Source organism: Acinonyx jubatus, chromosome B1 (assembly GCF_027475565.1).
Source record: "Acinonyx jubatus isolate Ajub_Pintada_27869175 chromosome B1, VMU_Ajub_asm_v1.0, whole genome shotgun sequence".
Lineage (NCBI taxonomy): Eukaryota > Metazoa > Chordata > Mammalia > Carnivora > Felidae > Acinonyx > Acinonyx jubatus.
In genome coordinates, this window is record NC_069382.1 from 151,045,515 (window position 1) to 151,117,603 (window position 72,089).

At 35.6% G+C, this 72,089-nt stretch overlaps 1 long non-coding RNA gene across 1 annotated transcript; it reads right to left on the reverse strand.

Moving 5' to 3' along the window:
* Nucleotides 1–32,822: 32,822 nt before the first annotated feature.
* LOC113598841 (uncharacterized) lies at nt 32,823–34,269 on the reverse strand. The gene is made up of 2 exons (XR_003419585.2): nt 34,035–34,269; nt 32,823–33,341 (listed from the first exon to the last, which is right to left on the reverse strand). It is a non-coding gene; the product is annotated as an uncharacterized LOC113598841 (long non-coding RNA).
* Nucleotides 34,270–72,089: the final 37,820 nt, after the last annotated feature.

Below are 72,089 nucleotides of genomic sequence, written 5' to 3' on the forward strand. Positions count from 1 at the left end.
ATGTGATACACTGAAAAGTAAATAATGTTAGGGGAGAAAAATGTTTAACCTGAACATAATCATGAGCAAAGATTTACTCAGCTTCAGATTGTGACATTCTACAGAACAACTGGTCCCTTAAAATATCAGTGTCATTAAAGACACACACATATATAAGCACACAGTGAGACATTTCAAGCATTTCTATATTAAAGAATATGAAAAAGACACGACAAATAAACACAATGGCTTAATAGGTGGATCCTGAATGTAGAAAATAAAAACCATGTATATTGACCTTGTTTTTTAAGACCAGGAGTTTTTAGGATGATTAAATTTAGTAAAGATTTGTGCAAGGTCAAGGATTATGACATGTAAGCATAATTTAAAATAATACAAAATACATCACTTAAGTACATCTTAATAAGTAGATGATGATGTTTCTAAAGAGGTTCAGGAAATAGATCAGTGGATTGCTATTTACTTCCCTCTCAGTAGCATGAATCTATTTATTGGAAACAAAATAAAATTGCCTATATTGAAGTTTCCATAACTGACTATATTTATTTCCAAATAGCTTATGGGTGCTAGTAAAGTTTAATAACACATAGCTAGATTTATCTGCTTTTTTATGAATTAGTCAAAATGTGGGAATTTCTAGACTCAATCCCTTTTAGGGAAAATGAAAATGAAAGTAAATGCTCCAAAGGGAAACAAATAAATTAATGGAAATCAGAAAAAACAAAAAACAAAAACACAATTTCCTTTTATATTAAATAATGAGAATAGTATATATTACATAAAACAGAACTTTTTTTCCCTTTAAATGAATATACTTTAATACAGAAAACACAGTATATTCATCTTGACTAATATTACATTCTATAATCTTTAGAGAAAATGACGAGTGGTAACGTGCCAGGTACTGGCAATAAATATAAAGGATTTAGCCATGTTACTTTACATTAATAAACTAAAACAATATTTCTCAGAATAAATATTTTTATTTATTGCTCTCAATTCCAATATGTATGTTAAAAACAAAAGGCAAAAAATTGAGGATCATAAATAGAGAAAGCTAAAATGGGATCTCGGCTATGTTGAAATACATACAAATAAGATTAAACAAGAATGGGAAGTAAAGCTCTTATTTTCAAATATGCCATATTTTGTTTCTCAAAAACTTCTATGTAATGCAAAATAGTGCCAAGAGCAATATAAATAAAAATTGAATCTAATATTGAAAATACCAATTTAATGCAATATTGTATAGTATTTGTGTATAAAGATTTTAAATCAGATGAAGATTCAATAAATGGTAATTCTCACTTAGAATATTGGCAAGAAAGAGTTTAAATATATTTAATGTTACATAAGAATGTATGAAAGTATACGCATGTGCACCTGTGTGATTTTAGGACGCTTCATTTTCAAATGACCTAAGGTGGGACCTATGAATATCCTTCTTTTTTTTTTTTTAATTTTTTTAACGTTTTATTTATTTTTGAGACAGAGAGAGACAGAGCATGAACGGGGGAGGGGCAGAGAGAGGGAGACACAGAATCGGAAGCAGGCTCCAGGCTCTGAGCCATCAGCCCAGAGCCCGACGCGGGGCTTGAACTCACGGACCGCGAGATCGTGACCTGAGCCGAAGTCGGACGCTCAACCGACTGAGCCACCCAGGCGCCCCTGAATATCCTTCTTAAAATGTCTGTCCCTCTTCTCCCTGGAGAATTGCTCTCATAAACTTTATCAACTGCTCTGTAATGTCTTCTATGATGCATTCAAAAAGATTAAAAAAAATTGATTACTCTCGCTACTAAAGTCTCATATTTTAACATATTTTTATTATCATTTAATATTATCTTATGTTGTTCATTTCAGCTACGTGTCCAGGAGAGAAATTTGTAGATTGGCATTTAAAAAGGATAATTTAGGGGCGCCTGGGTGGCTCAGTCGGTTAAGCATCCGACTTCGGCTCAGGTCACCATCTCACGGTCTGTGAGTTTGAGCCCCGCGTCTGGCTCTGGGCTGATGGCTCAGAGCCTGGAGTCTGCTTCCGATTCGGTGTCTCCCTCTCTCTCTGCCCCTCCCCCATTCATGCTCTGTCTGTCTCTGTCTCAAAAATAAATAAACGTTAAAAAAAATTTAAAAAATTTAAAAATAAAAAGGATAATTTACTGAAAATAAACACAATTGTGATAAGGTAATATTTACAAGTAAATCATCAAGCCAAGTACTCTTACTTCTGGGCATATCACTAATCAGGGTCCTCAATCCAGTGTCAGTCACACATTCTACTGGGTTGTAGTCACTTTATTTCCTGAAGATACAATCACCTCTGATTAGCTTGGTCAGGGCCAATAGCTCCTAGATACAATACTTTTCAAATTATTTACAGAATACCACAAAGAAACTAATTTAAAGCATTTCTTTCAGTTCTATGTTGCTTTCTGTGCTTCCATCATGCGTTACAAAATTTCTCAAAGATCCACAGTAACCCATAATGGACCTTAATCAATCAGCAAAAATAGGTATATAGATAGAGAGTTCCATGGTCCAAAATTGTTAGATTATAGTATAAGAGTGGAGTTTGTTTCCATGTATATGTGGTTTGTATGCACACACAGAAGTGTGCTTGAATGGACATGTGTTAAGCACTAAGCAGGCCTTTGTTAAAAGCAAGTGACGCTTTTTACATGTTTTATACTTTTCTTCCTCATAATAGTATGAATGTTAAAAAAGTAAAAATCATATGGGCGTGCTTGGCTGGCTCAGCCAGAAGAGTTTGCTACTCTTGATCTCTGCGTCGTGAGTTTGAGCCTCACGTTGGGTGTAAAGTTTAGTTAAAAATAAAAACTTTAAAAAGTAAAAATAATATATCCTTCTTTTTATATCCATTGCTCATTATAGTGAGAAGTATACAAAACTGGCGAATAAATGAATAATATATTTCAACATTATTAACCATTATAATTAATTGAGAAATAAAAATAAGTAAAATAGTTCTAAAGATAGATAACTAATAATATTGTGATATATTTCATTAAAGAGAGACACAACCTGAAGATACTATTTATTTTAAACTCTCCGCTAAGAAATTTGTCAATCTAATGAATATTTATTGCTAACAAGATACCAGAGATCATCTACTTTAAAAACAAAACAGTATTCCAAGTGAAGATACTGACACTCAGAATATTTAAGAAAGTGCTTAAACATACATGGGTAAAAAATTGCCAAATCAGAATTGCCACATAGGTCTTCTATCTCTGCAACCCTTAACTTCAAGATAAAATATCTCAAGGTCTTAGATGGTTAAAATGAATGCATTAGAAAACAATCACTAAATGTAGATACACTATTGATAGGAATAAACATTAATTGCTAAGAATAAAAGCAATTAACAATTGGCATATCAATCATAACAAAATTAAAAGTCAAATTTATATAATAGGGACAAAGATACAAATACCACAATAATATCCAAGGACTACATAAAAATAAGTCAGTTAATTCTTTTTCAGTTTACTATTTAAGAAGAAAGGAAATTATTTAGTGGGTTTTGGCAGCGTGGGTAAAATTTCAACATACTTAAAATAAATAACGACCCAAACACTGAAACTAAAAGATTCAGTTACCTAGAAAAGTACACTTAATTTGAATAGCTCATTTTACGTTGGAAATGCGTAGCATGGCAAGTTAATTTATCTTCCAAAATGATACTTTCATGAAAGTGAAGGGGGAATCTGAATAACTGTACAGGGAGACGAGGCATAAACCAAGCCTATCCAAGGCCAACCATGGCAAACATTCACGCCAGGAATAAATACACAGTTTCTACGTATTTTAGAGATGCATATTTGTGCATAACATCTCTACGTAGCACAAAGCCTATACTACTACCTTCTGGACATCAGAAGTGAGTAAAATAAAATACGTATTTTGTTAATAAAACTGTAGCCAAGTATCCAGTGCAAGTTGTTTGAACCCAATCTTAGCAAATACAGGGCACCAATGAGGATATTTCAAAAAAAGAGAACAGTGTGCAAAATGTATCATGGAAATGAGAATTACATGGCATATATGTGAATAGGGCAAGTCCTAAAATAAATGATATGTAAGCAAAGAACATGCAAAATTATTTCATAAGAGAAAACTTTGAGATTACAACTATGACCTGAAATCCTTTGTATTTGACACCGTAGGTTGGAGCTCTGGAATACACCATCAGGGCTCTGTTATAGGAAGATTACTCTTGAATTATTTTCGAGAGTAGTTCTGAGGGGTTGTTTTGTTTTGTTTTGTTTCGTTATGAGAAAGACTACTGAATTGAGATTAAATTGAAATACAGACAACTTACATTAGGGTACTAGTCAAGTGGATGGAGATATAAGACATTATGCATGGAATAGATGGTCCCAAGCAAGAGGTTAAATGAAAAATGAGTATGGCCTGGAGAGGAATAAACACTCAGGAGTCAAAAACAACGGTGGGATATGACTGTGTTATTAATAGATACAGGAAACACACAGTAAAACAGGTTTCAAAAGTATAGATGAGTTGAGGTTGAATATTTAGGTGAATGTCACATAAACTACATGTTTTGTAAGTCATAATGAACTTCAGTCTATTTTATCAATAAAAAAAATTAGAATCAAGACAAAATTGACAGGATAAAGTTTTGGATGTTGTCATTAACTAACTTTGTTCATCAAAGATAGATATTCCTTGTAATATTCCAGAGTAGAAGATAAAGCAGTATTTGAAGCCCTTAAAATACAGAATCAAATTTTAGTAAGTAAAATAAGGCAAATCTATTAGTGAAATTAATCCTTTTTAGTATTAATCTTAAAACATGTTGTTTTTGAATTGTTCATGCTTCAGATGTATATTATTTTAACTTTATTACTTTGATTCTTTCAAGGGAAGCTTTCTTCTAATAATCAATCACTTCCAATGTAAAGAAATTTAAATAATTGTTCTTCAAAGCAATTAAATCTGCCAAGACTGCATATCACACACACTTTTATTAGTCAGACTGCAATTGTTGAGAATGTGCTGAGACCCAGGCAGGTTAAATTCAAGGAAAAGACAATCAGTCCTTCAAAACTTGATTAAAAGTGCAAAAAGTTTTATTTCATGCCTTTAAGAGCTTGTAGGAATGAGTTTGTTCTGATCTACTAGTCTGAAAACAACATAAAGGCCCAGAAAGGAAGGTTTGCAATATACATTATAATTTTTTTTATGTTTATTTGTAGAGAGAGAGACAGAGTACAAGTGGGGGCGGGGCAGAGAGAGAGAGGGAGGCACAGAATCTGAAGCAGGTTCCAGGATCTGAGCTGTTAGCACAGAGCCTGATGCAGGGATCAAACTCACAAACCATGAGATCATGACCTGAGCCGAAGTCAGACTCTTAACCGATTGAGCCACCAGGCACCCCTGGAATGTACATTTTACAAATGGAAACCAACAGTATCATTAGTTTATTGGCTTTTACAAAAACCGATAATATAAAGTGAAAAGATCTCTTTTCCAATTTATCTTGTCGCTCCTCATTTTGCTAGATATTGTTAAATTTTTAATAACTGGAAAAATTGCCACAATAATATACACTGTTCAATTACAAGAAATTCCTCCAATTTACTTTAAAATCCACAAAAATACATGAAAATTTTCATATTCTATGGCCTTTATTATTTCTTAGACAGTTTAAACTTAATACCGTTTACCCGGTTTTCTTTTGATCGAGAAAACTTTTCTCTATATTTTTTATAATAATTTACACTAGTTCCATTAGTTTTCTACAGTTTTAATATTTTGCTAGATATTATTTATTAACTAGGTTAGGCAAAACAGAAAAGCAGAGAAAGAAAATCTATTTTTAAAAACTTGAGTGCAATTATTTTTAATAGGTAAATTGTCACATATCCAATGGTATTTCCACAACCATGCTTCTCTTTGCTTTACTGAAGTCTTTACTATACCTGAATATTCCTTTTTTACTGATATATTCAGGACTCCAGTTTTCCTCATGCCTCTCCATGTTCCCTTCCAGTGACATCTCTACCTCTTACACCTCCAAAATGGATTACACGTTTTGTATATCTATCATGTTTATTGTATGCCTCCTATGTCTATTATTAAATTTATTAATAGGTGAGTATATCTTAAAATATCTACATCCTCATCCTTCTTTTGCCTAATGAGCACCTAACATATACACAAAAGCTTTCTACTTAGTTTATTTGGCTGTCCAAATGTGCCTAAAACCAAAGGCTAAAACTGTTCTTATTCTTTAACCATAGTTATGCCCATGTGTTTAACCGTTTATTCCCCAAACTGAAGAATCACCTTTGAATTATCTTTCCCACTACTCTAATATATGCAGTCTTGTATCAAAATCTGAAAGTTCTGCTCTTCCAACACCACTCACATTTGTCACTCCCTTTCCAGTCTAACTCAGTTTTGAAGGCATTAAGCTCTTCATATATGCATAATTATAGAACTATCCTAAGTGTTTTATTGGAGTCCATTCTAAGTTATCACAAATGACACTACTGGATCAGTCTTCATTAAGTAACATTTTCATTACAATTACTACTCGTCTCAATGTGATCAGTTTTCAGTTATCGTGGACTATCAGAAATCCAGTACTTAAAATGATCCAGTGTTTACCACAATTTTATCTCAAACTTTCTGTCTCACTATACTTTATAACCCACTGTTTTTGAACATCACCCTTCTGAAACTGTCTTTAAAATGCTACTGACTTTCTCCTGATCATGTCTCATCAATGTAATTTTTGTACAAGTGGCAATCTAAAAGTGATCTGTGACAGTAAATGTTTTGACATTTAAAATATGTTTATGTATTTATTAAAATCTATATAAACTAACACATTAAACTATGATTTCACAGATAATATATTAGATAACTGGATTACAGTTCAATTCTCTGATAAAATCCCAAACACAGTAAAAAAGCATTGGCAGTATTCACATTCTAGATGTTTTAGTGTCTTCCTTTGTATTCTTTTAATGGAAGTTCAGCAACAATAATTGTATTCTTATCTAGATTAAGACTTTTTCTATAACCGCATGCATAGAAATGGGAATAAAATTTTTCATTTTCTGCTTAACATCTCCTTATTTTGCAAATGATAACTCTGTTCCTGCTTTCATCATGTTACCACTTGAACAAACTCCTAAGATATATACATGATGACAGAATTTCCTTCACTTTTTAACAGTATCCAATCCAGAACTGGTTCTTAATTATGGAATCCTCCTGAGTGCAGCAAAAGCTCGAGTTCTGGCAAGAGGCCTGGTGTTAGGCAGAATGATGACCCCCTCCAAGAGGTCCAATAACTAATCCCTGGAACATATACACATATTACTTCACATGGCAAAAGAGACTTTGTAGATGTGCTTAAATTAAAGATTTGATATGAAAAGGTGACTTTGGATTATACAGTGTTCTCCATGTAAGCACAAGGATGTTTATAAGCATGAGGGAGGAAGCAAGAGAGTTCGTGTCAGAGAAGATATGACTGCTGGCTTAGGAGACAGAGGAATGGTCTCAAGCCAAGGAATGTAGTTTACCAAAAAGAATGGAGAAGACAATCACATGAATGTTTCAAGAAGGAACACAGAGCTGCCAACACTTTTATCCCAGCCCAGTGAGGCCCATTCAAAATTCTAATCTATAGAGAGCAAAGGTAATACATTGCATTCTGTTAAGCCACCAAGATTGTGGTGATTTATTAACACAGAGTTTTTCTCTGCTGCCCATTAACAAGATGCCGCCTTTATTCCCCTGCAGTGTATCATCCCTTACTGCAGTAAAATTATTAAACCTGCATTTTTTTGAGCACACATATGTTCCTACTAAACATTTGTTGGTTAACTTCATGAAAAGTGGAGGTTACACTGGCCAAGATTCCCACGGCCATGGACCAAAACCATGAACCCAACAATTCTGTGCCCATCTAAGATCTCTTGAAGCTACCTTACCTGAGGAACAAATTAAATTTTCATTTCATTCATTATACCTATATATATTTTAGGTTTAAAAAAATATTGATTATTTAAATTTTTTTTTCAACGTTTATTTATTTTTGGGACAGAGAGAGACAGAGCATGAACGGGGGAGGGGCAGAAAATCTTGATTATTTAATTGTTGAAAGTTGTACAACATATAACTTGTGAACATAGATGCTTCTTTAAATATATTGTTACATAAAGAAGAATATCAATATAGGAATAAACATTGTCAGAAACAGTAATAAATTAGAATAAATGTGTGAATCCAAGATCATAATGTATTATAATTTTTCTATACTGAATTCATTTATTGTTCAGCATTAATTTGGACATGACAGCTGATGTGTAGAACAAAGGCAAAAGAGAAAAATTAAATGTCTTACAACTCACAGCCCATTGTCAAATCCTTGAGACAGGCAGAGTGACCTTCCTCTAGGAACTCAACTACCTCAATGTTAATAGTTTGCCTAGGCCAAAAGGCAACTTTAACTTATTATTAGCCCTACCTCCAGGATCCTGTAAGTTCCCTTTAATATATAAAAATTCTTTTGGAAACTTCCTTTGTCTCTATCCTTCAAGATATATGCTAGCAATCATCCTCCAAGCATATGGCCCACCAATATATATCTGAAGCGTCTCATGACTAAGGTTTTACTTGACAGTAGTAAATAACATTTTCCTAACAACACCCGGCCACTCAAGGTCCTGGAAACCTTGCTTCCAACTTCCTTGGAGACTTATGCTATCCCTACCCCCATCCACTTGAAAGAATAAAATCAGCCACTCCTTGCAACCCCAGCGCAGCTCTTTCTGCCCACAGGTCCTCTCCCCAAGCTTTAATAAAAAAACCACCTCTTTGCACTGAAGACACCTCCAGGATTCTTTCTTGACCGTTCACTCCTGACCCCAACATTTCCAATGAACAGCTATTTTAGACAGATATCAGTTGAAGTTTGGCAACTACTGTGGACAGTCCTGTGTCTACACTTATATGGATTAATGTTCTTAAGTGAAAGTAAGATAGTTTGTTTCCGATTATCATAAATCTGTACTTAGCCAAAATTAGTGATTAATCAGTATGTATTCTCTTTGCTTTAATTCTTGTACCTTTATGTTTATTAAAAAAAGGGGGGGATAACCAATGTTAAAGTCCATTTGGAAAAAAGGAAATTCATAATTCTAAAACAGAAATAAAAACACTGGTTATGCCCATACAATATGTTTCCTAATTATGGAACTATGGAGAAAATTCCATCACATGAATTTTTCTCTTCATAAGAGAAAAAGGAGAATCATAAATGTGCTGGGCAGACATGGCCTAGAAGAAAGTGTTTCTTGAAAGAACATATTTCTCCTATACTCTTTATCAGTCCAGATGAAAAATATCATCTATTTATCCTTGAATGTATCTACAGAATGGTTATATCTTTGCATTAGAGTTTTTTTCTCTTACTTTTTTTTTTCTTTCAGATGACAGCTTTGGGTATACATTCAAATGGAAATAGAAAAGCATTAAAAAGTGCAGGTAAGAATATTGCACAATATTCAGTGACTTTCTCTAAATGGAGTCAGCTCATTTTCATCAAATTTTAAAGGGAAATGATTGCATTTATACAGCAGGGCTTTTTTTTTTTTTCCTTAGAAAGATATACTGAATACAGAGAAGAGAGTATAAACAGGTAATCAGAAAATATCTGTTCAGAAAACTATTCTCAAATTATTAAGGAAAGTAATCTACTTAAAATAAAATACATACCACTCATGAACTAACAAGTGTTATCATTTAACTAAATTTGAGAGCACATCAATAATGTTTAAGTTAGTGAAAGTATTTTAAAACAAGGAAAAGTGTGTATGGATGATGTTGCCTCACAAAATAATACAGACAAGTGTAGTATCTGTATTAAAAAATAAAAATAAAATAAAAACATATCCTTAAATATTTTTATTTAAGCACTACAAATATTCCAAAAATATTCCATCCCCTGCTCTTGATTCGTCATAGTTAATAGTTTCTATACAAAAAGTCAATATTGAGACTGTTCTTTTCAGTGTACAAGAAGGACTAGTCCTGACTGAATCCTATTATGTATTTCTAATGATCAGTGGAGTATACTCATCATGGTCACAGTCAGATAATATAAAAGGATAGGAAAAAAGGAACTATATGGAGAAAATAATAAATACACATATTCTTACAGGTTTACATTCGATTCCTCTTTTCTAAATACCTTCTTTGTATACATTGTCTTATGCTACTTGAGATTCAGTTTCTTTTGTATTTTCATTTCAAACCTTGAATGCTGTCTGAAATTTATATATGTATTTATTTATTTATTTATTTATTTATTTATGCATATATTCCTTAAATAGAAACCTTAGGTCATCTGATCCTTTAATTTCAGCTTCTCTTTTATCATCACTGACTGTACTGAAGATCATTTGTCTTCTGGCTTTACTAACCAACCATTGCAGGGGTGAGTGTAGATATAAACTAATCGTTACATCACTTGGATGAGACTATCTGAGGGCTAACATGGTGTAGTAGAGATATCGCAGTACTTGTAGTTGGACCACTCAAGTTTGTGTCTTTTATACCTTTATTGTCACATTCTAGCTACATTATTTGGACACGTCACTTAAGTTTCTTGAACCCCATTTGTGTAAACTGATAATAATACCTAGACCAATGAGTTAGAGTGAATATTATAACTGATAATATTTATCTAAAGGGTTAGCACTGTGTTTCATTCATTGAATTTTTCATTGATTTATTAACTGCATAAACTACTGTGACACAGAATGCAAAGTGTTATTTACTCAGGTTCCTTCATACACATTCAGGAGTTTTATATGATAAATAACAGAATTTTCTATCTTCTTTTTGTTGTTGCTGTTAGCACAATACAAGTAAGAATGCTATATAATCAAGATATATAAGCTTTATTTTTCTTTTTTTTTTAATTTTTAAATGTTTATTTATTTTTGAGAGAGAGAGGGACAGAGTGTGAATGGGGGAGGGGGCAGAGCTGTCCAGGCGCCTCGATAAGCTTTCTTTTTAGATGACTTTCTTGTTTTTCATTTCAAAAAAATCTTTTTTCTATAGTCATATTTGATAGAAACCAAAGCAGTGCTTAGGTCAAGGACTTTATTTTCTTGAAGTTTTCAGTGTTTTAAAACAGCAAACTCTTTCCTGTTTATTCTAGGTGGAATTGACAACCAAATAACGCATTCATAAGAAATACCATTACAATAAAAAAAAACAAACAAAAAAAAAACCTGGGATTCCTGGGTGGCTCAGTCAGTTAAATGTCCGACTCTGGATTTCAGCTCAGGTCATGATCTCATGGTTCATCAGATTGAGCCCCTTGTCAGCCTCTGCACTGTCAGCATGTAGCCTGCTTGGGATTCTCTCTTTCCTTCTCTCTCTGCCCTTACCCTGCTCTCTTTCTCTCAAGATAAATAAACATTAAAAATTATGTACTAAAAAAATTCTGAGTAGCATTAGAAAAAAATCCCTTGCTTATTGAAAAAGTAAATTTCCAAAAACCGTCAAGCATGCCGAGAATGCCAGGCAATATAGTTATTTTGTCTTTAGAAATTAAAATTTAAACAATAGAAATAAATCTAACAATGTGAAAAAATATTTGTCATAAGACTAATATTAGCAGACAAAATTGTTTAAAATGTCTCATCAGGAATACAAACTTCATTTAGCTTGAATGCTATGGCTGATGCTTAAAACAGACTTTAGGAAAGCAGTTTGGAGCCTAATTTCAGAGAAATCTCAATCCATGGTAGCTGAGCAAAAGAAAAAATAAAAACCCCGTAAGAGTTTTCTCTTATTGTAAATTACCACACGTGGATATTTATTTACATCAAGTTTATAAGAGTTCTACTCAGCTGAAAAATTAACTTATGTTGGGCATAAAATATTCAATTTATTTTAAGAAGATATGTCGAAAAATAATTCTTGACCTAGTTTCTAAGTTACAAATCTATCGGTGATACTTCAACAAATTCATAACTTTTATACATTGAAAAAGAATTAATTCTATGTCCTTAAAACATCATTACTTGGTCTTAGTCTTGATCTAGTCATATAGAAAGTAAACTTTTTTTCTAACATCTTAATCTCAGTCAAATATAAGAACAAAAGTGATGGTTTTCACAGATTTTTTGTGGGGGGACAGAAACTGTAGATAACAAATTTTATTGAAAAATAATGTCACCATTTCAGAGTGGAGAAAAGCAACATTTAATTATTAGGATGCTGAATAGAAAATGTACTTGCTTTGATTTTAGATATAGTTAACATCTTCCTCTTATATTCAGAAGTTATAGAATATTCATAATATAAAGTAACTTCGGTTCCTAAAGAGTTTTCTATAATTAATTCCATAACATAGATATTAATGTTCAATGTGCAGTCAGAAACATTGGGGGAGTCTCCCCTTTGGTACTGGGTTGGTTAGCAAAGATCTCTCATGTTCTATTTCTGTATTTGTAAAGTAAGGATTTTATGAGCAGCTTCTTCAAATATGACTGTTAATGTGAAATATCGTATGCAATAGCACTTAGAGTACAAAACAGCTTTCCTCTAGTTCTTTTTATGCTAAAATAGTTTTTGAATAAATATCTTAATTCTTCAAGTCAAAATTAAATTACTACAAAATTGTTATCTCATGAGAATACAAATAGCATTTTTTTTTTCTGAATTGGATTTATACCCCCTCTCCTTTTTCCTTTGTATCTTCCTTTATTTCAAAACAACCTTAAGGGTTCTTTATTCTCAACATTTTTTTATCAGAAATTTCATAAAATGGATTTTACTATTACATAGAAAATCTAGCATTATAGGTCAGGGGAGAGGTTTCTCTGGCTTTTCAGACTATCTTTTGGTGTGGGGCTATGTCATTGATCTAACTTTAACAGATGAGATAGGAGTGAACAAACAAGACTGGATTTTAAAAATAAAAACAAAACATCAAAGGCAAATTAAGTGAATGTGTAAATAGGTATATCCCCCCCAAAATAATAATAATAATAACAACAACAATAATAATAATAATTCTTCAGCATCACCCAATGAGTGTATAAAATTAAAGAATTGTTTTTTGCCCTAATATTTTAAGTTCTGCCTCACAAACGTATCTTAATGAACCCAGCAGCGCATAGGTCAGGACTCAAGTTTTCACACACGCACACACCCCAAAAACAGACAAACAAAAAACCGTGATATTGTCAGAAGATATTCAAATGACTTAATTTTTTGAGTTTTAGGATTACACAGGAGATTCACTTTATGCTGCCATGTTACTTCTTTGCCGAACAACTTCCTGCCTTTACCAGTTCTCTTAACTTCAGAGCTGCTCAGATGGCATCTCCCGTAGGCCTCAGTGGAAAAGACCCCAACCCTTCATTAGTAATTCATTAGGTCTAATGAAGTAATTTCTCCACCGGTAAGCAAGAATTTTTCTTCTTTAAAGAATATGGAAAATGAAATAGATAATATTTTTTCAATTAAAATTTATTTTATTTAGTGGACAGATAGAATATTTGCCCTATATATATATATATATATATATACACACACACACACATATACATATATATATATATACAGATATGTATATGTATATGTATATATATATGTATATTTATTTATTTATATACACACATTTAATTTTTTAAATATTTATTTTTGAGAGAGACAGAGACAGAATGCTAGTGGGAGAGGGACAAAGAGAGTGAGAGAGAGAGAGAGAGGGAGAAACAGAATCCAAAGCAGGCTCCAGGCTCTGAGCTGTCAGTACAGAGAGCCCAACTGGGGCTTGAACCCACGAACCATGAGATCATGACCTGAGCCGAAGTGAGCCGCTTGAACTGAGCCACCCAGCTGCCCCTAAAAAATATTTCTGAGGGAACGTTTTGAACATATTGGGGAGTACATTCTTCTTGGGTAATCACAAATGAGAAAAGTTGTCCCAGAAAACTTATTGAAAGTTATGACCCTCACAAAAGTTACAATTCTTGCCTTCTCCAAATGTAACTTAGCAACTCTGAAAAATTAACAAATGCCATGAGACAAACAGTCCTAACAATGGGGACATAACCATAAAGTAATGTAACATGAATGTGTTAATATGCATAAACTCTTCAAAATGTGAAAGGTAAGCAAATTATACAACTCTTCTCTCTGAAGGATATAATTAGTAATAGAAAAGAAGTTCATATCAAGATACTCATCACAGCATTCCTCATAACAGAAAATAAATTTAAAATCCTATGAAATCAGAGAATACTAATTAGGTAATTATGGCTCTTAAAGTGGGATTGTATACAAATTTTAACAACTACTTTTACAAAGTTTTCATAAATAGAGGGGATTAGGCTACATCTTAAATGAAAAGCAAGTAGGAAGTGCTATTTACTATGAAGATATATTCAGTCTCCCGTTATTAGGAAACACGATACATGTATACATATATGATATCATATATGCTAAAATAGTTTATGCTAAAATATATAACATTATATCGTATTACACACACACACACACACATTCATCTCTAGATGAAGAATAAAATGTTAAAAACTTGGAAAATTTGAAGGGATGATAGCAATATAGAGAAATGAAAATGGCATGCATGGTTGGTGGAGTGTAAAATAGCACAGCCATTTTAAAAATTGGAGTCAGCAGCTAATAAAATTAAATTTGTTAAAATTCCATAAATCGGTACGTTATTATCCTATTTGTGATTACATCCCAGAGTAACTCTCATACAGGCAAAGAAAAAAACTTGCATGAAGATATTTCTCTCATAATTATGTTGGAGGTGGTGGTAACCTATACTTAATACTGGATATATAAATACTTAATACTTAATGCTTAATACTAAATACTAAATACTTAATACTATGTTGGTGGTAACCTATACTTAATACTGGATATATAAAATTAGCTATAGTTAAGTAAATCAAAGTAGTGTTGTGCAGCTATTAAAGATTTTAAATTGGTGTTACAAGCAATTAAATGAGTAGGTTTTTAAAGGCAAGTGTTTTTTATAAAAGTAATAAATATAATTTATCTATAGAGCAATAACCTTTTTGTAAATTAAAACCACATCTGCTCATAAAGCATTTTATATTTTTAAATATGACACATGTTGAATGACATTTAATATACATGACTCTTAAAAGAAAAGATAAAGAACTCCACTCTTCATTATAGATGTTGATTTTGTAGAAATAAATTACACCTTCTGAAGAATAACAGATGAAATAGATAAATGTACATTTTAGTTACAACTCTAGTTTTGTGCTGTACTTAAAGTTCATATACAATATATCTTCATCTACTATCTATCTATGCATGCAGCTTTATAATTCTTTTAACAACACTTAATCTATGCTTCAACATTTTGAGCTGAATTTACATTGCCTTAGTCTTGGTATCACATTTAATTCAGTTTGTAAATGTTGGGATTCTTGCCAATGCTGAGAACAATTAGGTTACTTAAACTAAGTGATAATTTCCCAATTAATTCAATTAAATAGTCATTTAAGCTTACTTGGCTTGGGGGAGTATAATGTTAAAAATCTATAGCTGGACTTGTAATCTGGCTGTGTGCCTAGAAACACTGAACTGTGATATTAAGTAGTCACATGAGTAACTCAGAACAAATGGTAGGAAATATTAAGCCATCGTGTCTAAGAGCAAAAAGCTTACACAGTGAGTAGGAGAGATATAATTTGTCTTTGACTCACAGTTTAAAAGCTTAAAAAATTCATGACTCTAAAACACAAGGATTGAGATTTGGAGTTTGTATCCTAGAATAAAATTGGTTGTAGATGAGTATCGCTGGGGGTCTAACTTGGAGTTAGAGATTTGCATGCAGGGGGGTTTGCTGGGGCAATCCTTGGGATTAACACCAGTGAGCAAGGGTTAGAAAGTAGCTGGGGGGTTCTGGAATTGACATGACCCTACAGAGTTGCTCTGCACTGAGCCTACTAGGTTAGACATTAATAACCAGTCATTGGTGCAGATTGTTTAGCCCAGGGCATTTCTTAGAGAGGCACTCAGCTGGGTCCTGGCAGCAGCTAGCACTTCCAATAGCTGGGGGAATGATTTCCAGGAGTCTAGAAGGTGTAGTCTCTGAATGCAAGTTTTTAGAAGACTGTAGGAGATTTTGAACTTAATAACAGCTATTAATAGCTATTTGTGTTTTAAAGTAAAATTTATTCAAATTTAGAACCTAGTTTTTATCAACCAAGAATTCTAAGCTTCTTTTTAACTTTCTACAACTCTAGTTGTAGAACTCTAATAAAAATAATCACATTTAAGTTTTCTTTCATTAAACAATATACTTTGACATCGTTATCAAAAATATCCTGACTACCTAAAAGTGAGTCTACTTCTGAATTTTATAATCTATTTATTTGGTCTATGAATCTATCCTCTCACTAACTATAATGATTTGATTACAATAGCCTTTCTCTAAGTGCCAAAAACAGGGGTATCATTCCTTCCAGTTTATTTTTATTTTTCATTTTGTTTTGACTATTCTAGATACTTTGCCTTGACATATACATTGTAACATTAGCTTTGCATCTTAAAAAATAAAAGCCTATTAGCATTGGAGTGTAATTACATTGAATTTACTGATCAATTGGAGAATTTCCATCTTAATATTGAGCCTTCTAATACATGAAGCCTTCATACCGTTCCATTTAATTTGTGTTCTTTAATTTTCCTTGATGACATTTTGTAGCATTTAGTTTCTAAGAGTAACACTTAAATGTGTACAATGTTTGCATATATAAGTAGTTAAAATTATCAATATTTAACATTGGTACCAAGAACAGATAAAATTAATTTTTAAATGTTTTTCTATATTGACCTCTAAAAGGTCAATTATTTTTATCATTTGCTATTGCATTAACATTATGTAATGTTTACATATTTTGTTCCTGCTCAAATTTCTGGAATGGATAAGATGGCTGACTTTTCTCCCCAGGTTGTCTTCACATGGGATCACATCCTTAAGATAGATTACATTAGTTCAAAAGGTGGCAGTGTTCTAAGAGCTAGGCTTATCAAGCTTGTTTGCATTATGCTTGCTGATTTCCTGTCGGTCGAAATCATTGAGCCAAGCCCTGAGTAATCTGGAAGGGAATTACACAAGGGCACGGACATCAGTGGACATGGGGTCATAACAAACCACACCCAAATCTCAGGAGTTTACAACAAAAAAAAATCTCTTCCTTATTCACATTATATATCCATTATGGTATGGTTGTGGCTCTACTCCATGATAATATCACTCTGGGAATCTAATGGATAGAGTTGTCCCAATCTTAAATTTCACTCATACTTCATAGGCCAAAGCAAGTCACCTGACCATACCTATTACAACAGGAAAGGGATGTTTTATTCTACCTTGCAGAGGGATATTTCACACCAAATATGTGTGTAGTAACACTGTATAACACAGTTCATATTCTCCTTGACACTTAATAAGATCTAATTTACTAATGTTTAAGTATCTAGATGGAATAAAATGGTATCACACTATGCTGATACTTTGTATTTACCTGATAATTACTATGTGAAGAATCCTTTTATAGATTGACTTGCCATTTATGTTTTCTTTACTGTTAAATGCTGACTGGAGTCTTTAGCCTGGTTTTATTAGGTTTGTATCTTTTGCTTATAAGTTCTTTATTATTTTTCATTATATTCTTAATGAAATTTATTATCAAACTATAGTTGATATGCAGTATTATATTAGTCTCAGGTGTACAGTATAGTGATTCAACCATTCTATTCCATTCTTTAAGGCTCACCATGATAAGTGTAGTTGCCATCTGTCACCATCCAACACTATTGCAATATTGTTGGCTGTATTGGTTATGTTGTACTTCCCTCTCCATGAATTATTTTATAACTGGATGTTTGCACCTCTTAATTTTAATATTACATAATACGTATGTATTATTTAATACATACGTATTATTTAATCCATATGATTTCACTTAGATGTGGAATCTAAAAAACAAAACAGTCATAAATACAAAGAACAAACTGATGGTTGCCACAGGGGTGGTGGGTTGGGAGATGAGTGAAATAGGTGAAGAAGATATACATATATATGTATATATATACATATATACCACCTCTTTATCCAGTCATCTATCAATGGACACTTGGGTTGCTTTCACATCTTGCTATTGTGAATAATGCTTCAATAAACATAGGGATGCATAAATCTTTTTGAATTAGTGTTTCATGTCCTCTGAGTAAATGCCCAATGGTGGAATTACTGATACAGTATTTTTTTTAATTTTTTTTTGAAGATACTCCATACTGTTTTCCACAGTGGTTGTGCCAACTTAACATTTCCACCAATGGTGAATGATGGCTTCCTTTTCTCCCCATCCCTACCAACACCTATATATTTTTTTGTCTTTTTGATAGTAGCCATTTCTCACTGATGTGAGGTGATATCTTATTGTGGTTTTGATTTGCATTCCCCTGATGATTAGTGATGTCAAACAAATTATATAATTCTGATATCAATTATTTTTCAGATGTATGGCTTTATAAATGTCTATTATATTTACTTCACAATGTATTTTATTACTAATTTATTCATTTGGATTAATTTTATTATATTTTTTCATGGCTTGAACATTTATGCCCTGTTTACAATACCTTTCTCTAACTTGAATTTAGATTGTGGTAGGTTATTTGCAAAAACAATTACAATTGTTCTTCTTCCCATATCCATGCACTTGCAATATGTGTAACTTTGTAATTGCTCCCAACAAAAAGTTCAATGTATATTCCCACTTCTCAAATCTGTGCTATCTTAAATTAGTTTGTTACTTTGAAAGTGATACTATGTGAGTTCCATATTAGGGCCTTAAGAGGCTTTGAGTTCACCCAGTCATTTTCTTGGGATCCTGCCTTTCTGCCGAATGAACATTCTCAGCATAAATGCTGGATGTTGAGAGACATGTAGCTTAGTCATCCCCTCCTTGACCCAGTTAATATTTCCAGCCAACTTCCAAAAGTAGAGCCACTTAGCTGACCAGTAGCTGACTGCAGATGCACTGAGTTTAACTAAAATGAGAAGAAAAAACCATTTGTGCCCAGTCCAAATTTCTGACCAGGAAAATCATTAAACAAATACATCACTCTTGGTTGAAACCACTAAGTTTTTCTTTGGTTTGTTATATAGTAAAATATGACTCTAGATCTTAAAGACATTCTTCTCTATTTTCAAATTAAAATTTTATGCACTGTAATTTTTCACTTATACACTGTAATTTTTCACTTAAGTTTTAATTTAATCATCAAACACAAATTTTCTGAGCATGGTTACATAGAGTTCTGATTTTCTTTCCAAGTGATCTACCACCTCTCATTTCATAATCAGGTGCATCATACTGCAGTCCCATGTATTCATGTATTTCTGAGACTATTTCTGCAACCTCTGCATTCTTTTGCAGATCAACTTGTCTATCCTGAATCCTTCTACACAGTCTAAATAAATATGATTACAAAATATTTGAAATCTGATAGAACAATTCCCTTAGTTTTGTCTTTATTCTTCTTCAGGACAACCTTGGTTATGATTAGGCTTTGAATTGTATCAAATCCACCCCAAAATTATTGATATTGTTTTAATTTCATCAGGCTTATAAGTTAATATGGGGAGAAATGTTATTTTTGTGATAATGGAGAACCAGCACCTTTAAATATGGTCTTCTGAACATCAACGGATATCATATAGTTTTCTCAATATTAAGGTTCTTATACTGTTTCTTTAAAACAAGGTTTAAATTTCTCCATAGAGGTCCTATAAGTATATTATCATATTTATTCTGAAAAGTTATTTTGCATTGCTTATGTAAAGAGTATATTCTTGTAATTTATTTTCTGAGTACAAATAGATATATAATAATTAATTTTAATGTTTTATTTTTATCTAACAAAGTTGTTGATCTCTCTTGTTAATTCTAAGTCTTTTGAATTTCTTGTGTATGCAATATATTATTTGAAAATAATATACACTTATTTTATCATAATGATTATAATTTATAAAATAATCTTATCTTTCCAAACAGACTGTTGGTGTGATAGTAGTAATATTCACTTTATTTTTAATGTAAAGAGAAGGTTTTCAATGTTTCACTGGTAAACACATTTGCTTTATTTACATATTAATTTGCCAGATTAAAGAAATTTCTTTTCATTTCTAATTATAAGGGTTTTCGTGCATAAGTCTTCAAAGCAGTTAAAGTATATAACATGTTGGATGGCAGACTTTAATCATAAATGTAAGCTTCTATTTTCAATTTTCCTTCAGCTTCTGTCCTTTTGGAAATTAATGTCTGACTTTTTATATCATAGATTTAACATCACAAATTTGAAAACATAATTTGAAAATCATTAGAACCTATAGAATATTTTGTTTGGATGCTCAGAAACACAAACAAGTATACTGTTCCCCACGACAATTGTATTAAAAGTCCAAACAATTGACTTGTTTTTGTTTTTTAATTTTTTACAAAGACTGTAAACTGTAGTTCAGCTCTTATAACACCATTGGCAATAGAATTACAGGGGAAAAGGGTGCTATTACTGGAAACAAACGAAACAAATCAGAAAATAGAACTTTGTATTCTTCTATTTTCTGATCTGTCTTTAAATCAGTATTGGTAATAGTAGTAACAGTAAGGGCACCTGGGTAGCTCAGTTGGTTGAGCATCAGACTCCCAGGTACAGCTCAGGTCACGATCCCAGGGGCATGGGGTAAAACCCTTCATTGGGCTCCGTGCTGAGCATGGAGCCTGCTTAAGATTCTCTCCCTCTGCCCCTCTCCCCTGTTCATGCTCTCTTTCTCTTAAAAAAAAGGCAGTAAAAGTCAAATTCTGCTTTTTATAGTAATTTTAGGGGTACAGAGAAATATAACAGTTCCTAAGAGAAAGTTTTTCTAAGACATCCACAGTCCAATCAGTGTGTATATATAGTTAGTACTATGTATACTTCTATGCATAAATAAAATGAATCAAGGGAGACTGTGACTTGGTCAAGGTCACAAGTATATTACTGTATTTTATATTTATGATGTGAGATGTGTTTATCACATTTAAAATGTTTAGGAAGCATTCTATGTTGGTTCATGAAAAGAATGATCTTTCCTGGTAATCTTCTACAGTAGAAGGAGAATAAATGTTGGTTGACCTCTCTTAACTGTGCTACCAGTGTATGAATAATTGTGAACAGCTCAGAAATTGAACTTAAGCAATGGAGATGCTGAGTCACAGCTAAAAAGTGATATATGAAACACTTAATGGCCCTCAGCAAGACTATCTCTTTTTTTCTGGTGCCAATAACCCAAAAGATGAAATGTAACTCACTGTGAAGGACAAAAATAAATGTGTCAGATATGATATGTTAGTCCTGAAAATGAGGAAAAAGGGCACTTTTTTGAATATCATATTAATAAAAATGATTAATTCCTCTCATCCCTTCTCTACCATATCTAGAACAGTAATTTCAATGCATACAAATTCAGAGGTTTTGGATGGTGTCAGTCATTTTTCTTCACAAAATGGATTCATTATAATGGAGTTATTCAGTTTTGGAGGCACTAAGGACTCACTGAATTGTATTTTGTTTACAAAATGGTATTTCCATCACTGAAAGAAACAGTGACAACCTAAACTCTTGTTCATTATAGCTACTATGTAAGACCAATTGACAAAGAAAAATTAACTCATTAAGTGACCTTGGATAAAACATTCTTCTCTCTGTAAAATAGACCTGATTTTCCAGTTTCCAAATTTAAAGGAAATATATGAAATTGTACATTAACTTATAAAAAATTGATCAAAGTTTTAGGCAGTGTTCCATAAATGTACTTATGTCATATATTAATAGCAGTATAAATTAATAGATTAGAGCTATCACATGAGAATGTTAATTAACCATAATCACTCACAGAGCAGTTTTTCCCTTTAAGAACAACAAAATGGCTTAAAACAGAGTAAAGAAGGGATTCTGAGAAGACTCTCACCGGAAATTGTCTCCTTTCTTTCCCAACAAGAACACATTCTTCTGAATCACATGATAATTTGAGCTCACAGGCACATTAAGTCTTGAGTTTTAGGTAAAAAAGAGCAAGTAATTTGTTTTCTTCACCAGTTTTTTTGGGGCAGTTGCCTGGAAAACAGTTTAAAGAGGTTTCCCTCTTGTCTATTCCCAAATGACATTTTAACAATATTTAAAAATAATATTAAGTAGTTTCACTAACCCATAAAAATGAGTTGAATAGTTTGGCTGAATCCTCCCTCTGTGATTCTTGGCAAATACAACACAAAATGTGGGAATATTCCAATACATCCACTGGGGGATATAATCTACCTTATTCTTCTGGTAGTTGGAATTCTACCACTGCAAAGCCACCACAACTTTAAAATTAAACTCCAGGGGTGCTTGGGTGGCTCAGTCGGTTGAATATCGAACTTCAGCTCAGGTCATTATCTTGTGGTTTGTGAGTTCAAGCCCCATGTCGGGCTCTGTGCTGACAGCTCAGAGCCTGGACGCTGCTTCGGATTCAGTGACTCCCTCTCTCTCTGCCCCTGCCCTGCTTGTGCTCTGTCTCTCTCTGTCTCTCAAAAAATAAATAAATGTTAAAAAAAATTCTTTTAATTAAACTGTAACAGAGAGGCAAAAAATAGTCACAGCAATTGAAAAAGAGACCAAAAAACAAAACGAGACATAGTAATACAAGTTTACATAAATATTAATAACAAATGTATGGCTATGGAAAATATATTTGTATTGTAGATAATAAGTAAAGTATCCTTTACATTGAAAAGAGAAAGACAAAATGTAACAGAACATAATTGTCAAGTAATATGCATCAGAAGTTCATCAAAAAATATCCAAATCATTAAACACAGTAGTATTCAGAAAAGTGCAAATAAAGATAATAAACATTGACTCATTATTATATTTGTTTATATTTACATGTATCAAATTATTACAATTTATATGTCAAGCTTAAAAAATAAAAAATATATATATATAGGTGTTACTTGTATTTTTTGATTGGGGGGTAGTTTTACATTTTTTTGTTTTTGTTTTTGAGAGAGAGAGAGTGCGTGAGCAAGGAAGAGGGGCAGAGAGAGAGAGGGAGACAGAGAGAGAGAGAGGGAAGGAGGGAGAGAATCTTAAGCAGGCTCCATGCTCAGCACAGAGCCTGATGTAAGGATTGACACGGGACTCAATTCTACAAATCTAGATCATGACCCAAGTGGAAACCAAGAGTTGGATGCTCAACCAACTGAGTCATCCAGGTGCCTATAGGTGTTACTGTTTTTGGAGATTACTAGAAAATGACACTCTCATAAATTCCTTGTAAAAATGTGAATTGTTTTTAAGACAAGCAAATAAGCAACACAAAATAAAAGTTATTTATTAAAATTAAGAAAAATAAATTTTAAATTAAAGTAAATTTTCTTTCAAACACAATCCTGCCCCAGGATAGTACTCCACAGAAATAAGACAACATTTTATAGTTACATATGTATCAAAAGTTTAATGTCAAGAATTTTTAGTGGATGGAAAAAGTAGAAATAAAGTAAATGACTATTATATAAAGAAGAACTGAGTAAATTGTGGTATTTCTTCACTTTTAAGTATTACTCAGTCGTTAAAAATAATTAATTGCACATAGACCAGTATACTTGGAAGTATTTGCATAAAGTATTATACACTGAGAATAGCAAAAAGATTGTGAAAATGACTCCACTTAAAAGACATAAGATAAAAACCCTATGTATTGTCTATATAATTAGAATAATTAAAATATACTTATAAAGGTTTAATGCTAGATAGTTTATAAGAGTTATTTGGTGGAGTATTGGTTGGATAAATGGATAGGAGGTAGCAAAGAGAAGAAAAAAGGGGGAAAAATAAGATGATAAAAAAATCAACAAGTTTGGTATTTAAATTTATGTTAAATATATATCAAAAAACAATTTTTACAGCAGACAGTTTTGAGAAGACTCATTTTCAAATATTTGCTGGTACTCATTTGATTAGCAAGTGAGGAGATGTGGCCTTTTAAAATCCGCAGTACACATGGGGATGCCTGGGTTGCTCAATCAGTTAAGTGTCTGACTCTTAGTTTTGGCTCAGGTCATGATCTTGTGGCTCATGGGATTGAGCCCCACATCAGGCTCTGCACTGATAGCATGGAGCCTACTTAAGATTCTCTCTCTCTCCATCTCTGTCTTTGCCCTTCCCCACTGTCTCATGCATGTCCTCTCTCAAAATAAATAAACTAAAAAAATTTAGAAATTTAAAAATGAAATTAACAACATATAAATAAAATTCCCAGTACACTTGAAGAATAACCAAAAAAATTGTTTTTGATAACCAGAGGGGCAGTGAAGGTAGAAAGTGAAACTCCAATTTGACTACTTAAGTGGAACTAACCCATGGTGAAATACTTTCTCAGAATTTACAGATTTGTACACAATTTTTTCAAAATCACCAGGCATCATTTATGTGAGCCCCTAGACTAATTACAAAGCTATAGACTCTTGAAAGTTATCATGAGGCCAGGAATTTAACTCTTAGGCAGATTTAAAAAGAAAGAGAAAGACACAAGGCAGCCAGTAGAGGGAAAAAAGAAAAAACATGGGAATTTGTTTAGGTCACCTATAGAACCTACATGTCCTAAGAGACTGAACTACTTTCAGAAAAGGAATCCATTTGAGTCCCAGTCTCAGGTAGAGTAATTCAAGCTACAATGTATGGCCCTGGGATGTGATAAGGATGACTTTGCTTTGGATAAAGATCTTAGATTTGATATATCTAATATATCAAATTAGAAATTAGAAAGATGAGAGAGGGAGAGGAAACAAGCAGGCTGAGGAGAAGGAGGAGATAAGGAAAAGTTAAAAGAAAAAAAATTCTTATTGTGGTATTTAAGGCCAAAGTTCTAGACAATTAGAGAGTAAAACCAGGCTAGCACCAGTTTCTTTGTTAAATCAAAAGCCTAACACTCGTGTCTAAATATGGTTTTTTGAGTCAAAAACCAGCAAACATTAAAAAAAGGCATATAATTGGGGTTAGGAACTAACACAACTTTTCTGCTAAGTTTAAATATATGCAACTAAGCAAGATATGCTTAATGGTTTTCCTGGATTTGAAAAATTTTTAATAATATATGTGGATGTGTTTGTGATGTCCAAGGGTTGAACTTCTAGTCACATTGGAAGTACAGGAGGAAGCCAAGTGCACTGAAGAGTCCTTTAAAGGGGAGGAAAAGATTTAAGTGCTCTTTTAATCAAACTTATATAATTTATGCCAAAAGTAAATGCTAAAATATATTTAGTACATATGTGCAAGGCATCATTCTATGCCATTTATTTATATTAACTCATTTTATCTTGTCATATCCCTAAGTCATAGGTAGTATAATCATCTATAATTTATAGACAAGAAAACTGAGGCTCAGTTAAGTGACTTGGACCTAGATCATATATATAATAATTGATGCAGTTAGAAATCAAAACTAGGAAATCTGGATCAAAATTCTGTGCTCTTCATCATTACAGTGAATTCCATCAGCTATGGTGGCACAAAAGTAGATGGAAATATATAGTGTATTTAGAGAAGGTATTAGATAGGATAAGAAGGTATTGGGTATGAGAAGAACAGGGGAAAAACTACTCTTTCTGATCAAAATGATTTATGAAAAGAAGAGAAACAGTGTTGGTGACAGAGATCAGATCATCCTGTCCTAGCTTTTTCACTTGGAATTCTGAAAAGATATGCAGGAAGCTCATGAACATTGGAATGGAGCAGAGGGAGGTCGAAGGGCGTATCTCCTTGTATGTGTCTTGTGGATATGCCAGCTTTCTGGGGACCCAACAGGGAAACGACTAGCCTGAGGCAGTAACAGCGGTGCCACAATAGTGAAGAAACATGTATGCATAGATGAGATTGAAAAAGTGAGCCTGACTTCCCAAAGGACTAGTTCAGAAATCTCTGAACCCTTGGTGAGGGTATAATGAGGTGCTATCAGAGTCAGGGTCCAGTAAAAGCCGTAAGTCACAACGCATAATGAATATGTCACATGTAGGGAATCCAAGATGCAGACAATCATCAAGGCCAGAGATTCCAACAATGAGGGTTAATAAAACAATCCAAAAGACAAGATGACTCATAATTTAGAGATCACCAATCCAAAAAAGTAATCCTATCAGACATTTTCTGACAAACACTGAACAATTCAGAAGATACCGCAGAGGTTCATGGTCTTTGTCTCCCTCCACTGCCAGATTCCTCACCTCTTCATTAAAACAAACAAACAAACAAACAAAACATAATTTTGGAGAGGTAACATGGTCAGGTCTTAGTGAAATAGCTTTTACCTAAACCAGAGGAATCCATCAAAATAAACTATTTAAACTAAGATGCACTAAGATCTTGCATATTGCAAAGTTTGAAGAACTGTATTTGTTGTCTCCCCCTTCTTTTTTTTTTTCAACGTTTACTTATTTTTTTGGGGACAGAGAGAGACAGAGCATGAACGGGGGAGGGGCAGAGAGAGAGGGAGACACAGAATCGGAAACAGGCTCCAGGCTCTGAGCCATCAGCCCAGAGCCCGACGCGGGGCTCGAACTCACGGACCGCGAGATGGACTGCGCCACCCAGGCGCCCCTGTTGTCTCCCCCTTCTAAATAGCCAAATGTTGGCTCATGAGAAGATTAGCATACCTATGGATCTGGAGAAGGTATATGTATTTTATACAGCAGAGTGCAATGTGAGTAACAGTTGTAGTCTTGCTGTATATGTTAGCAAACTTATATTTCAAAATAAACATTTAGGTACAGAAAATTAGGAGATAAGTGTGTTCCTCACATTTAGCCAAAGCAGATACAAAGCACATCTGGGACTCCATGTGTAAGTTTATGCTCATTTCAACACACTGCAAGTAGAAAAGTATGTAAATAAGGTATAATGTGTGAACAAGGGATAATATCACAGTAAACTGGGATCCATAATGTCTGTATCTCTGTATAGATCATTCATCTATTAAGTGGAAAGACAAGCACCACCTCAATATTAAGTGTAGGCATAGAGTAAGGTTTACATAAAAGCAGTGCGGATGAGGAATGCTGTCAGGTGAGCTCGCATTCCATAAAGAAGCGTTCGTGAGCCAGGGAAGATTTGGACCCATTATAGGTTGTATTCCAAAAAAAGAACTCTGTTTTACATTTTTTCCTACTTAGAAAATAAACATGGATGAGGTAAATTAGGGGGGTTATATATTTGCATAGTTTGTCTCGATACCTTTTGGGAATAGAGGAGAATATGCAGCCCCTCTTTATTGAGGGAGAAGGAGTCAACTGTCACCACAAAGAAAGAGAAGTCATCATCATTCAATGGGAATCCCCCCTCTACAAGTACCAAAGTCTTATTCCTCCCTTTGTCAAAGCATAATGATAACCCTGTATTTCTTACCTATGTATAGAAATTGGTGAATTCCACTCAGATAGTGGAAAAGGTCACCATATCAGTCTTCCTAATTATTAAAAAAAAAAAAACAAAAAACTACCTCAAACTGTATTGCAGTTGACTATCAAGAATCTATACTCTTGGAAACTTGATGGAAAAATTTTGATTTCTATATTATAATCATAAGCTTTGAAATCAGACAGACCCAGGAACAAATGTTTTCACGTAGTAATTATTATGTTTGTTTAGGCATCATTTTGATTATCTACAAACTGAGAACAATAACGCACATTCAGTATTATGTTGTGAAATGCAAGAGGTAAATGATGAAGTACTTAACACTTGAGAACGTTATTGATACGTTCAACATATGGTACGTATGTATTTAAATACTTATCTTTATCTCTCTATACAACTAAAATGTTTTCTCCTGTGGCTTTTGAGAAACTGAATCCACAATCACACATTTTCTTGGAAATGATGAAGAATTTACTTAGAGGTCAACCATATTTGAATACTGTTTCATTCACGTGTTTCTGAAAACAATATAAAAGTATTCATTTCATCCCTTGATTTTTTTTTCCTTGACAACTACCACTCCTTCCCAGACTCACCTCTAACTAGAAGGAGAAAATAACTTATTTTTACACTATTAAAAATAATTGTATGATGTTTTACTTATTGACACATGTTTGTTTATGCAGTCAGTGATTACTCACTAATCATTCTCTACCAAGAGTTTTCAGTGGTACATTTCACAATAAAAGAACAAGGTAGAATAATCTCTTCTTCAACGTAACTCAAATTTGGTGCACAAAAAAAAGACATTAAAGCAAGTTAAACGGTTACAGTAAAAATATTACAGAATTCTATGGGAATATTGAAGAATAAGTTTGAATCTAAACACTCCAAAATAAATCCTTCAAGGCATGACCTGAAGTGTGAATACATGAATAAAAGTTGACTACCTAAATGGGAGAATGGGAATGGAAAGAGTATCCCTAGCATAGGGAGGAAGGATCCAGGAATAACACTGGGTTATGAATGACATTTGTATTTATTTTTATTTCAGAGATCTAAAAGGGTCTCCACAACCATAAAATCGAAGTGAAGAGTGGTGGAGATATTGACAGGGGAGCTAGAGAAATAGGCAGACTTTTAAGAGTTTTTAAGGAATTTGAATTTGTAGTAGGAACAGTATGAAAGATTTAAAGAGATATGACATAAACATAGTTACATTCTAAAAAAATCATGTTCTCAACTTAAAGCAAAGGTTAAATCACAGAGGAATAAGACTATCTACTGCCAGAGATAAAGTGAGACCTAACTGTGCACTGAGCTAGAGTGGAAGCAATGGCAGTACAGGGAGTTGGAAGTTTTTGAGAGATACGTAAGAAGTAGTATTTATAGAATCAATTATAAGTTGAGAATGAGTGAGAAGGGAGTTTCTCACTTTTGAAATAAAGAATAAATGGAAAATTGTTAAGAACTGTAAGTTCTATGTTTTATTTTGTTTGCTTATTTGTTTTCTTTTTTTCTCACAAACATAAGGAATGGGGGGGGACATTGGTTATAATAAGTATTAGTTATACAAAACTTTATTAAGTTTAAATTCCTATCCTCACATCCTTCAAAATCCAATTTAACGGGATTGTTTTGTCTAAAACAATACCAAAATCTGATATGTTACCGGAGCCATTGTAAGTTTTTAATGTATTCATATTAGTATTCTTATTTGCATTTTAATATACCTTATAGAAAGAGTTTCAACATATATTAATACAAAACTTAACAACCAACTACTCTTGTACTCTCCTTCACAAAGATCTGTTTTACGGTTTAGTTTTCTTTGAAATTCCAGCATTGAACTATTTGTTTGCTCACTGCATCACAATCTTAACTGTGACAGCATAGTATTATTGCCTCCCCCCACTGATTCTTACTTATTCTGGCTAAAATTACCACCCTATTATTCTGGAGCTCATTTTAACCTTTTAATATACTATGTTTGCTTTTATATTCCTCACATGTGTATGTGCCTCCCCAATATGTTCATCTGTCCAAATCCACTTTCAATGGCCAGAAAACAACCAATAGAAATAAACATGGAAGATTTATTTACTTCTCTGCATAAAAAAAAAAATAAATTTGCCTCCAAGTGGAATGTCAAGAGATGGTAGAACAATGCAGGGATCACCAATTATGGTAGACTGTAGGTTGAGTTGTGTTCCTTTCTAATTGTGGTATTCTATTAATTCCTCCTTAGGTCATCTATATTAAAAGGTCTTCTTGCAAAAGTTGTTTACTGTTGGGGCTTATATCCATAACTTTAATAATAGGTTAAATATTTAAAATTCAAAACTACTTTATCTCCTACCTCTTTCAGTTAGAGAATAAAATACATTAATGTTTGAAAAAGTGCAATTTCATTAGCACCTACATAAATTTAGTTCCTATTTACATTTCTATCACCATTATTTTCCCCATTGATTTTAGATTACATCTGGGAAGGATTCTTGTGTAGTGAATTGAGTGTAGAGATTAGAGAGATATCTGCCTCCAATTCTTCCTGTGCCATTGTGGGCAAGTTATGTGACCTTTCTGAGGCTCAAGTTTCACATCTATAAAATGAAAATAATATATCTAACTTTGGTATAGTTAGAAAGCTTAAGCCAGATTATTTATATAAAACTGGGCTCTCAAAATGTTTGATGAATCTTGGCATGACCAAGGTTGGTGAATGACCAAAAATACTAAGTGGAGGATTTCACCCAATGGTCAGAGAAGACAACAGAACATTTGAAAATCTCATGGAGCTTAACAAAAAAGAAAGGAAAATCAAAATTTGAGACTACCAAGGTAGCCAGAACTTGCCTGGCTAAAATCACAGGGAGAAGGGAGACACAGGGAAGTAAATCTAATGTTGGATCCTTGAGCTGTGCAGATTTTAAAAAAGCAAAGAAATGAGCAGAAAGTGAATGAAATTAGAATGAGATTTTTAGTGAAATCATGGACCTGTGGGATTTCAGACTGTCTAAGGAAGAGAAACAGTAGTAAACACCATCAGGCTCTCAACTGGAGAATTACATACCACCCTAGGAAGACCACATGTAGATTAAGACCCAACAAAAACTAAAACAGAGAACCACGTCACTTAGAGAACTGGGAAAATATTTTAGTCCTGGGAAAATCTTCCTGTCTTGGTATCTTTGACCTCTCTACAATATTTTCTGCCTCCACAATTAGGGCAAAATTCTCATAAATGTCAAATCACCAGGTCCTCTGAAGGATGGGTTCTTGAATCCACCTACCTGAGTTCCAGTCCTGATTCCTTCCACTTACTGAACCTAAGATGGTACAGTTTACTTAACTTGAGATATTAGCTGAGTTATCCCTGTGCCTCATTAGTTCATCTTAATAACTGTAAATTTGTTGTAATGATTAAATAGTTACAAAGAATTTAGCACAGGATCTAGCAAACAAAAACTCAAATAGCTTTTTGTTTTCGTTTTGTTTTAACATTGTTCTCACCTTCGTGGGATTTTTAAATAAACTACTCAAAAATTAACAGGTCTTTCATTACACATCATTAATATAGCAATGGGAAAGTTCAGCTTTTCCTTTCTCAAATTATTATTGCTTTAGTTTAGGCTATTTTGGAAAGATGAACTTATTAATAGAAGAAGTGGCTGCGTAAATGATGTAGATCAGTAGCTTAAATGTGTAAATTTTATAAAATTGAGGAAAATAAGTGGCTATTTCAGAAAAGTTCAGTGGAACAGCAAACACTGACATAACACAACACCATAGAGAAAAGGACTTGTACTAGTGTTTTACAGGTATTAACTAATTTTATCCTCAGCATAAGCCTGGGAGGTCCATACTATAATTATGCTCATTTTATAGGCAAGGAAACCAAGGTACACAGATGTTAAATTACTTGACCATGGTAATCCAGCTAATAAATGGCAGAGTTATTGGCTTCACTGTGTTTCTTAAACACTGTGCTAATATTAACTTTCTTAATGACAATACTTTTTACCTCCTGAATATATGAACAAAAATTTTTTGAAAAGTTTTCTATGTACCTCAGGGATTATAAACACCATTCCTGTCCTGAGCTTTAATCCAAGACTGTATTACTTTCACTAGAAAGAGAGAGCTAAATGTTTAATGGGGAGAGTTAGTGCCTTACTACTACCCACTACACTACATGGCATTTGTCACTTTCTCTGAGATATGAGCAAATGTGTCACTGAAAACAATGAGAGTCAAATATACCATATTTAAGATTGTAGGAATAAAAAAATCTTCAGGTAGCCCTAGTGAAAAGGTGGTCGTGAAAGAAAGGGACCCCAAATATGTGCAGGGCTGCAGACAGTCCCTGCACGGTGTGTGAGCAAGAAAAAGAAAACAAAAACAAAAACATGAGATAGAACCGTTAGCTTCTGGATGAAATTGCCTAGATATTATGAGAAACTAGAAGACCCCTTTTCTCTCTCCAAAGCTTCTTATCTTCCTTACTCAACAAATTCATTAATATTGGCTTTCATTCAATGGGAAATCGATCTCAAACAAGAGCAATCCCAGGAAGGTCTTATTCCAAACATATTGCAATGAGCATAGATAAGAAGAAGGACAAAAAGGGAGGGAATATCTGAATGATATATATTCAGAACTAAGAAAATTTTTAAATATTCCAATTAAAAATGGTTACACACAATTTTAAATTTTTCATGTGCCATGCAAAATTATTATATCTAGTACTACAGTCAAATGAAGATGTTGCCTTTAGTTTTCATCTTTACAATGTTCCCAATCCTTGAGGATTAAGAGCAAAATCTAGAAGAATTTCTACTCTGAAATCTTTTTTTAATTTTTTTTCCCTACAACTTGTCCCTCCACATTAGTGTTTGCTGAGTTCAGGGATTATCTTTATATACTACTTCTATCTCTTGTCTTGATTTCAGAAACTATTTTTATTGATATAAGTGTACCTCCAGATATTTTTAATTTGTTGTTCCAATTTGCCATGTTTGGGGACAGGTGGGGCATAAACACATGGGGTGTATTACTGGGACTACCGTAAGTATAGGCCTTCATGGGTATCTGCAAAATTTATCATCTGTGTTCTGTATAGGGAAGGTTATCTCCTAGGTAACTACCAGATAATTGATGTTTCTGTAACAGTTTTTGAACATTTATAGCTAATACCCAGCACCCAGGAAGGGACAAGTGACACGTACTCCGGGAATCAGAAAAGACTGTTTATTTCGCACAGGTGCTGGGCCAGCAGAGTCACCTTTAAAGACTGTGCATCCTGCTATGGTTTTACTGGTTTTTTATACATACGTGCTTCCGGGTTGGGCGGGGCTAGTACAGTTCCTGGCTTCTGGCTGATACAAGAGGCAAGCAAGATTGTAGAAGCCAAAAGCATGCAAGGGGAGTATCCTGCCCCAGACATCTGGCTGCCCCTTTTTATCTGCTTTTTACCAACTTTCCTTCTCATCCCTACCTCCCACCCCCCCATTCCCACCCCACCCTTGATTCTCAAGCTGCTGTAGCAGACTTAGAGAAAATCAGTTTGTGGAGGCCAGGGAATCCTTTGCGGCCATGGGAGGAGGGGTGAAGACCGTTCTGGCTTCTTCCTGCTGGACAGGGACGTCGAAGGGAGGAATGTGACAGCTAGGGTTCTTTGCCATCCAAAGGAGAGTAGCGACAGCTAGAATAGTCCAACTGGAGGATCATCTGGAGTATTATAGCTTCTAGGCAAGAAGAAAGAAATCTGGTTAGCTTGTTAATAATATAAGGACCAAACAGGAGGGTTATGAATTAGTCCATTAGGTCCATTAGGGGAGGACCAGATAAAGGGAGTAGCCAGGATACCCAGTTCCATATATTGCTGCAAGAGTTCCATCAGTCTGTTAATTCTTTCCTCTATTTGATGAACCATTCCTTTAGTTGTTGGGCCATACCTCTATCCTTGATTGGTTAACATAGAAGTAGCATCCTCATGTTAGGAAGAGACATGTTCTCCCCTTCTCAGCAGTTAACAGGTAAACTGTCTTCTATTTTGTAATACTACTACTGCTAAAGAGCTAGGTCTTGTAGGGTTACTGAAGAGTTTGCAACTTGTTCTATGTCATCTGTCAGATCTTGGGATAGTTCTTGGTAAAAGTAAATAGATGAGTCTACTCCCCCAATTCCACTACTTACTCTGGCAGTGATTCCCAGTCCAATTAGTAGAGGTATAGCTTGGATAGCTCGTTTAGACCAGGTATGTGCGGCCAAGGGAATTATAAGGGATTGGTTGTTGGGGAGAATATTCATTTGGGGGGTTAGGAATGCAAAGGTATAAATTCCTACCCAGTTAGCAGGCAGGCACAAATAAGCAATAATTCCACAAACAAAGAATATTCCTACAGCGGGAAGGAAACAGGGTGACTCATGGTTTTTACCTGTTTGTATATCTCAGCTTGGTTTCACTGGTTGTTAGTTAAGTTATGTAGAGGGGTTGTTCCCCACTGGTCTTTAAAACATAAGGAGGCCCACCCTATTACCTTCATATCAGTAACCACGGGCCCTATTGTGACAGTTATGTTATCTGTAGACATGTTGCGGGGATAGCCATTTTGATTACATTACCTGGGTCTGGGGCAGCCTCATAACATAAGGGGGTTAGAGAGAGACAAAACCAACAGTCCTTGGCTAATTAGGGTTAGAGGAGTTGAGGAGATGATGGGTTGAATTTAGAATCTGGTATGAGCAGAAGTTAAAGTCATAAGGGTCTGATTTTTGACCCACTGAGTCTGATTTTTGGAAGTTTAGGTCTCCTGGACGGACTTCCAGAAGTTTGCTTTATGGAATTTTGTACCTCCTGTTGGGATGACTCCTTACAGTCCTGGTCTTGGACTCCCCCTCCATCAGACAATCCAAAGTGGGTTTGTTGTGCCTAGCAGGCATATTTGTCTGGGATTCCATGACAAAATTGTTCCCTGTGAAAGGTGTCTTGCTTTAATTCTTCCTTGCCAATAAGTTTTTTCATTGTGGGAACAGAGGGAGGCTGACTGATAACATTTTGCATGTGTATTTGGTGAAGGCTTTGTGTGTAGTTCCCTGTCCTAGGGGTTGTTTTAGGCTATTCAGGGCAGGGGAAAGGGAGGAGCTCATGTGCTGGTCTTGAAACAGTCATTATTACATTGAGGAGGGACATCAATTCTTATGAGAGAACTCAGCATTAACAGTAGGAGAAATTTTTTTGTGTTAGGGTAGGTTCCTGACAGTTTCTTATTCCAAATAGGGGACAGCAATCATAACTCAGATCATATACATCTAAGGAGAATAAGACATCCTGACACTAGTAAGTAGAGGAAAGCTAATAAGAGTTTGTGACTGAGGAGCCAGTCTGCAGGAGTAACTTGGGTAAGTCCTACAGCAAAGAGTATAGCAACAAGTATAGAAAGAGAAACAGGTAAGGGATGACAATGAAATTTGAGAGAGAATGATTTGTTATAGTTCATTTAAATTTCTTGGTGATTTCCTCAGGCTTCTGGTTACGGAGAGTTCTCAGGTGTTGGCTGTAGGCGGCTTATCATCTGCTATCTTCTTAAAGATGATCTGTAAAAGATTATTCTGGTTAGCAGTCACTTTCCATTCCAAGTGGTTGTCAGGTGACAGGTGGGCTGCCTTTACTCAAGGATGGTGGATTCAGGCAGTTAGTCCTGCAATCTTGAGGGCTGTGGGTGTGGTTTGCAAAACTAAATAGGGTTCCTTTCAGGTAGGTCTGAGTGGTTCCCTTTCCCAATCTTTAATCCAAACCTGATCCCAAGGTTTGTGGGGTTATACATTTATTCCTAGGGAAATAGGTATCCTGTCTGTCACCCATCTATGTATCTCAAATATGGTTTTTCCTAATCCTTGTAGTTGCTTTTGTATTTCTAAATTTCCTAGCTCTGTCAGGTCCCCTTGTTTTGACTAGTGGAGGGGGCCTTCCATATAGGATCTTGAATAGGGAGAATCCTATTTTTGCCCAGAGTGTATAGCATATTCAGAGGAGAGCTAGGAGTAGTATATCTGGCCAGGGCAGGTTAGTTTCCTGACATAGTTCTGCCATGGCTGATTTAAGGGTTCAGTTCATATGTTCCACTTTCCCTGAACTCTGGGGCAGGTAGGCTGCGTGTAAGTTCCACTGGATACCTAACGTTTCGGTTACTTGTTGCACCACCTCGACTACAAAATCTGGGCCATTGTCTGAAGCTATGATTAATAGCATTCCATGTCTGGGAATGATATCCCTTAGCAAGGCCTTGGTTACTTCTCTTGCCTTCTGGGTGTGTGTGGGGTAGGCCTCAACCTAACCTGAAAACGTGCAGATGAATACTGGAAGAAAATTGTATCCTCCACTGGGTCTTATTTCGGTAAAGTCCACTTCCAAATCCTTGAAGCGTGCCTGTCCACAGCGTTGGATTCCCATGCGCCCAGTGGGGCCCTTTTTTGGTATTATTTGGAGCACAGAGGAGGCAGTGTTGAGAGACCAAGGCACAGAGGGAGTTGAACAATTACATAGTAGAAGCTCAATAAGGTTTCAAGGGTGGTTTTTCCAAGGTGGGTGAGCTCATGCTGTTGGAGAACAACCTGGTAGGCTAGCTGCTCTGATATATAGACTCTTTGGTCTGGAAGTACCCACCATCCTTCTTTTGTCCGGCCTCCTTTTTCCTGTTGTGCTCATTTTGTTTCTTGGATTGTGCACCTTGGGGAAGTTGGCAGTTCCGGGGCCAGAATGATTTTTGAGGATGTTTGTTTTCCCGCTGCTTGTTTAGCTGTGGTGTCAGCCTGTCAGTTATCTTCTGACACTGAGTCTTTTCCTCTTTGGTGTCCCTTGCAGTGGATGACTGCTACTTACCTCAGTTCCCAGACTGCCCTTAATAGCTTTAGGATTTCTTCCTGATTCTTTTTTTGTTTTCCTCCTGTGGTCAAAAGTCCTCTCTCCTTGTGTAGAGCCCCATGTACATGTAGAGTGGCAAAGGCATAGCGTGAGTCAGTGTATGTGTTGGCCCATTTGTCTTTACTGAGTTCTAGTACTCTAGTACAGTTCTGCTCTCTGGGCTGACCACCCCTGTGGAATGGCCTTTGCTTCTATGACCTCAAAATCAGAGCCTACCAGCTAACCAGTGTATCTTTTGCCTTCATTCACAAAGCTGTTGCCCTCAGTGTAAAGGATGAGGTCAGGATTTTGTGAGGGCCTATATGATAGGTCAGGTGGGCTAGAACAGACTTCATCAAGTACCTGTAGACAATCATGCTCTGGAGGTCCTGCCACTAAAGGCAAGAAAGTGGCAGGGTTTCAAGTTTTTATGGCTTCCAATCTTATTCATGGGTTCTCACATAGCAGTCCCTGATAATGTGTCGTTCAAGCATGAGTTAGCCAGTGTTGTCCTCCAGCATCCATCAAGGTAATAACAGAATGGGGAACCTTAACATTTATGTTTTGCACCAATGTGAGTTTGTCTGCTTCCTCGATTAAAAGTGTGGTGGCTGCCAGGGCCCTCAAACAGGGTGGCCATCCTGCCACAACTGAGTCAATCTGCTTTGAAAGTAATGCCACTGGTCTTGCCCAGGTCCAAATTCCTGGGTGAGAACCCCCAGGGCCACCCCATTGCTTTCATGTTGAAATTTTGTGATACATCTGGGAGTCCCAAGGCCAGTATCTCTGTGAGTTTTGGTTTTAGAGTTTTAAATGCCTTTTCTTGATTAGGGCCTCAGAAAAGGGGTGCCCTTTCTTCCCCGTTTAGTGCCTCATATAAAGGTCTGGCCAACTCCAAGAATCCTGGGATCCATATGCCACAGAATCCTGCTGCTCCAAGGAACTCTTGGACCTGCCGGTGGGTAGTGGGAACCAAAATGGCACACATTGCGTATTTCCTTTTGGCTCCCGGCATCCATTTGCCTTGGGTAATTTTGAAGTCCAAATATTTAACTTCCTGTGGGCAAATCTGTGCCTTTTTCTTTGACACCTGGCATCCCACCTCTGCTAGTAGCCTGGGTAGGGTCCTGGTTCCCTCCCAGCATTGGGTCTGCATGAGACTGGCTAGCAGGAGATTGTCCACATGTTGGAGGAGGACACACCTTAGGTCCTGTCCCAGAAACCTGGCTAAGCCATATGCCAGTGCTCCACTGAATAATGTTGGTGAATTTTTGAATCCTTGTGGCAGTCTAGTCCAAGTGAATTGTTCCTTTGCCCTTGTGGTAGGGTTTTCCCATTCAAAGGCAAATAGGGGTTGGCTATTAGGCGCTAGCTGGAGACAGAAGAAGGTGTCCTTTAAATCTAGATATGTGAACCATCCTGCTTCAGAGGGTATGAGTCCTAGTAGAGTATATGGGTAGGAAATGCAGAATGATGACTGCTTCATTAATGGCTCTTAGATCCTGTACAGGACAGTAATCATTTGTCCCAGGCTTTTTCAAGGACATCAGGGGAGTATTCCATGGGGACTGGCATTGTTTTAGAAGTCCCCATTTGAGTAGATGTCCAAGTGTGTCTGGATCCCCAGGCATGCCTAGCATGGGATCATATATTGGCATATTTTGACAGGTTGGGCCCCAGGCTTTAGGTCAATTAATATTGGGGGCTGTTTTGGTTTTCTTTTTTGTTTATTTTTTGGGGTTTTTTTGCCAGAACAGGGGGGTTTCTTTCTGCCCAAATTGAAGGGAATTCAGCTTCTAGCTTGGGGGCCGTGGTTGGCTCACCGGGAGGGGAAGTATATAATCTCCATTCCTCTTCCCATGGAATTCCTGATGACAGGGACAAAATCATGAGTTGGGCCTTTTCATTTAGGCGCAATTACATCTGCCCATCAAGGTGAAGGCTATTTCTGCGCTCAACTTGGTTCGGAGGTCTCTACCTAACAGTGAGACTGGGCAGTCAGGTAGATTCATGAACTATTTGGTGACGCCCCAGCCAGCATTGTTGGGAACTGAAAAATTACCTTTGGGTTTGCATCCCAGTGGTTCCTACAATGGTGACTTCTTGACCCGACAGAGGTGCCACTTTGTGTGTCACCACAAAGTGTTCGGCTCCAGTGTTGACCATGAAATCTATTGTCCGTCTCCCTACCTTCATTTTGACCATGGGCTTATGGGGACCTAGTTGGATAGAGCCTGGTCTTTCCTAATCAGAGTATATTCCTGATAGTCTGATCAAGTCAGCCTCAGGTGGCTCTGGTTGGTAGTGACTGGGTGGAGTGGAGGTCTGTGGTTTTCCTTTTTGGTGGTTAGGGCATTCATTTTTCCAGGGATCAAATTCTTCGCCATAGGCATATTGATCCTGTCCCAGTGGCACCCTTTTTGTTGTTGTTGTTCTTGAATCCCTTGTCATTTCTGTGGTAGCCCTTTCAGAGGGGGTGGTTGCCCCAAGGCCAAGACCAGGAGAGCTGCCTTTTGTTTCATTCTTTGGTCTTCCTCCTTTCTGGAAGCTCAATCCCAATTTACAAAAATATCGTTGGCAATTTCCAATAGTTCGGTGGAGTTTTTTCCAGTGAATCCTTCCAATTTTTGGAGCTTCTGTCTAATGTCAGCTTGGGCCTATCCCACAAAGGCAGCATTGACTATGTGCTAGTTTTGGGGGACTTCAGGGTCAAATGGAGTGTAAACTCTGAAAGTTTCACATAATCTTTCATAGAAGTCAGCAGGGTTGTCTTCTGGCATTTGTAGGACCTCAGCTACATTTTCCATGTTGGTGAGATTTTTGGCCCCTGCTTTTACCCCTTGGAAGAAGGCATGTTGGTATCTTTTTAATCTGGCCCTTCCTGCTTCTATGTTGGGGTCCCAGCAGGGCTCCTCTTCAGGCATAGCCTCCCATGCCCAAGCCTCAACATCTAGTTGTCCATCTGGTGCCTGAGTCTGGAGCCATTTTCTGGCTTTGGTGACATTTTGTCTATGCTCTTCCAAGTTGAAAAGGGTAAGCAGAAGCTGCTGACAGTCAACCCAGGCAGGATTATAGACTGTAGGAGATCTATCATTGCCTGTAGCTTCTCAGAGTAGGGTGGCATGTTATGTTTCCAGTTGAGAAGGTCAGTAATGGAGAACGGTTGGTAGTAGAAAACTGATCCCTCCTCTTGTAGGGTCCCATCAGGGCCTATTCTCTGGAGACCTCTAGTCTCCCCCAACGGCATCTGCATTGCCATGGGAGGCCTTGGACCTTAAGATGATGACCTAAGGCATCTTCCTATTAGTTCATGTGTCCCTTGTTGGGGAAGACTGGCTGTTGGTGGAGGTGAAACCGTGGGGAGTGGACTGTCAGGCAGGCGAGGTTCCCTTCCCTCGACTGAAGGGACGCTGGGGGCATATGGTGGCATAAATGGAAGGACTTCTGTAGTTTCTTGGAGGATGGGGGGTGGTTTTTTCTGCTGTGAGGTCTTCTTGGCCTGTGCCACTAAGACCCTACATTGTCCCTTACTATTAATGCAGAACTAGACCCAAGGAGGCTTGACTTGGGCTATTTCCAGTTACTGATTGATGTATGGGAATTGATCTAGGTGGCCAAGCATTGCCACTATTTTATAAACAGCTCAGACTGTGGGGACACCTATGGTGCCCTCAGGGGCCCAGCCTACACCAAAGTCAGCCATTTTAATTCACAAAGGGTGCGTAATTTCCCCGGGGAGGGGGGTCAATTTGACCCCATAGTCATCTGAAAATCCTTTTTTACAATTCTTAATCATACACTCCAAAACAGTTGGTTTTGAGGAATTTCTCCCCATCCTGGTATCCTAGATGGAACCCTCCCAATGTACAGTGTCACAGGGGAAACATGAGGGCAGAGGTCATTTCATCTGCCTGGCCTCTCCCCTCACAAGGACTTAGATGCCTTTTAGCATTGGCAGGTCAGTATAAACCCCTAAGATCAGGCCTCCACAGACCTGATTCTGCCTTGAGCCATATGAGGTCATAGCAGACTCACAGGGTAAGACCCACTCGGGCTCCCTAGCTGAAACCGTGGAGCACGGACAGGACACTCACACACACATTCAGAGATTGCAGACTTCCACCCAGGTCTTCCCTGTCCTATGTGGTGACTATGTCGCCCCGGGGGGTGATCAAGATCCCCTTCTGCCTCTAGGGTCTGAACTCAGTCCTGGGTCCCCGCAGACACTCACCTGATACGATGTCCCTTCCTGGCAGGATTTTTGAAAATTCCCCCCCAGGGTCTGTGAGAAAGTGGCTGCAGTTGGCTATTATCTGGCGGTGAGGGTCAGAGTTCAGCGAAACCACTCGTGCCACACCTTCCTTCCCGTCGCGGGCCGAAATGTTGGTGCTCTGGCTCCTGCTCCCGCTGGCTCTAGACAACAATGGTGCAAGGGGACAGCACGGCTGTCGGTTTCCCAATGCACGAAAATGTTGCAGCAAATACTTGGCACACAGGAAGGGACAAGTGACACGCACTCCGGGTATCAGAAAAGACTGTTTATTTCACGCAGGTACCGGGCCAGCAGAGTCACCTTTAAAGATTGAACGTCCTGCTGGGGTTTTACTGGCTTTTTATACCTATGTGCTTCGGGGTTGGGCGGGGCTAATACAGTGCAGCTTCTGGTTCCTGGCTGCTGGCTGATACAGGAGACAAGAAAGATTGCAGAAGCCAAAAGCATGCAAGGAGAGTATCCATCCTCGGACAACTGGCTGGCTCCTTTCATCTGCTTTTTACCTGCTTTCCTTCTCAGCACCTAACCAGAAGCTAATTCTCTACCAGAAATCCTAAATTATATTTGCTTTTGAGCTTCCAACCCCTGTTGATTTACTAAACTCCTAATGATTTAAGATTTCCAGTATTTTCATCATTTAGTTTCTTATTTTTGCATTGCAAATCGTATATATGTATATATAATCAAAAATAAGGTGTCAATATGTTCTCTCGCTTACTTGCAATTAAAAAAATCACACTGGGAATTATTCAAATTCGTGAAACCACTTTTCAAAATTCATTTTACAAGATGCATTTGATGAGTGCAGTGTAAAATTGTTAAGTTTTTTGCTATTTGAATACCCGAAGAGAATTTTAAAGAAAATAATATGGCGACTTTCTCTTCAAGAAAATACAAGTACAATTTGTCATAGCTTGTATTTATGCTTCTTAAAAAAACTTTTGAAGTTTTACTTTATTACTGATAATACTATTTTAGTTAACCTTAGCTTTAAACTGGTAAAAAAATAAATTATTCTTCTGAACCAAGAAGGTTCAACCAAGGTATTTGATGGGAAAGAACTCAAGATTCACAGTTATTTGTAATTCACAATGAATATTCTGTCCTCTGTCGTTAACTGTTCTCACATTCCCTAAAATATCACAGAAGTAGTGATTATAGATATTAATTTCTTTCTGACATCAGTTTTAATGTGGTGGGAGGGGTTCTCCACACCAACAAGCAATACTTAGACACCAGCTCGGAGTCCTACAGTTCAACTCAATTCTAATACTATATATCCAGAGAAAGCATCATATTCTACAGATTCAGGATCAGTCCTGCAAGACTACATCCCCACCACACACACCTCAGACACCGGTCGCAAGTGTCATTTGTGCTTCTGACCAATCGGCTATAGGTTGGAGGTTCCAGACTCCCTCCTTGGATTTCAGGCACCAGTCACAAGTTCAGGTTGTTACCTGTACTTCTGACCAACTGGTTATAAATCACAGTTTCCAGGATCTTCTCCTTGGGTTTAATTTGCTACAGCAGCTCACAGAGCTCAGAGAAACACTTGATGGAAGAGATGCTTAGGGCAAGGCATGGGGAAAGTATGCACAACTTCCATCCTCTCTATGAAAGTGCCACTCTCCCCAGATTGCCATGTGTTCTCCAAACCTCATCCTTTTGAAATTTGATGGAGGCTTCGTTACATTGGCATATAGTAGCCCCCCACCCCTTATCTGCAGGGAGTACAACATCCTGTATATACTATGTTTTTTCCTATATACACATACCTATGAAGAGCTTGTTATGAGTAAGAGATAATCAATAATAACTAATAACAGAATGATTATAATAATGTACTTTAAGAAAAGTATGTGAATATGGTCTTTCTTTCTCTCTCTCAAAATATCTTACTGTACTGTTCTCACCCTTCCTGTGATGATGTGATATCATAAAATGCCTATGTAAGGAAGTGAAGTGAATGACGTAGGCACTTTGATGTAGAGATAGGCTACTATTGGCTTTCTGCAGATTCACAAGGAAGATCATCTGCTCCCAGACCAAAGTTCACTACCTATGACTAAAACCTTGGAAAGTAAAACTGCGGAAAGGGAAACAGTGGATAATGGAGACTACTGCAATTGATTCAGACATCAGCCATTACACTCAATCTCCAGACCTGCTTCCTTCAATGGAAGGGTTGGGAAAAGTCCCAACCTTCTAACCACAGGGTTGGCCTCACTGGCAATCAGCCCCCACCCTTAGTTTACCTAAAGGCTTTCTAAAAATCACTGTATTAACATAACAAAAGACACTTTTATTGCTTTTATTACAGGATATTCCAGGAATTTTAGGAGCTGTGATCCTAGAACCATGGACAAAATCAAATATATTTTAGTTATCTGAATGACCAAATATTATATAATATATATTTCTTATAAGTCACAATATATCAGATATATAGAAAGTTGCATCAGATATGTAAAATTGGTTGTGCCTCGGTGGTTCAGTCAGCTTAAGCATTGGACTCTTGGTTTCAACTCAGGTCATGATCTCACTGTTCCTGAGTTTGAGACCTGCATTCGCTCTGGTACTAACAGTGTGGAGCCTGCTTGGGCTTCTCTCGCACCCTCTCTCTCTGCTTCTCCCCTGCTCAAACTTTCTCTCCTTCTCTCTCTCTCTCTTTCTCTTTCAAAATAAATAAATCAACTTAAATAAAAGATATGTAAAATTGATATAAAAGCTATTTCCATGACGGAATTTTTTCCCATAAATAAAATATAAATTTATAACCAATAACCTAATATATATTTTTAAAACTTTATATGTTATAATGTAACAATAGATCACTCATATACAAGAAAACAATCATAATTATTTGAGTTTGGCAATAAACAGAAACTGTTCCTTGAGTAAGCCTACTTTCTCTTTGGTAGCCTCTGACCTATGACTTGTGTCCTTCAATCTGCTGAAAGAAAGCTTACCACCTTTTCGTTAATTAGAAGTTTTATTTTTGAGGTTATATTTATTTATAATGAGCCCTTTCAAGAAATTTGGAGTGCTTTGTAGATAATCATAAAAAAGTGAAAAAAATGTTTTTTTCTAAAATTTTGCTAATATTTTACCTAATCTGAAGTAAGTAAATTCTTTTAATAAAAAAAATGCCTGCTCCAAGTTAAATGAAAATGTAGATGCCAGATATATATCAATAGAAAAAAAAGGACAAGTAGTATGAAAGACATATAATGATCCAAAAATATCCATACAAAAATTATTTATCTCTCAGTAAAAATCTCTCTTCACTGTAAAGGTATATAACACAGGAATTTTATACATTTTGTGATAATACTAATGTTAATAACCTCTCTGGAGGAAAATCTACATAATATTTCAAAATTTGAAATGCTGATAACCTTTGATCCATTTTTTCTACTTACAGGGATTTATGAAAAGGAATAGTTAGACAAGTGTAAAAAGATGTATGCATAATTGTCCAACCTGTCATTTTTTTTTTTCTAATAGTTAAAAATTGGAACCAGTCTAAAAAGCTATTAAAAAGGGGTTAGTTACATACTGGATCCACAAATGTTAAAACTAAAGCAGTAGATTCCAAACAGTTATCATAGAAAAATACCTGAAGGTTATGAATACAAAAAAAAAATCATGTTAAAGATGGTCAGTATGTTTGCTTTTCATTGCAATGAATTTTACATCTCCTCAGAGTGATCGTGAGGGACTACTGAGCCTCGCAGCTCGCAGGGCATCCTGAGACTCTTGCTGCTGATGTCACAAATATGATTATTTTGTGCTGACCTTAATCAGCATTGTTAAGGTCAAGTAATTTACTGCTCATTGATTCATAAGAGTCTTAGTTTTGACCTGCACTAGATCCTCTGAGTCATCATTGCTTTCTCCATCTCAGAACTTGCCCAAGCAGTCTATGTTGCAGTGTCTGTCTTAGAATCACCTTCTCTTTCTTTTCTTTTTTGCTTTCTTTTCTTTTCTGCTTTTTTTTTCTTTTCTGCTTTCTTTTCAGGTTTCTTTTTCTTTTCTTTTCTTTTCTTTTCTTTTCTTTTCTTTTCTTTTCTTTTTATTTCTTTTCTTTTCTTTAAATATTCCTTCCTTCCTTCTTCGCTCCTTTCTTTTCTTTCTTTCTTTCTTTCTTTCTTTCTTTCTTTCTTTCGTAACCATTTGCCAAGCCCAATGGATTAAACTATAAATTACATTTTCCTCTTTCATTGGGAATACCCTCCAATACCTGGGTCCTTTTCCCATCACAGAGGAGTCAAAAAAGACACAGAGGCTCTTTTTTGCCTTAAACACCAATGTGTCATTCCCAATCACGAGAGGCACAACCTTATTGGCTCAGGAACACATTTTGAGTTAGTTCCCTAGATACCCAGAAAGAAAGATTAACCTCTTACTTACAAGTTCGTTCCTTAACCTGTTTGGAGTTTTCCATAGCCTACTTCACCTCAAGGATAGTAATATTCAGAGGTGGTGAGGATCCTTGTTCTTCACACTCTTCTTTCTGTGGACTTCTGTGAAACAAGAGTTTTCCTTTTCATGACTTATTGGTTTAGAATTGTTTATGTCAGCTTCTAGATCTCAATAACTATGACTTTTACAAAATTTGAGATTCTGACTTCTAATTTTTTTCTTTTGTTATGTAATATAGAACTTGCACTCCCAACAATATAGAATATATTGAATATAGAATATGCATTCAATATAGAATATAGAATATTCAATATATTCAATATTCAATATAGAATATAGAATTTTCACTCCCAACAATCAAAGAAAGATAATATGTTTTCTTTTTCTAAGTGATGCAGTATATGGATAGCGTTAATATTAATCTGGAAGGTGCTTTTCCAATAGTACCAAAAATAGCAAACAGGAATATGCACAAAGTTTCACAGAAATACTCAAAAGGTTATTGGATGCATTATTTTGGACTAATGTAAGACCTCACTGAGTAAAATGTGCATATACCCTTTGCATTTAAATCACCACATAGTTATTTAAAATACACACAAAACAGTAAGCTATTATGTAACCTTATTTGTATTTCTATTTTCTCTAATAAACTCTGAGTTTATTGTTGGAAGCAAGGAAATGAATTCACATTTCTCTGTCCTAACTGTTCCTAGTTCATAGAAAAGAGGTGTTAAATGGATGGCTGTTGAATAACTTAGCAAAATTGAAAACTACTAAGTAATAGACAATTCAAATATTCTTGAAGAAAAAAGAATCTCTGGTTACATTACAATTTTAATTGGTTGATTAGTGGAATTGGTATTCAGCATCCAAATAAAAATTGGGAGACTATATTAAAATATATATTATTGGCACTGCCCCCCCAACAAAACCTCCAATATACATTTATCTGTTATCCATCTCAAAAATGGAATAATGATACTAATAATTATATAAATTAATAAGATATTATATAGGAATGCCTGTTGTTCCCACTTTTTTAAAGATTTTATTCTTAAGTAACCTCTTCACCTAACATGGGGCTCGAACTTACAACCCCAAAATCAGGAGTGGCACACTCTCCAGACTGAGTCATCCAGGCACTCAGACTTTTTTTTAAGTATTAACACGGCTATTTTCTCTGGGTTAGAAATTTGGAGATTAAGTAACTTCCCTATTGTGACCAAATGGTGTCAAAAAGATTAGGATAGGAATGCAAGTCAATGTGACTCCACAGTTCGCATCTTTAACTCTCCAGTAGATTTGACTCAGGTATATTAGTACCAAAAAACTGAGTCCCCTCAAAATACATCAGTATTTTCAATTTTCTTACATATGTACCTGACTGTATTTGGCAGATATTTCAGATTCATTTTAAAAATAGCCTACTATTTAGGTTCTTCATCTAGAACGTTAAATATTTTCATAGTCAATAAACAACAATGTTGAATTTATGAATAGAATGAATGCTATAAACGACTGCTTTTATTGAATTAAGTCACTCCTTCCAGTGTCAGTTCCACCTCCACACCAGATAATTAAGAGCACTTATTACTTTGGAAAAGATACAACCTAGTAGAAATTAAGTAAAGGCAACATGACAGCATATATGGTTTTGTCAAAGTGCTAACTGTTAAATATTCATTTTAAAAATTGACTAAAACTACTGATACAATCTGTCTTTTCATTATCACTTCTTCATGGTAACACTTTGGTCACCTTTCCTTCATTAACCCACAGAGCAAAGTGTAGTATTAAGGAAAATTAGAGTTTTTTTTTTTCTTTTTGCGACACTGTACAATAATAATTAGGATTCACTGAATACTTACCTAAGGAAGACAAAACTGTGTTACATAAATGTATTTTATCTATTACTTTTGGAGAATTTATCATAGTTTCTATCCGTAATCTCCCTTAATACATAGCTCCATTTACCAGAAGTTATGAAACTTTTTGTGCATAAAAAAATAAGGACAACAGTGAGATAACCCCATACAGCTATTAGAATGGCCAAAATCTAGAACACGACAACACCAAATGCTGGTGAGAATATGGAGCATCAGGAACTCTTATTGATTGCTAGTGTGATTGTAAATTAGGACAACCACTTGGGAAGACAGTGTGGCAGTTTCCTATAAAACTAAACATAATCTTACCATACCATTCAACAATCATGTTTCTTGGTATTTACCCAGTTGAGAATGATGTACACACAAAAAAATCTGGGCATAGATGTTTATAACCGTTTTATTCAAAATTGCCAAAACTTACAGCGATCAAGTTGTCCTTCAGTAGGTGAATGAATAAATTGTGGTACATCCAGACAGCGGAATATTATTCAGTGCTAAAAAGAAATGAGCTATCGAGCCATGAAAAGACAGACGAAACTTGAATGCATATTACCAAGTGAAAGAAGGCAATCTGAAAAGGCTATATGCTATATGATTCTAACTATATGACATCCTGGAGAAGGCAAAACTATAAAGACAGTAAAAAAATAATCAGTGGTTGCTAAGGATTGTGGGGGAAGCAATGGATGAATAGGCATAGCACAGAGGATTTTTAGAACAGTGAAACTACTCTATATGATACCATAATGATAGTTACATGTCATTATAAATTTGTTTAAACCCATAGAATGTACAACAGCAAATCTGAACCATAATGTGAACAATAGACTTTGGGTGATTATGATGTGTCCATGTGGGTTCATCAGTTGTGACAAATGTACCATTGTAGTGAAAGATGTTGCTAATAGAAATGACTGTGCATGTGGGGAGGCAAAGAATATGTAGGAAATATCTGCACCTTCTGCTCAATTATTCTGTGAACCTTAAACTGGTCAAAAAAAAAATAATGAAGTCTGAATTTTGAAAATCTCACAAAAATTATCATTAAAAAAGTAAAAGCTTTTCCCCTTTCTACTTTTAGGAGTCATGAAGATCATTATGACTTATCCTTGTTACATAGATCAAACTCACTTATCCTTCTTACATAGATCAAACTCATGGAAGTATGTCCTGTTTTGTTTTAATTTTATTTACTTCCTGGTTGTGGCTTTATTATTTTTCATATGTAAAAGAGCATTGTTATTTTTTTGAAAATACACCTACTGGTATAATTTTAAGAAATTTCAATTTTTGTGATATTATTTAAAATTAAATTTCTTTTTATTCCCTTAAATGATTAGGCTCCATTGGGAAAAGTATTTGACAATCTGACACAATCTGTGAATTCTTTCCCAAAGATGGCTGGGTTCATATTTAACTGATATTTATAAAGAGGGTGTAATTGGGTTTCTTGGCATAGAAGAATCATATAAGAGGAGATTAAATATCCAATAATAAAATATTTAAAGCCATTTTAAAGTATATTGTTTTCAATCACTCTCTGCTTAAAAAAATCCTTTTTTGCTTCTATAAAGTCAAGTGACAATCATTTAAATATTTATCATATTTACTATAATTTAAAATGCTATGCAGATGACAGAAATAAAATCATTATGCCATTTACATATACAAAGTAAATTTTGTTGATGTGATGCCACTTATATATGCAAAGTAAATTTAACTCAACAAATAAAGATAAGTGGATGTTTCTGCTAAGACACAATATATGCGTATTAGGAAACCTCTCATTCTTCAGAATTTTGCCCTAAAAATGGTAAAGGAAGAGTAGCATTAAAACACACCTTCAAAACCTCTGCAATGAATTACAAAAGTCTTACAATTTCAACAAAATAAACTGCAGATTTTTGAAAACATGTATATTAAAATCCTAATAAATAAGCTCCACCAAATAGAAGCGTGTCTTTTTAAAAATGTGAAACCAACTGGATAAAAAGGAATGTAAGGAAGGGCATGTGGGTGACTCAGTTGGATAAGCATCCAACTCTTGATTTTGACTCAGGTCCAAAACAAGCCCAGTGCGCTAGATCTAAGCCCTCTGCACTATTAGGATGGAGCCTGCTTGAGATTCTCTCTCTCTCTCTCTCTCTCTCTCCCCCTCTCACTCTGCCTCTATCCCTCTCACATAGGTGCTCTTTCTCTCTCTCTCAAAATAAATAAATAAACCTAAAAAAGAAAAGAGATCTTACCTGGTCTTAAAAAAAAAAAAAAAAAAGAATGTAAGAAATACTCACGTATGCTGAGATAGATACATGGACAGGAATTGAAAAGAGCAATATAGTAAACCCTTCCATGATAGCATGCAGAGATAGGAGGGAGTGAGTAGTGTACATGGCTTTCATATACCATACTGAAATTCATCATAGCACTCACCTGCATTTCTGTAATTTGTGTTCAATTACCATCACCTTGTAATGCAAATATTAACAATTTGTAAACCAATGTGACTTTCATGTTATACTGACATCATGTCCATGTTTATCTAATACATATGAGCTTTTTTTCTTTGCTTTTAATTTCAGAAATTCATACTAGAACAGACTACAAAGTCCAATCTAGGTTCAGGACACTTTAATAAGAACTACGATGCAAATACAAAACACTAAATAATGAAACCAATATCGACCCAATGGAATTTTCAGTCTAGTGAGGAAATAGATGGAACTATATCCACATATTTTATTTCTACCTATAAACATATATACCAATATCTACTTACTTACATTGATTTTATTTTGTTATATCTATGTGTGTGTGTGTATATATATATATATATATATATTCATAACTATGTCTATAAAATAACTTAAGTGACATAAAAGTAATACGTACAAAGTAATTTCTGTCTAAAAATAAATTTTGTGTCCATATTACCCTAATACCCCTGGCTGAATTCCTCATCAAAATATCAGGAGGTAGAATGAAATGGCTTTTGTTAAGCTACTGAATTTTGGAATCATTAGTTATGCATCAATAGATAATTGAAAAACATTAGTTTAGAAAATATTAAGGATGACAGAGCAGCCTTGAATGCAGTGATGTATTAGGATATTATGACTATTAAAATGAGTTATAGTAAACTTTAATTTTCTGTACACAGAACTGACTATATAATTTTCAGGTCAAAAAAAAAGAAAATGTAAGTTCTCTTATTCAAAGATTATTAACAATTTTAAGATGACAACAGCAGGGAATTAAAGAAAGTTCGAGTCCTATTGAACGTATGGCCTGCGTGACTTTACATAAAGCCCATTTGTACATGAGCTTTAAAGTATATATACTTAGTTATCCAGTAATGTAATCATACTCCCTGAGATACACTAGAAGCAGCTTAGTTATATTCAATTTATGTTAAAATCACCTTTTAGCAGCCATACAACGTATCATAGAATAATTCAGTTTTAACTATTATGTCCATTTCCTTTATGTTTCATTATCAGCCTTAAATTGCAGAGGCATAGGAAGAGCCTTCTGTTACAGCTACGAAAATAAGAATGAAATTGGGATATAAATCAAAACATGGCAGGGGTCATATTGACCAAACATACAATCATTGGAAATGTAAATTATATTTTGTAGGAGAAAAATATATAGTTCAAATGGGTACCTCAAAATATTGCCTTTGAACAGCTCCATCCAGTTGACTTTGAATTATAACGTATCAAATTTAAATTACGTGCAGCCATGAACATATTTAAAATTCTTTTTGGTTCTTTAAATATTATACTTCTTTATTTGTTATTCAGTATTTCATGATGTCAGAGTGCTGGCGTTGTGGAATTAAAGGTCTTAAACTTTATGTACCCACACTAAATCCCTTTCTGATTCCATGTACTTGTGTTTACTTGCTGTGCTGATTTAATGTTCAGCACCAGCTTTGTCATCAATCCCCTATATTACTCTGCCAGACCACCCTACCTCTGACATTAGATTCTGCATGAAGTTGGTTATAAAGGAAAGAAACAGAACAAAAAGCTTGTTATTTTATAGTTACTTGTTTCTTCAAAAAATCTATGTAATCTTTTAGAATTCGATGAAACCCTGATAGGTATAAGTAAGCAAAATTAGTTTAAAGTAGATCTTTTCTGTAAGGACACTTGGAAAATATAAAAAAATTCTGCTGAAACAATATGCAACCAGCCAAGTAATGAGAACATTGGAGCAGAGATGATCTCTTATTAATGTGTTCCTGCTAATTTACTTTCAAAATAAATATGTTACAAGGAACCCATATGAGTGATTTCATATATTTTTTCCTCCCAGTTATAGAATTTTTATTCAACTACCTTCATTTAACTAAGGCTTGTTTTTTCTTAAAATAAAGTAAAAATCACTGTGCAAAATCCATATACATTGTGAAAATATTAGACAACTCAAATAAGTAAAATAAGAAGAGATACCCATTATTTTACTAACCATATGTTTCAATAATTTCCTGATGTATATCCTGTCAGACCAAATTCAATGCATATAGGAATAAATAAATATACTGCTTGAAAACATGTTTCAACCTTGCAAGACATTGCTTCCATCCTTAAAATAAGTCTCCATCTGGCACATAATTTAATGACTATATATATAAGTTCTTCATCTTTAACATTTGCCGAATTATTCAATGTTTATATTATTTCTATATTATTACTACTTTAATTAATCTTGTTGCAGCTAATCCTTTGTTAAGAAATGCAAGTATATCTTCAGAGTATCTTCTTTAAACTATAAAAATCTGAAGTAAAGGTATACATATCTTTTTAGCTTTTTCAAACATATCACCCAATTAACCTCTAGCTTAGGTTTAGATTTTTTCTTCTTTTAAAATTATAAATAAAGTCAATAAAACTAAATATTTGACATACAATTTATACTAATATTGTATATTGTTATAATTTCATATAAATTCCCTTATTAAACTGGTAAAATATTTTATGAGTTGGTATTATTCTTATTCTCATAAAAAACAAACAAACAAAACTATGACATAGTGTTTGAACAATTTGCTCATGGTTATGTTGCACTGTATTAGAAAGTGAGGGCTCTGTGATTTAAATCTATGCAGGTTTAATCCAGAGTCTCTAATTTTATATACTGAGGCATATTTTTAATACATAATTTTTATGCATTAATATCATAAAAATATTTTCATAAAATACAAACAAGTTGATGTCAAAGCTTCCTGAAATCATTGCACATTACTCCTAGTGACTAGTGTTCTTACTTCTACGTTAATTTGACTTCTTTGAAAGAGAAAGTAAATATATTGCTGACAGCTAGGCATTATTATACTAAGGGTTTATGTCTCTTATTTAAGCTTTTGATCTAAAGCTTAGGAAAAGTAGATGGTGGAATATTACTTCTAATAAGAAGTGAATGTTTTCTCTACTAAGGTAAAGTTTAAGTAAGCTTTTCTTTCCTCTTGCATGGCATTTACATCAATAGATTTTTATTATACTGTTATTTGTGTCCACGTATTTCTTCACAACCCTGAAAGCTACTTAATGGTTAGAACCATTGGGGCCGATCATTGGATCCCCGGTACTTTGCAGACTGTCTGTTTTACGTTCATATTTTCATTTATTGATTCAATAAAAATTTATTTGGCACATATTATTGACTACAATCTGGTTGGCACTGAGAATTAAATGGAGTACAAAACAGGAAATCCCTGTGTATCACTGGCTTTGTATTTAGTGGAAATGAAAAATCAACTAATGTAGTTGAGTCACCCAAATATATTCTTAACATGTACTAAGTGGCTTCGCCAAATAAGCTGGTATCAACAACATTTAAAAATGTCCTGGGTGTTGTGAAAGATTCTTGATCAGATGTCTAGACTCACGAGTTGACTTGATAAACATGTGGTGGCTATATGCCGGGAGAAGGAGGATGGGAGGTGAAGGGGGTCTTTTGTTGATAGTATAGTCAAAGAAACATTCTCTAGAGTGTAGTTTTGTCAGAGTCCTGTAGAGTGATAAGTAGCTCACATGAGAAAACACAGGTAAGGACATGCTGTTCCAAGGGAACAGAAAGCACAAAAGCCTGGAGGCAGGAGAGAGTTTGATATAATGTAAAACTAATAAAAGAGAGAAAAGACTAGAAAGTAGTAAACATTTAAGCTAAATGGGGAGATTCATGAGAAGAGAAGTTAGAAATGAAAGCAGAAGCAAGTTCATTTAGGTATTTTGCCTAAGGAATTTGGATTCTAACAAAAATAAAAAGACAATGAGAGGTTTTCAGCAGAGATAAAACCCTTGTGATCTAATTTACAGTTTTAAAGAAACCACTCTGACTTCACCATTTGAACGGAATGGAGAGAATGATGTTTGTTGAAAAGGAGACCACGTGAGAAGTTGTTGCTCTGAACTAGACTGATGCAATGGCAGTTAGACAATGGAAATAGTGGACATGGCTTAACAGAGTCTATCTGAGATGTAGTTCAGAGTTAAAAATGATAGAAGTTTGGGGCACCTGGGTGGCTCAGTCGGTTGAGCGTCCGACTTCGGCTCAGGTCATGATCTCGCGGTCTGTGAGTTTGAGCCCCAGGTTGGGCTCTGTGCTGACAGCACAGAGCCTGGAGCCTCTTCAGATTCTGTGTCTCCCTCTCTCTCTGCCCCTCCCCCACTCATGCTCTGTCTCTTTCTCTCTCTCTCTCTCTGTCAAAAATGAATAAAAACATTTAAAGAAATTTTTTTTAAATGATAGAAGTTTGTGAAGTTTACATGGTTCTTTTGTTCTATGTACAAATTGAGCTCCATCAAAGAATGGACCATTTTTAAACTATCTTTTAATGCATTGTGTCTGCAATGAAACCTGACAAAAATGTTCAAAGACTGTTTATAAAAATGAATGCTCTTTTTTTTTCTGACATAATGTGCTGCAAGTTTAATGTAAAATGTGCCATGTACATTTTTTAAAAGTTCTCAAATTTTCCTTATCTTCTATTTGCCATGTGAACGATAGATGTCAATTATTTGACATGCCAGAAGGCCCAAGTTCCATCTTAATCTGTGGCGTAATTTCTTAGCTGCTTCCATCCTGAGCTTCCAATCAGCAGATCAATCCAGTGGGCATAACTCAGTCTTAGTTTACCCACGAACCCATGGCTCAGCACAGAAGCAGCAGCCTTTGAAAAGCGCTCAGACTTTATGCAAAAAAGAAACCATAAATGCTTTCTTACCAATGATAAACATCAAAACTTATCTGTAACAAAAGCTTCTTGCTGCACAAATATAACCCTTAACTTCCATTCCCAATCAGCACATTCTATTTTCTTTTTTCATTTTTGATACCAAACTTATTTTAATTCCAACAGAAAAAATATTAGGAAATTCTGTTTCAGATATGATGTTATATGTTGGGACTCAGAGATAAACAAACCATATGGCTCTCTACCCGAGGAGTTTATAATCCACAGAGAAAAGAGACTTGTACAATTTAATTGTACATAATTACTTTTCTTTCAGTGTCAGACTTGGCTTGTTTCAAACCAAAATTCTCTGAGGATAAGCATTAAATATAAATATATATATATATATATATATGGTTATATGGTACTGGACTGTTGCCAAAATGTATAGAACTTACTGAGTAAAATTCTGGAAAGAAGAAAATCCCAGAGAGTCCAATATTTGATGCTAGTTTTTCCCTTGAGGTAATGGTCTAATCAGAAACCATGATTAATGTGCTGAGAAGCTTAACAGAAAGAAGTAGCAGCTGAGATGCTGAGAACCAGAGCAGCCTGAACAAAGTTTTTGATACTTTCGTGCATCTAGGGGGAAAAAAATTGGATTTAGGTGCTTGCCAAGACAGAGAATCACTGGTAAACATTTCCATACTTTCTGTTGTGATCATGAAGGAATAACCATAAGAGTAAAAGTAAGCCAGAAATTGATCAGTATCAGTCTAAGACATGTAACAAATTACCCCAAGCATTAGTCGCTTCAAACAACAATCATTGGGAAGGTTGGCAACTTGCTCTGATATTGCTTTGGCTAAATTCAGTCAGTGGATGTTTTGGCTGGGGCTCCATGATCTAAGCTGTTCTCATTCATATGTCCAGTGGTTGGTAGGCTATCAGCCAGGCTATCTGGGTTATTTTACACAAGTCCTCTCTACCAGGCTACTCACACCAAGATTAAGTTCCCTTCAGCAAAGTCATGGACAATGTGCAAGTACATTCCCAGATCTCTTTGTATCTCATTTGCCCAGATCCAAAAATTAACAAAATAGTCTCCATATCTTGATGAGAAGAGCTGCAAAGAGTTTGTGGCTTTTCTTTTCTTTCTTTTCTTTCTTCTTTCTTTCTTTCTTTCTTTCTTTCTTTCTTTCTTTCTTTCTTCTTTTTTATTTTTCTACCATATATCCCAGGTTTAAGTCCATATTCAAATCAGATTAATGCTGATTTGATTAAGGTAATCTCCCTTGGCTGCCAGGAATAAGGGCAATTTCTCTCTTAGTAAAGATAACATCACCCAGAAGATAAAATTATCTCTACAATTTTTCCTATATGGTAACTAGGACCCAAAAATATCATGGCATCAAAAGGACAGTAATTAAGTGAAAGGCAAAAGGAAAAATTGACCAAGGAAATGGGCCCATGGGAGATCTAAATATTAGTGTTAGTACTCACAGGCTCCTAAGTAACTATAAATATTCAAAAAGTTAAAATCAAATTATCATAATTTTTTTAAATTCTGAGAAAAAAAGATATTTGTCAATTTTAGATACCCTAGGCAAAATCTGATAGCAGTGAATAGATGGAGCTTGTTTCCTGGACTCAGAGGAGATAAATTACTGGGGCAATAAAAGTATTTAGAGAGCTATAGAATTAATTTATAAATGGAAAGTCTTTACGGTCTCCAGGAAATGTCTACCTGTATTTTTAGTCCCAATATTTCTTGTTTTTTTAAACTACACAGGAAAGAGGTGTTAATAATTAACTATTAAAATTAATTAATATATTAATCAACACTTCTGTGCACTTATGTAAATAAAATCAGTCAAAAAGAGAAAAATATGAAAGTAATGAAAAAATCACAGAATTGCTGAATAACTATATTTCATTACATCTGTGCCTTAAGGAAGAGAAATAAACCAAAGAAAGAATGAGGAAAAAAGTGAAAAAAACTGTCAACTCGTCCTCATCTCTCCTATCTTTCATCATGACTAACATATTATATCCCAAAACATATCACACAACATATCCTACCATACTAATGTCCAAAAGAGATCTTAAATTCCTCAAGCCTTGCATATTGAGAATCATGAAAAACGGAAAATGCTAAAACTTTTGCATTCTGAAGTAAGAGATGTCTTGTGTTTAGTTTTATCATATCTAACTTACATTTCATATGATCAGAATCTATAATTTCTAAGGAACAAACGGAACTTGAGATTGTGCCTTTAAATTTTGCCTGAATATTTTTATTCAGAGAAGCAGTGTCATAATAATTGGTCTTCCTTGCAAGGACGCAACTAAAAATATAACTCAGTACTCAAATCTGTCTTTGACACAGTTTGTTAATAATTATTCAGAACAGCACACACAAATGCAGATGCTCCTTCCCAAATCTAGTCAGGCCTACCACGTTTGTGCTGTTCTCTTAGTGGTAGTGGATAAAAGATGCATTCATTCACCTTTCATTAAGGGGATATTCTAACACATTTCAGGTTTTAAAAACTTCACTGAAGTACAGGCCCTTGAAATTTAATTGGCTTTCTCTGCAACCTCTGATATTTTGCATGTTCCTACGGTATCTATGATACCTGCTTTTCAAGCTCACCATACTCTATCAGCAGGATATCATCAATCTAATAGACCAGTATGAGGCCTTGGTCTTGAGAGATGATCACCTTCCCTGTAAACTCAATTGGGACAGTCGAGGAGTTGATGTAGACAGATGGGAGAGTCAAATTTTACTGCCATGCATGCTGGGTGAAAACAAATTTTACTACCTTTATCTGTTCATTGTTTGCAGGGGGTGGGAGTGTATTGTCAGATTGCAGGCTTTTTACCAGTTAAAATCAGGAACTATTTTAATTTTCTTCATTAATCATATTTTGAACACAATTCCATTTAGACTCACTGTCTGATTAGGTTTGTAATCCAATGCCATTTTTACCAGAACACTCTGTGTTTTTCTCAGGAGGAGCCAGTGAATTAAAAGGGTATTGGAAGGAATCACTAATGTTGCCATTTAGTCTTTGATTGTGGAACCGATCTCTGTAATTCACCCATGTGGCATGAAACTCTACAATTCACAATATTGCTTTGGGTCACTCTCCTGGCAAGGAGGGCTTAAGCCAGGGCGGTTCTTCACACACAGTAGCTGTTACTCCGTTTGTCAGTAATGGTTTGCCACTGATGTCTATTTCAACTGCTTAGTAAAGATCTGGAAACATACCTACAACATAGGATCCAAAGGATACAGGTTTAAATGATTTTTGTGAAAACTCCACTTATCAGATCTCTGATCTCTATCTGAAGCATTCTGTGTCCAGTTCAAGGCAATATCCTATACATTCTGAAAGTTCTTGTGCCATTTTCTCAGGGGTACAGTTGCTTTACAACATGACTGCTGGGATCTTTGGAGATGATTTGGAGAAAGATTTACAATCTTCTAATTCAAACAATACTCAGCATGCCCCTAGGGCAATACTGACCCCAGTTACCAGAATTAGATCCTTGGTTTCCTTTCCTCTTTAGGATCTTAGCTTGCAATACCTCATTAGTAGTTCTTTGATGCTTTTAAGAGAATGCTTTTATGTTTTGTCCTGATTTTTTTTTGTACTCTTTATTAAGAGTTAAGTCTAAAAGTACAAAATTTACTTAAACTTAAATTATTTACTAGTCATCTCAAGAATTTTAAAATTGGAATATAATTGGAATTTTTTTTAAAAAATACCATATCAGAGGATTTAACTATATGTACTACATCAAATCCTCTCTTTCCAAAAATTTGCATATCTCTACGTGGACTTCAGAATTTTAACTATTTAAATAAGTCTTACCTTTTTACTTATATAAAAGCTTTCTTCATGTTTCCCAATAGTATATGTTGGGATTTGATCATTTTGCTTTTTATGAAAGGTGTCACTTTTTTTTTTACTACATTTTGTAAGTATGTTCTGTTTTTACATAAATTATCTTATTCTCTCTTTTTACTAAATTTTATTTGGGATAGAAGAATAAAACTATATCGCATGTTGGAGTGCGTGGGTGGCTCAGTCGGTTAAGTGTCCAACTGCTGATTTCAGTTCAGGTCATGATCTCACAGTTCCTGCTTGGGATTCTCTCTTTCCCTCTCTCTCTGCACCCCCCCCCCAACTCATTTTCTCTTTCTTAAGTTTAAAATAAACTTTAAAAAAACTATATCACATGTTATATTCAGCCATATCCAAGTGGTTTATAGTTTGTGCTGTAAAAAAAGCCTCATAAAAGAAAGAGAAATAATATAGATATATATTTAATTTTAAGAATAAGGTAGGCCAATTTATGCATACAGACAAAGGAAAAATTGAAAGAGGAATATATTTTGTTTAAAAAAATAACAGAATTCCTTATATAAGGAAGAAAATTAGAAAGAAGATAAGTCACATGAATTCTATTGATTAAGACAAGAAAATAAGAGAGGGAGAGATTAAAACATTGAACGTATTCTCCTCATCTTATTTGATAAGTATTTTCCCTGGAGGGTGAGATCTGAGATATGAGTTTATTGCTCCCTAAAGCTATGGTTTAATATTTGTGTCTCCCCCAAATTCATATGTTGAAATCCTAATGAGATAATATTAAAAGAAGAGATCTTTGAGAGTTGGTGAAGTCATGAGGATGGAGTTCTTATGAATGCAATTAGTGCTATGATAAAAGAGACCCTATGGAAGCTCCCTAGCCCCTTCCACCACCATGTGAGGACAGAGTAAGAAGTCCACAGTCTGCAATCTAGAAGAGGGCCTTCACTAGAATCTCATGATGTTAGTACCCTGGTCTTGGACTTCCAGCCACCAGAACTGTGAGAAATAAATTTCTGTTGTTTATAAGCTGCCCAGTCCATTGCACTTTGTTACAGCAGCCCGAACAGTCTAAGATACCTAGTAAGACTCAATGTCCCTTACCATTCATAGTATAAGCATCTCTTAAAACTGAAGATGATTTTAAGAGTTATCGATGCAAAAAATATTTATATAAATGACATGGACTTAAAGTCATTGATCATTGATCATTTTGAGTCACTAATTGAAAGAGACTATGTCTTCAAATGCTGAAGAAAAAATACATGTGTTAGAATCATTGAGAGATGATACTGTACTTCCTTGTACCTTATGAAAAGGAATAACCAAGAGAATGTTGATTATTAGAAATTTTTATTTTATGATCAAGTAAAGAACTTAAGCATTATACATGATAATACCACTGAACATGTAAAACAAAAGACATGTGAAATCCTGAAGAAAATATGTGCTCTAAAAATTTATATGAAAGTGGTATATATAACACTAAATGTAAAAAAAAAATTAAAGCTATGAATAGTAAATAACAAAGGAGATGCATAAGTTGATAATTGACATATGAAAACAAATATTCAATTTCAGTATTGTCACTGAAAGATGAATTAAAAGGAAAATGAGAAAAAAGTATTTTCTTCTTCGAAGTCTATAAATGCCCCTGCCACAATAGCCACATTTGGTTAGTTCAGGATTGAAGACTCATCCAAGTTGGGACAGTAAGTGCCTGCTTAAAAATTTGGGTCTTAGGACTCAGACACGTAATCTTTTTCACAGATTTTTAAATTTTTAAGACGTAAAATTTAAAACTTTTGGCAGTCATAATACAGCCATGTGGAGAAAGCTGATTATATTATTAAAAAAAAAAAAAAGAAAAAGAAAATTGCCATGCAAAAAGAAACTGAGATAAGAAGAGGGAGCTCCAAATATATTTGATTTGTTGGTTCCCAATTTTTAAGAGCCTATAGTAAAACTTGATTCTCTAACTCTGTGTTGGATTCTACAACTCAAAGCCTTCTCCGTTTTATTAAGTTAAGAAGGGGAGCAGAATATGCCACCCCAAACTGTGTCACTTTGGCTTGTGGATTATTTTGAACTGAAAGCAATCAAGGGCCGACAGACTCAGGAAAAACTTTTACCTCTCCCTTAACTGCCTAAGAGATTTGGATAGGGGACTATCTCAGAAAGAGAGCTATTACCAGAGATAACTTTTTTATCTGAAAAATTTATCTGGATGGCAGGGAAAAGATCTGATTAACAAACTCCTCTGATCTTCCTGTGAATTGCCCTCTTTCCCTTTGAAGCCCCAGGACCCTTTCTCATTCCTTAGCTCAGGATGGAATATAAGCCTCAATTGCCTAACTGCCTTTGGATCTCCTATTTTTTATGGGGCTTCTGTATGTACAACATTAAATTTATTTTCTTCTGTTAATCTGTCTTATGTCAATTTAATTATTAGACCATCCAAAGAGCCTAAATGAGAAAAAGGAAGTTTTCCTCCCCTGCAGTCACATTAGTTGAGTTTCTATTATTTGCAACCAAAAGCATTCAAATGATCAATTCCTAAACATCAAGTTTTAAATAATTATGGAGAAATATGATAGCATAAAAAATGTCTACGATATTTGACAACATTAAAAAAGCATGTTGTAAAATATTAGGTGAAATTTGATAAATATTTATTTAAAAGTTTCCATATCAAAGTTTACATAAATTAATGATAGTATTTTATTGATGGTTGTCTCTGGGTATTGCAATACAGTATACTTTTATTCACTGTGTATTTTTATATATTGCTTTTGTTAATTATTGCTTACATAAAATTAGGACATATAAGGGACTAAAAAATTAGTTTGTTTAAACAGAGTCATCTCAGGAGTCTTATTTGATTCAACACAAAATTTAGACTGCCTGGAACAATGAAAAGTGAGAATATTATTCTAATATCCTCATAATTATGTTCTAAAAGTTGATGGAAGGAAATAGTTTGCAGCGGTCTCTCTGAGAACATCAGAACCTCTGCTCCTCTCTAGATATGATGGAAAGCAAATTTCTTTGAGACCAGAGACAAAGACATGTTATTATGGACCTAAAGTTATGGTACCGGAAATTCAAGGGTAACATCAGGAAAAATCACGATTTTCCACAAGATACTTCTGAATATTTTGCTCAATTAGCTACCACATATTTTATCTGAGACTATGATCAGACATGAATTTAGCTAAAAAGCTTTCAAAGTGATTATCAGCCATCTTCCGTAACTATAGAGAAATGTAAGTAATGTTTACAAAGATTAATTTCGAGTGACTAGGTAAATTTTCAAAAGACAAAAGCTGTACAATACACTTCAATTCACTAAAAAAAAAAAAAAAGGAAAAAAATAGCCCCAATGAATATTAAAATTCCCATCTGAATTTTTCATTTCACATTTGTATTTCTTCCAAAGTACTTATCTCAAATGCGTGTGTATATATGTGTGTATGCATTTATATATACAGAATGTCATACTTCTGCTCTGTGTGTGTGTGTGTGTGTGCGCACGTGTATTTATATGTATATATGATGCATTATTTTCACTATTTCTTTCCTTCATGAGATTATAAGCTACATGATAACAGAGTTGTTACCCATGTTACCTACTACTCTCCCATTGTCTCTCACAATGTCTCACAAAATTTTGTCTCATTAAATATTTGATGAACAACTGAAATTATATTCCTACTTCTATATTTTAATATTCTCTGAACATATCTTATTCAACCATTCCAATACCATTCTTATTCAAAATATTCTTGAACTTTTGCCTTCCTAATTTCCCAAATTCTCTCGTGCAAATATTTCTATATTTATTAAAAGAATCTAAACCCCTGTGCTCATTAGTGTTTAACAGTATCTTCAACTCCATTTCATTATCTCAAAGTTAACTCTGGCAAAAAACAAGTAATAATGTTGATGTGACAGTCACTTACTGTCTCTGTTTATAAGGCTGTGTAATCCTTTATTTTTGTATCTTCAGAATTTATTATGTAAAAAAAATTATCTGGCTAATATTTTCTTGCACCATGGGTTCATAAAACTAACATTATAGTATACATATATATTGTCTGTTATTTTATTTTTGTGATGCATAGTGAGTGTCAAGCAGTTTTTCTTAGTTTTATATCTTGAATGTTCCTTAGACTTTTAATAACCCCACTTTCAATAGAAAAAATCAGGCAGATCAGCTGAAAGCTGCTGGGTTTGTTGTTCTGCCAACATGACAAGTTATCAGCATATTTCCCTCTGTTCTCCATTGCCAGGTTCACTGGTGCCCTTTTCAGTAAATAAGGACAATTCTCAAATTCATTTAAAATAGAAAATGTGAACTCTGCCTTTGCAATAGATTGTACACTTAAGTTCCTTATTATCTTATATCTTTTACCCCCCCCCCAAATTTTTTTAATTTATTTATAGGGGCACCTGGGTGACTCAGTGGGTTCAACGTCTGACTATTTTGGCTCAGGTCATGATCACACGGTTCATGGGTTTGAGCCCCACATTGGGCTTCATGCTGATAGTGCGGAACCTACTTGGGATTTGCTTTCTCTCCCTCTCACTCTGCCTGCCCCCCTACTTGCTCTCTCAAAATAAACAAATAAAACTTAAAAATATATATATATATTTATAAAACTAACAGAAAACTGTAATATAAATTTCTTGTGTTTTATGGTACTTCAAGATATCTTGTGCATAGAAAACGGGTGCTTTAGGTCAAATGAAATCTGTAAAATGTGTAGGCTTTCTCATTCTGTTTTGTTTTCCTTTTCATGCTGGTTTTGTTTTGCTTTGTTTTGTTTTACAGCCCACAAACTTCAGAAACTGTTAAGAGAACTATTCATTCAAGCCACATTAGCAGAAATTTGTAAAAAGAGAGGCTAGTTTATAGTTGAGCCACTTCCCCCCGCCAAGAAATGGGGGTTTATTGCAAACCGATTCACATGCTCAGAAACCCAGGCAAAGCATTTCAATCAGCTGACAGGGTGAGGTGCAGAATGCTTCTCTGGACTATATAGAGCTGCAGGCATAGGACCTGGGCAAGGGCCAGGGAGGGATGAGACAGACTGAGGCTCTCTGGCTAAAGGACAGGAGTGACCAGCATGGGTATTTAATGACACCTAAGCTGGAGTTTGAGCGTTCATAGGTGAAGCAGTTCTGAGCTCTGCTGGGCACTGAGCAGCTGCAGTGAGCTGGAGTGTGGACTTGGTCCTTCAGAGGGTGTCAAGTCTCCCCATGGTGATGGGCATTGACCCAGGTGAGCCACTTTAAAATGTTTTCTTTTAGAAGAGAAATCTATTTCCAAATAATCGATTTGCATGCACTCTGTGCTGTGCTTAATTTTATGTGTAATAAAATAATCTAATACAAAATGGAGAAGATTTTATTCTTTAGGAAAAAAGTGCGTATCTATGGAAATTATGGATACAGTATCAAGATATAAATTCAGTCTGATGAGATAGAAACTCAAATAAAAGTGGCCTAAACAAAACATAATTGTTCTCCCTTTCTCACTAAAAGACCAAGATAATATGGCTTTACATATTTCCTGTGGTGGCAGCAGCAATAATGGAAGCTATAAGAATGCCCAGAAATCTTTTAGTATGACCATGTTTGAGGGCTGAGGTTATTTGTTCTAAAGTTGACTCCCCTACCTGTTTGTGGGCGAAATTAACAGGAAGCCATACTTCTGCTGTTTGTTTTAGGATGAAAACATGAGTAATATTGAGGTAAGAAATGTTGAAATGAGACACATGGAATTTAACCATGTAATGTTAGCAACAAAGGTTGTGTTAAAGTTTTTGATCAATTGGTTGTGGAGGGAGGTGTAATTGATTTGATATATCTTAGGACTTTTAGAGGTTATAACAAGAATATATGGATGGGAGGTGTAGACCATGATGTGTTGTGATGTTTCATTGGCAATCCATGTCAGTTTTCCATTATTGGGTTTATAATATTCTCCCTTCCAGACAGTACAAGGCAAAAACATGATGGTCATGTACCAAATATATTTCTTTAATGGGGATGTATATCCTGTTTTGTGAATTTTCAAAAGAGGTCTGAGAAGTCCTGGGTTCCAGTGAGATGACTAGCCAGCATAATTATACGGAAGGGTAAAACCCCAAGTTGTACTGGATTTTTGAACTAATAGATCTCTGGGTCCCCAGTTTTCTAACCTAAGGTTTCCAAATAAGGGATTTTCTGTCATTAGGAGATCTGCAATGGATCCAACTAAGGTCAAACCATCCCCCACCTGAAGCCAGAGGTGAGAGCATATGGGAATATCGGGTTTAGGATAATCTCCTCCTGATTTGGAGTTTCCTCCTACCCCAGGTGTTTTAATAAAAAGTTGGTGTTTGACAGCCATCAGTGCAGGTGGGGCCTGTAAATATATGGTTCATATACCATTATGGCTGGAAGGGGATACAGAAGTTGCTAAAGGAAAGATTGCTCATAGCACATAGAGGCAGATCTTCAGTGGGAAAGAACCAGCTATGAAAAAGTTTATGCCATCCACTATGGTATCCATATTTATTACAACCTGTCCACAATCACAGAGGGATGAAGAGGGCCAGAAGGTGGAAGCCAATTGCCTCCAGTGTATCTGGTATCATTGCGGGGGGGTGGGGGTGGGGGTGGAAACTCCCCAGGTGATAAGATCAAAAATAGGGGAGTTAAGAATCGAGCCGAATAAGTGGTGTTACCTGTCCCAAACAGGTATGCAGAGGAACCCATATCAAGGGAATACCCATGTTACCTTAGAGCTTTTGTTAAGTAATGGTTACGTGAGTAAGCATAGCCAGAGAAAGATTTTCGAGGGTAATAAGAGTCCCAGTAGCCTCAAGGGTGTTCTCAACCGGTGTGGTGATTTTCTTTAGGTCACCCCAGGTCGGTCCAGGAGATTGTACTGTCATGGTCAAGGGCTCCATCCTTCTCTTCCTGCAAAGCATCCTTCTCTTCCTGGGGAGGTGGCTGGACTATCAACTGTTGGATTTCTGAAATAGGATTTGTTCATCTGAGGTGCCAAATCATGATATGGGAAGATGGCTTTTGCTGGAATCCGAAGCGGTCCTGTTGGGGATAAAACAGAAGCATATCCCCTTCCCCATGTTAGTAATTCCACTGGACCCTGCCCACTGAGGGCCCTGAAGCTGGTGCCGATATAGCACCAAAGGTTTAAGCCTGTCCTGCGTGGAAATGAAATATTGTTTGATGGCTATTGAACCTGAAGAGTTACAGTTCTAAAAAATTAAGGGTAAATAAAGTTTTGTGTACTTGCTCTTGTGGGGATGATCTTTTCTCTTGATTCCCCTTTTTTTGTTTTAAAAGTTGTGTTTTAAGTAAACTATTTGCTTTTTCTACTATGGCTTGGGCTGTGGGTTGTAGGAAATTATGGTTATATGTTTAATGTTCCAATCGTTGACAAAACTCTTAAGCATCTTGGAGGTTTACGCGGGCCCACCGTCAGTTTTAATTTGTTGGAGGAGTCCCGTGTCAGCAAAGGCTGAGAGAAGGTGTTTCTTAACATGTTTAACAGCTTCCCTGGTTTGGGCAGCAGCATGAATAAGGCCAGAATAAGTCTCAATAGTTACATGGAGGAATTTTAGTTTTCCAGAGGGTTCATAGTGGGTGACATCCATTTGCCAAATTTCATTGTTGTGTAATCCTCCAGGGTTTATTGCCCCCCAGGGGGATATGTTTAGAATATCTTTGGCAATCGGGACAGGCCCTGACTAGTTCTTGAGCCTGTGGATAAGAAACATCAAAGGAATGAGCCAGGGCTCTAGCCCCTTGATGAAAGAATTGTGATGCAATAGCCCTAGAAAGAGTATCAAGGGGCACCACCAATCTATCAGCATGATCATTTCCCTCAGTAAGGAGGCCAGCGAGACCAGAATGAGATCCAATATAGAACATAGATTTGATCAGTTGCTAATTGCGTTAGTTTTTGTAAATGTCTGAACATTTCCAAGAGCTGTTTATGGTTTCCATCATGGATGAGGGCAGTTTCTAACCTGTATACAGTTTCTACAATCTTAAGAGGAATCAGCTGTTAGGTTTAGGGGCTGGTGGGAAGAATGATGAAAGCTACAATTGCAGCAACTAGTTCAGCTCTTGAGTAGAGCGATGTTTAAGGGTAAGGAAGTTCTTTCAGATACCTTTTTCTTACCAAGTGATTGAGCCTTTGCCTGACTTTCCTGAGCCATCAAAAAACAGGTTTATAATGTCAGGTATAAGGGTTGCAGAAAGGATAGAAGTGGAGGCAAGAGGGAGGAGTTGAAAGCCCTGTAGTATTTTGCCATGGGGTATGGAAAAGCTGCTATCACCAAGAAAATCAGTCAAAGCAATTTGGAGGGTCTCTGATTATTTATAAGCAGCCTGGACATCAGTTTTAGGCCGGGGTTAATTATATCCGGGTCCTTTCCTGATAGCATCCGACAACCGTGGCGGTCTCGGTCTTGTTCTAAAAGGGCCACTGTTGCTCAAATTGAATATTCTTTTTTTCCTTGTGGGGGGTGGGGAGGGGAATGCACCTGAAAAATCCATTCAATGACCCCAGTGTGAGGGAGGAGCTGACATAATAATCCTGTGGGGCTATGAGGAATATTTAAAATAATGAAATGTGAAGGCTCCTGGAAGTCATGCACTTGTGCAGAGGTGAGCCATTTTTCAATTTGTGTTAGCTACAGCTTGTTAGGAGAACATGCGAAGGGAGGAGAGGTTGGCGTCTCCCCCTAATGTGCTAAAAAGATGTTGTGATTGATAAGTAGGGATTCCCATAGAAGGGTGGAGCCAATTGACATTGCCTAGGAGTTTTTGGAGATCATTAAGAGTCGTATTATCAGGAATTGAAAGTGATACCCTCTGAGGGAGAATGTTTCTCTGCATAATAAGGAAACCCAGATATTTCCATGGTTCTGTTTTTTTGTACCTTCTCTGAGGCTATTTTTAGTCCTACTTGATTTGCACGTTAAAGTAAGTGTCCATATATCTTTGACAAAACAATAGGACGAATAGGATCCGCTTGTGTGACAAGAGTGGCATCCATGTAATGATAAATGCATCCGGGAAAGCAATTCTAGTAGGGAGTAAGGCACCATCTACAAAATCCTGCCAAATACTCTGGCTGTTTATCATGCCCTGTGGTAGGACTTTCCATTAATATCTCTGTAAAGGTGTCCCAGAATCCATGCTGCAGAGAGAGAAAGCCAACTTTCCTGTATCTACTTCATGTAGGGGGGTAGTAAAAAAGCAGTCTTTTATTTACACATTTTTAATGTTTATTTATTTTTGAGAGAGACAGAAAGCACACAAGTGGGAGAGCGACAGAGGGAGGGGGAGACACAGAATCTGAAGCAGGTTTGAGGCTCTGAGCTGTCAGCACAGAGCCAGATGGGGGGGGGGGGGCTCAAACCCACAAACCGAGAGATCATGACCTTAGTTAAAGGCAGATGCTTAACTGAGTCCCCCAGGCACCCCGCCCCCACCAAAAGCATTCTTTTAGGTCTAGGATGAGTATTTGGTGACCTTTGGGATTGAGGACTAGTTTTGGAAACCCCAGTTGTAATGCCCCCGTGGGAATTATACTAACCTTAATTTGTCTGAGGTCATGTAATAGCCTCCATTTGCCTGATTTTTTTTTTTTTTTTTTTTTTTTGGAATACAAACTATAGGTGTGTTCCAGGGGCTTTGAGAAGGTTCAGTATGACCGGCTTCTAGCTGCTCTTTAACTAGAAGCTCTTTAGTAGCTTGGCTTGTCGTGGTTTCTCCCCTTTTAATGGCCACTGTTCCACCCAGACTGGTGGTCCAGGGGTTCAATGCAGTTTGAGCGGCGGGAGTGTGAGAATCAAGTAAAGCAGAGAAACAGGGACTGAAGTGAAACAAAGTGAAAGCGGAAACGAAACCTCCCGGTGATTTTCCTAAATTGACCTTTGTCGGAGGCTGCACGGCTAGTCCAGAACCGCCTATTTTCCCACACCCGGGATGAATATCGGCTGTCCTCTCCCTTCCCCAGGCTTTGGAGGGTCTGTCTTCGGCCGCACAGGGGCACCACTTGTCGCGCTGCTCGTGCCACGTGACACTGCAAGGATTACCCAGATGCCACGTGACACCGATAGGATTACCCAGAATCCAAATGGGTTTGGAATAATGAGAGGCCCCGAGGGACTCTCCCCTCGCAAGAGGGGGCTTGGGTGCACCACGGACCTAGGTAGCTCTCTTGTATTTATTGGGGAGTGAACAATAGTATGTGGAAATGAAAGCAGAAAAGTAAGTTAATAAATCACATGAGACATACCATGCATGACTCTAGCTACGCATATACATTAGCAAACTCAGGTAGAATGCTCGGGCCAAGTAAGGGGTATGGGTGGGCTCGACATCCTTGGATAATCTAAACACTTCACCCTGGAAGGAAAAAATTCCTGCCGTTTTCAGGCAGCATATACTGTTTCCTGCATGTTTTGTTTTTGGCTTGGTTGAGCAGCTTCCGTGTCCAGCATGTGCCGCGTTCAGCACGCACCGCTCATTCCTTACTTTAATCTCGTCTGTCCTCTGTAGTCCCACAAATTTTCTCTCTTTAAAAGACCATCTCGAGACTTTTTTCTTGATCAGCAGAATTTAAGGTGTTTGGCCATCCTGTCCACATTCTAGCTAGAAGCAAAAGGGAAAAAAAAATGGAAGGGGTGCTTATCTCTTCTAGTCTTAGGGAGGGAGGACTTAGTTGAAAATCTCAACCAGAATCCAATGTTGGAAGTTGTTGAATTACAGCATGTTAAATTCACAAATCCATTTAGGTCACTATGTGAAAGAGTGAGCATATATTGAGAATCTCAAGAAACAGAAAAGGGACTTTTTGATGTATTCAGCTGACTCTCCGTAATGTGAATTCTAAACACCACTGACTCTTTCTTGGAAGCAGAAAAACAAAAACAGAAAAACAAAAAACAAAACAAAACAAAAACTTCTCTATTCTGAATAAGGGTGTTTGAACACTGAGGACCTTGTAAAGAAAACTCGTTTGATGTAATTATCTTGCAAGATAGTGTCCATCTTTTTATGCCTAATCTGCACCACCTAGTTTTTTTTCTTTTAATCTTCAAAATAGCATCAGCAGCCAACCTATGCATCAACAAATATTAAATGTCAACTCTGGTAAGATCTGTATACCAAAATATCTGTAAGATTTTTATGATTAATGTGGTAGAAACATTAGAAGTTTGTATGGAAATGAACCAAAGAGGAAAGAACATATGATTTTCAATTGGACTGAATTAACTGATAAAGCACATTGAGTCATGAACTTAGATTTCATGTGCTAGCTAATTCAACAAAAGGGAGGTCTTACTTTTTAGTCAGCTGGATGATTGAAACTTGCATTTAGTTGCAAGTGTGCATTTAAGCTAAAATGCAAAACAGCCTTTAATAAATGTAAATATTATACAGTGTTAAAAAGATAGAAAAAAATGAAGCAGATTTAAAGTGCTCTACCCAATCATCAAGTCTTAAATTATGTCTAACTGAGAGGGCTCAGAGAATATGTACTGTCACAGTATATGCATTGGTGAGGAGTATCAGTCTTTTTGAAATGTACCACAGGGATTGTCCTCTATAGGGTAAGGTTAAGATAAGAGATGCTCCTATTGAAATGGACTCCCTAATTTACATGAAGAAGGCAGAATCCCAGAACATCAGAGGGAAAGTGGCGGTAATTAATTGCCAGAAAGAAGAGGCAGGTGATGACCACAACGGACATCTAGGTCAGAGTGGCATTCAGAATGGTTAACAAACAGAGATCTTTGGTGTAGCTAAATAATTTCTAGGGCCTACATATAAAAGTGTCTGCTTAATTTGGATTCCCTAAAACCCAAGACTGAGAAAATCTTAGGTGCTAATTATTTACATCAGAGGATACAATCACAGAGAAACAGAAAAGAAGGAAAAAAACCCACAAAGATGCCCATTTTGCCACATCTAATCAGTATTCAGTATTTTGCTAGAGACCCTACAAGTAAAATAATGAAAACAAAGAAATAAATATTGTAACAATCATAAAGGGATTATAATAAATCTGGCATTATTTACATTAGCAAATATGTAAAGTAGAAGCAATCCAAGGTCTAAGAACCAGGATACCCAAATGTTTACAGGTTGAGGAGTTTTGGAGAAACGAGAAAAGGAGTGAGTTGGAGAAGGAATGGACAATAAGGTAGCGGGGAGAACTAAGAGACTTTGGCATAACAATATAAATAAGGCATAAAGTTCAAAGAGAGAAGGAAGATCAAATATCAAATGCTGTTTATATCTCAAAAATATTGAAGATTTTATAAAACTGGAAGTATAAAATCTATAAAAATACTTTTTTTTTCTGGAGTGATGGGGCAAAAATCTGAATGGAAAGGGTTGAAGAATGAATGAATGGAAAATAATGAAAACAGGGAGAATTAGGGTTAGTATGCAATTCATCACTTAATACAGGAAACTTTCATTGTGGAAAAATCCGGTATCAGATGAGACAGCACATCCACGCTGTGACTATCCCAGATAATGGAGATGTATGAGTGAGCCTAGGTAGAACACACAACACTTTCAGTGAGTTTTACTGTTAAAAAGAGAGAGAAGAGAAAGAAAGAAGAGAAGAGAAGAGAAGAGAAGAGAAGAGAAGAGAAGAGAAGAGAAAAGAAAGGAAAGGAGAAGAGGAGAAAAGGAAAAGAAAAAAGAAAAGAAAAGAAAGAGAAAAGAAAAGAAGAGAAAAAAGAAAAGAAAGGAAACATGGTAGCAACAAGAGGGAATGATGTAGTTTAGACACATTTGTTTTGTTTTGTTATTTGTTTTCAAATGGCTGATATAAGTACATGTTTGTTTGCTGAGGGAGACGAACCTGTAACAGGGAAGAATTATAGATACATGGCGACAGGGCAGAATTATTAGGGGCATTTGCAAGAGAATTCAAGGAAGGTGAGATCTAGTGGACAAAAGGATATTTACTGGATAAGGTAGAAGCATTAATAATCTACCCATAATAATAGGAGAGAAGTAGAATGTTTGACATAGGTACTGGTTAGGAAGATGTGGAGGTTGAGACGTGGAGAGGTTCTCAATTAAACATGAATTAAAGTCATCACCCAGGGGCGCCTGGGTGGCTCAGTCAGTTGAAAGTCCGACTTTGGCTCAGGTCATGATCTCGCAGTTTGTGAGTTCGCATCCCATGTGGGCTATGTGCTGACAGCTCAGAGCCTGGAGCCTGCTTCAGATTCTGTGTCACCTTCTCTCTTTGCCCCTCCCCTGCTCACATTCTGTCTCTCTCTCTCTGTCTCAAAAATAAATAAAAACAATAAAAAAAATTAAAGTCATCATCCAAAAATAAAAATATTAGTGGTGCGGGGTGGTTCAGTCAGTGTCTGACTCTTGAGTTTAGCTCAGGTCATGATCTCACTATCATGAGTTCGAGCCCCGGCTGGTGTCTGCACGGAGTGTGGAGGCTGCTTTGGATTCTTTCTCTCTCTCTTTCTGCCTCTCTCCTGCACTCACTCTCTCTCTCCCTCTCAAAATAAATAAATAAACATTTAAAAACAAATAAATTAATAAATAAATAAACAAATAAATAAAATAATGGATAAAATAAAGCTCTGTATCACTGTGAAATAAATGTGTTTAATGAAGTCAATAAAGTTTTAATTAATAATATGGGAAATGTAATCACCTATTAAAAATTAAAAGCTGGTTCACATTATAAAACAAATAACATTTTCTATCATTTGGAGAAAAAAAGAAAATATAATGACACTAGAAATAACATTGTAAAATAGCATACTTTTATGGCAAATAATATATTAATATCTTTCTTAAAGACAATTCTTTTACTTTTCTTTTTAAAGTTTATTTCTTTATTTAGAGACAGAGA